Source organism: Abramis brama (assembly GCF_963993115.1).
Source record: "Abramis brama genome assembly, chromosome: 16".
Taxonomy (NCBI): domain Eukaryota; kingdom Metazoa; phylum Chordata; class Actinopteri; order Cypriniformes; family Leuciscidae; genus Abramis; species Abramis brama.
In genome coordinates, this window is record NC_139978.1 from 24,544,604 (window position 1) to 24,604,372 (window position 59,769).

Below are 59,769 nucleotides of genomic sequence, written 5' to 3' on the forward strand. Positions count from 1 at the left end.
ATTATACAAAATAAAGTGATTACAAGCACTATGGGATGGAATTTTGCCAACTACAGTTCTGTTCTGTAATCTGACATTAAAATATATCACAATCCACATTAACTAAATAACATAAAATGCATAATAAAACACTCCAATGTACATGACTAATAAGCTTTTGTACTAAAACTGAGGATTCTCAATTGTGAATTTGGAAATACTAAACCTAAGCACATATTGGACCTGTAAAAAGATTATAGAACCTTCTGCATGTTTTAAAAAGACATGTGGGAATAGAGGTCAGTTTATCAAGCCTTAGTTATCCCTATAGGAAAGAGGTTACCTGCACTTGTGTACTTTAAAATCAGCTTAAAGCTTTTGTCAGCAAATGAATTCCTCCTGACATTCCCATGACATACTCTAGTCTAAGTAATAAGTCGCTGTAATCCCTGCACAAATGTACTGCTTTGAACATGTTTGATTCAATGAAAGTTAATGCACCTAAGAAAAGACATATACTTCCATGTTAAAATGAGTGCTGAGGTCTTAACTTCAAACATAATTAATAATTGTGCATCAATCCCTGTAGAAATAGAGTTGTGTCATCTAACTCGCCTTTTAGGAGGAGCTTGCATGCGTGCAAACAACCACAATACAGTTTAAAATTACAAAAAGAGGAAGCCATGGTTTTGAATATTTTCCATCTTATTGTCTGATGGTCTAAATTTCAGACAGTGCTATCATTTATTCATCATTCATCAGACACTGGTCACCCAGAGGGATGTACAGTACACTAATTGCAGAGACAGTCTCCCTGCAGTAACAGTGGGTTAAGTGCACTGCTCAAGGGCAATGCCCCCATTTGAACACCATGTCCTTTTTGCTTCACTACTATTGATGTCCGAATGCAAATTATCTTATTACTTAAGTCTTATGTTTATTCAGCTAGTCAAGGTCACTCCTTCATAACACTAACAAAATACACCTGAATAGTGATTATGGTTGAGAAAGTGGTTGTTCCATAATTCTTTTAATGATCTTAGCTCTTACTATATTTAGCTTATTCTTACTATTAAACAAAGTACTAAAATGAACAGAGGTACAACCCAGTCCACTATAGACTGCTGTATAGAATTCATTAAACAAATGCTTGTTAAAATGGGCACATAAAAATGGACAGTTATTGCCCTCTAGTGGTTACACTCTTAGTTCTCAGCAGGATGACGTCATAAAATATGTTAATGAAACAAAGTGCATGTGGCATTTGAAAGATTATCTCATTATCTGCAGAATGCCATTTTAAATAAAAGTAAGAAGTTTCTATTGAATATTCAATAGAAATAAGTTTCTATTGAACCGTTTAAACGCAAAGCTTCTTATAATTATAATGTTTTCAGCTTTCACAAAATATTCTCTCAAATCACCTCGTTTTAATGATGTTTAGATCTTTACTGATTTTTATTCTCATGTGATATCATATAATATATGATAACACTGAAGAAAGCGATGAATCTTTATTTTCCTCATCTCTCTCATTTGAAACCCTCCTTCACATGCTCTCGCCTATTTATCTGCTATCTTGTTCTGAAGAGATGAATTACTTTGATTTATCTCACTGTCTTCACTCAGCCCTCCCTCTCTCTTGCTCTCTCTCTCTTTTATTTCTCCCTCACTTTCTCTTTCTCTCTTCAGTGAGTGCCATGGTGTGCTCTGTTAGATTAGAGCTTAGCAGAGATGAATGTGTGTAACTCTGAAAAAAAAAAAAAAAAAGAAAGAAAAGCAAGCATTTTAATGTCACTGATTTCACCTGCTTATTTTAACATGTTCTTTCACAAACAGCAACTCTGATGTGTTTGGATAAGGTTAAAAACAGAACAGAGTTAGGGTAGATTCACTGACCTTGCCCTAGCCCCTAGCCCTTATATTATGCTGCAGGTCAGTTTTTCGATATTTGGGTTGTCGGAAATACTGCTTAACCAGGTTGAACATGCCTGCAATGTGTCAACATGTTGTGGGACGTGCGTACAAAATCTCCATGATTTCATTGTTAAAGGCAGTATATTTTGTTACCTCAGTCTCAACTGCCATCTAAGGGTATTTATGCATTTTGAAGATGTTTTTATGCAGACAAACTGACAATGCTTCAAAGGAATACATTACTTTTGAATGTTTTTTATTTATTTATGTTTTTCATGCATGTTCAGAATTTGTTTCATGCAAATTCTAAGTGCCATGCTCTACTGTTTAAACTTCAGGAAAACAAACAGAAGAAGTGCATTTTCACACTTATGTTTGAAATGTAACCATTTTTGTATTTACATACCAATACTGTTTATAATATTCACAGTTTATGAAAAAAAGTTTTTTTTATGAAAAAATTGCTGTTTAAAACAGCTTTAAAAATCATATGTTTGCATATTTACTTTTTTAATGTGCAAAAAGTATTATTGTAAAAGACTTACTGATTTTACCAGATTTTCTTTTCATATTGTGATTCTTGGTGAATTGCATTGAATCCAATAAGGGTCACTTTGACCCCGACCATAATAATTGTATCCAGATTTCAAAATAGGGCTATAGTCTCATTCATTTTCAACAGTAAAAAGTATATTGTGAATAATAAACTATAGTTTATTATTTTCATGATTTGTTATCACAACTTTTTATCTTTTCTCAAATTCTTTTCTCAACTTAGATAATTAATATTTTGAGTTGCTATTTATTAAACCAATCTCTTTTATTGTAGCCTATTAACTCAAATTTTTAATTTCAATGAACTCAACATTTTAAGGGAACCAGGTAACTTACTTTTTTAAGTTAAGCCAACAATAATGTTTTTTTGCAGTGTATGAACTCAAACGTGTTTAAATCTGAGTGACGTGTTTTTGAGTGTGTGTTTGTTCCCATGTACAGTCTATACTCAAGGGTGAACTGGGATTGCAGCAAGCAGGCACTTCTGTACTAAAACTGAGTCATAGTCAGCACTTTCTTAGGTACTTCATTGACTTTAACCCCCAGCCAAACACATACACACTTCCACACAACTGTGGCACTGCAACAGGCATTCCATCACCCCCTCTGTAATGAAGAGAATGTCTTGTTAATTGCCCCATGTTATTTATGATACTGAAGGGCTGTATGCATTATTGAAGAAATACTCTGTTGTTCTTTCGGAGCAGCTCGATGCAATTGTATGTGTTGGAAAATAATCTAGCCAAAGATGATGTCTTGCTTGTTGTGGGTGGTGCTTGCGGGTTGCATGCGCTACTGGCACTGTATCCAAGATACCCACACAGTTTCCTTGGCAACCAGAGAGAGCACATGGATAAAGTGTGCGCATTAGTTAATGATTCTTACGACACTTCTTCGGGGTTTTTTTTCATCCAAAACAGTATAGTGTAATGGCGGACGAATCTTTGACGATTGCAATATAGGCACTATATTTATGCAGTGTTTTACACACACACACACACACACACACACACACACGCGCGCGCGTATGACTCACATATGTAACATCGCAGAGCTGGAACGGAGAGTTGCGATTGTCTTTAGAAAGAGTTTGCGCCAACGTCATAGCGAACCGTAAACAGTGAGCGTATTTCGCTGATGTCAGCTGAAACGTACCCATTAGATCAACGAGACGGAGAAGCTGCTGCAGCGCGCGCGCAGACCACAGAGAGTGTCACTTACAACTTGTAAGTTACAAGCTCATCAACTGCAATGTGAAAAAAACCAACAGCCACATTTTGTTACAAATACAACTGCATTTGCATATTTAGGAAACGGTGGTCATTTTAGTCAAGAGTAAATCTCTGTAAATATAAATGAAAATTATGTTATCTACTCACCTTTATGTTGTTCCAAACCTGTATGAGTTTCTTTGTTCTGTTGAACTAAAAAGAAGACATTTTGCAGAATGTTGGTAGGCCTAATCAAACAGTTGACGGTAGCCATTGACTTCCATATGGTCTAGGAAAACAATAAGCGGCTATGGAAGTCAATGGTTACAGTCAACTGTTTGGTTACCAACATTCTTCAAAATATCTTCTTTTGTGTTCAACAAAAGAAAGAAACTCATACAGGTTTGGAACAACATGTGAGTTAATGATGACAGAATTAAATTTTTGGGTGAACGATCCCTTTAAAAAAAAGTTAGACCTATTTTAAAGTAAAAAGTTTTAATTATCTTGTAATTTAGCCTACAGATCAAATTGAATATGTAGTTAGTGTACTTTTATAAGGGACAAATGGATTTCCCAGAATTCCATGGTAACCAGCACGCATCACGTTTGTTTGAATTATTTTTTGGATCTTCTTATTTTTGTTACTGGTTTTGCTTTGTTTATGATATTAATGTTTAAAGCATGCATTTGTTTAAATACATTGCTAACCTTGCTAAATGTCTGCTTTAAACAAGTTAAACATTTGCCAATGAGGTAAAAAAAAAATAAAAAAAATAAAGAAAATATCTAGTTTTAAAAATGACCATGTGCCTTATGCTAGATAAAAATGCATAATTAGCCATTATTATTTAAGAATTAATTCGTCGATGAATTATCACCTGTTGGCAATATACTGTATCTTAAATAGTGTCACCAAAATAAATAGCCTACTTGCCTTGTGTCTTTGATCAGAACGTTCGCTCACTTAATGAGTAGCATGCGGTCCTATTCATGATCAATTCAAATATGTCTTCTTGATTGAAGTATTTGGGTAAGGAGTCACGGCGCGTTCATGTATTCCCAGTCTCGCGCGGCGCTGTCCAATCGCCTGCGACCATAGGGAGGTCCCTGTTTCACACAGCGTTCCCTCCCCGTCCCTGCCTCCTCCTCCTCTCCTCCCCTCCGCTTGGCTGCCTTATCATCGCTTCCTTATTGCCAAACCTGCAAAGACAGGGCTGTACTGAATGCAACGTAATTTTGACCCATGTTCCATTAGCTGAGCGGCCCTGAGGGCACGAGGCTTCCGCGCGGGATTGTAATGCTACACTGTCCTCCCTCTCCGGCCAGTTCATCCTCAGCAGCGCAGAGCTATGGACCTGAAACCGTAGTGCTCCTCCAACACAGCATATCTGCAGTCACCTGCGACTCCAATAGGCAATCAGTATTGATAGAGTATTTGTAAGGATTACAGCCATAAGGCAATACGTCGCGGGGGGGAAGGCTGGAATTATGAAGGTATGTCACAGACCGTCTCATTATTGCTTGGCTGACCATCCGATACTACTACCATATGCTTTTGTCCATTTTTCATGTCTGTTGGTGTACCGCGCGAATTCCATTATGTCCTTGCGTGGCGACTGATGCCAGGGGAGCCACTTTGCCTTTGCAGCATTTAACGCCGCGCGCGTTCTCCTTGTCAGCTGCTTTGATTTGGTCAACTATCTCCACCTCATCTTCTATCGCGATTCATTTCAAGTCTGCATGAGCTACACGTTTTTTGTCTTTCATAAAAGATGCTCGCGTGAAAGCTCCTCTCGGACAACAATAGCAGTACATTAGCGCGAGCGCGTGAGTGAACTGTTGGTCCACGTAGTAAAAGAGCGGCCTCGCGCACTCCTGTTTGGAGACAACGGAGCCCTTTCAGGTTTACATGAATGTAGGTGTTTTTCTGTACACAGAAAGTGTAGAGTGTGTAATGCGAGAGCGAGCAGGTGCTGAGAAAATGTGTCAGACCAGTTGCGACTCTGTGCCGTAGGTTTGCAGTGATGTGAGATGAGATGTGGGATACATACTCCACTCTGCTGGTAAATAATGACCATTGCAGTCATTGGCTAGCTGCATGCAGCCCCTCTCAGCACCATCATAGCCCTCCACAGCGTTTATGACCACACTCATCCGCATATCACTGTTTTATTGGGGTTATTAGGGTTGTGAGAATGTTATGAGGAGAAATCTGCCCACTGAGTATCTGTGTGGGAATTTGACAGGGCATGTGCCAGTCAGAAAAAGCCAATGTTACACAGAACAGAATGATAATTATTGCCAAGCATGCTTACACACAAAAGGAGTTTGTCTTTAATAAAAATAAATAATGTGTTGGGTATTGCACATGACACTTAAAATTACACAAGGGACATCTTTCATGTCCCCAGCAGGGTTATTACATTTTTATTTACTTGAAATAGCCTATAATAAACACTAACTGAAATAAGTTTGTTTTATTACTTTTTATTTTCTTTCAGCTAGCTGCCAAGGCAACATTTCTCATTTTTTAATTAGTTTGTACTAAATATTTGATATAAAATAACTAAAACTAAAGCTGAAATAAAAAAACAAATGGACATACTATTACTAATATAGATGACGACAAAACACAACAAAATGACTAAAACTTTAACTTAAAATAAAATGAAAACTGAAAATATAATAGTAAATAGTAAAAAATGTATGTTGCTAAAGCACTAATAAACAGTGCCTTAATATAAGCACACACATTAAGCTAATTTTTAACCATTTTAAATTTGATAAACTATCACTGACCACTTGGGCAAGCAACTACTGCAGAACTGCCTGCCTCTGTCACTCTGAATCTCACTATATCTTTCCCCCAGGCAACACAGTTTCATACCTCTCCTCACCTGTCCTCTGCTCTCCCCGTTACGTTTACTTGTTACTCTTGTAAGGCTGCTAGCATGAAGGTTATGGACTTCAACAGCCAATAGTGTCGTTATGTAAATTAGCCTGTGCAGGTGTGCATTGTGGGTATTCATATTTATGAGCATGTGTGCAGGGGCCATGAAGTTTCATCTCCAGAGTACATAGTGGATTTGCACTTAAGATGCCAATTTGCAGTGAAAAGACACTTTCAATGCCTTAACCTGGTTATGAAAGTGCCAAGTAGCTGATATTGCTCCATTTGACCCTGGGATTTGTAGTCCTAAACTAATATGGTATGACTTGAATCATGTTGATATAACATCTAGTGTGACCTCTTTTGACTGAAGAGGTTTCTTCTGAGATCCAGATTGTTTGTTTTTATTGAGGAGGTACCCTGACTGCTGATGTGGAGAAAAACCAAACCCCTTGGCTCTACATCGTCCTGAACGCTTTAATGGTTCAGCACATAACGGCAGACTGATGTACCTGAGGCTCTTTACACAATAGCGATCCGCAGTGTGATGCCGCAGAGAGATTTTAAACATGTCTGCAAGCGATTACATTTTATTGGGATCTGATTTGAGATGATTTTTGAGTTTTGATTGGGTGTACATGTTTCGAATGGAACTTCTGTGGACATTTTCTGTCTTTGTCAAGCTGATCTTTCAAAAGAAATCCTGCTTAAACCAGTCTAAGCTGATTTGCCGGTTTTAGCTGGTTTACGATCGTCTGACAAGATGAAAACCCTTCTAAACCAGCCAACAGTCCAGGTTGGGAGACCAAATAAGACCAACAAACACGTTTAAGCTGTTTTTTATTCAGGAGGAAAGGGTGATGATGTGTTGTCTTATGCTTCTCTAATTTGAGAGCTTAAGTTAATGTTCAGTGCTACAGTACGGTGTCGGTGAGATCAAGACATCCCATAATCATTAGCTTCAGAGACAAAACACAGGGGTAGAAATCGAATTTCATTCTTCTGATCTACGATCTAGTTCCACAGCATGAACAATACTTGAGTTGCTGCATTAGATGTCGTCAAATCTCCAACAGCAGCCGTCTTCGAAGTCGGACCTTAGCGCTTAAATATCTCATCTTAGTCAGAATGTCATCAACAGAACTTTGATCTGCATCTCTCTTCTTGGCCCAGTGACATCTGGACCTTTAGTTTTCAATTAAAGCTGTTCATTGACTCACCTGAAGATCCAGCAGGATTTATCCTCTCTCTGCACTTCATCTTTGGTGGCACAGACTCCCTCAGAAGGAAAGGAGCTAGAGTGTTCAGGCAGGGTTTGAGATTTAAACTTTAAAGGGTTAGTTCACCCAAAAATTAAAATTCTGTCAGTAATTACTCACCCTCATGTTGTTCCAACCCCGTAAGACTTTCGTTCATCTTCGGAACACAAATTAAGATATTTTTGATGAAATCTGAGAGCTGGCTCACTTCTTCATAGGCTTCTATGTAATCGATATCTGCCATCCCAGAAATGTTAGTAAAGACATCGCTAAAATAGTCCAAGTGACTACAGTGGCTCAACCTTAAGTTTATCAAGCAACGAGAATACTTTTTTTGCGCAAAAAAACCCCAAAATAACAACTTTATTCAACTATTCATTTTCTTCTGTGTGGGCCTCTGACGTGAGTTCACGTAGTGTAACAGCGCAGCGCTTCTGGGTTGTACGTCAGAACGTAGGCTCACTATTGGCCAGCATCACACACATGACCAGCGTCGGCCAATAGTGAGCCTACGTTCTGACGTACAACCCAGAAGCGCTGCGCTGTTACACTACGTGAACTCACTCAGAGGCCCACACAGAAGAAAATGAATAGTTGAATAAAGTCGTTATTTTTGTTTGTTTTTTGCACATTTTTAACAATGTCTTTAATAATTTTCATTTTTGGGTGATCTAACCCTTTAAGTCACATTTTGAAAACTGCAAGTAAAATGTTTTCTAAATTCCACTTTTGCTCTACTGTAGCTTGAATAGTAATCCAGCTTATACTTGAAACTGACACTGTGCTCTGCAAATATAGTTGGTCATTTACACCTGACCTACCTGTCAAAAGTTTGGAATAATAATAATAATAATAATAATAATAATAATAATAATAATAATATTTTTTTTTTAATGTTTTTGAAAGAAGTTTATTATGCTCACCAAGGCTGCAGTGATGTGATAAGAATTAATATTCTGAAATATTACTTCAATTTAAAATGTTTTCTGTTTTAATGTATTTTAAATTTGTAATTTGATTCCTGTGATGGCAGTGCTGAATTTTCAGCATCGTTATTGCAGTCTTTAGTGTCACATGATCCTTCGGAAATCCTTCTAAAATGCTGATTTGGTGCTCAAGAATCATTATTATTTTCAATGTTGAAATTTTAGTGAAAACCATGATACATACCATTCAAATGTTTGGGGTAAGTAATATTTAAAAAAAATAAATGAATACTTTTATTCAGCAAGGATGCATTAAATTGATCAAAAGTGTTCTTTTGAACTTTCTATTCATCAAATAATCCTGATGAAAATGTATCACGGTTTCACAGCATTGAGAATAATAAGAATGATTTCTAAGGAGAGAGACTTCATACTTCTTTCAAAAAAATCTTAATGATTTCAAACTTTTGACCGGTAGTTGGATAAAAGCATCTACTAAATGAATAAATGTAAAATAGTCATGCTGCATACTTGTCGTATCCTGGATTTCCTGGTGCTGTTTGTGCAAATGTAGTTGAAATGTAGAAATGCATTGGCCATTTGAATGAGTTTGAAAGCGCAACCATTGCATTAGGAACATTAACTCTTTGCAGAGCCATCTTAAATGCTCTTGAACCAATTCTTTTGTTTACTGTTATGAGTTCTTTATTCATAAGAAAGATTGGGGGTCAGTTTTGGGCACCTTTCCAAAGTACTTAATCAATTATTCTCAACATCTCAGCAGCTCATGAAGACTCAGCATGCATATGTAATGCGGAAGATGCAAGCGGGATTTAATCAGAAAGGGAACAGGCTTTAGATCTCGATAAAGATACACAGATGTCATATGGCAGGGATACACTTGAAGAAACTTGCCTCAGACGAAGTGTATGTCTGTGACACATGAAACATCATCCCAGAGGGATGCCACAACCGCAGCGAACAAAGTGGTAGACAAGATCCAAATGCATATTTAAAGCTAAGTTATATATTAATCTTGCATCCTGCAAGTGAACCGTACATGCTCATAACACATTCACACTGTACTGTGCTCTGTGTGTGTGCGCTCAAGTGAGGTGCGAACACACTGCGGCAGGTTGGATGGACTTTGATACCAAGCGTTTGAAGTGCTCACGCCACTGTTTGCTTTCAGTTTTTAAGGTGACTCGCGCCGCTATTTCTCCATGGCTCCCAGGCAGAGTCTGTGAGACCTGGAGATCTAACTTTCTCTCGCTCTGTGAGGTAATGGAAAAGACCCGCAGCGCCGGAATGCACGGTCTCCTCTCCTCCCCTCCCTGAGTTTACTGCAATGGTGTAGCTGTAACTATGTAACTCTGTTACTATTGTTCATTTAAACACTCAGCCCCCCCCACCCCTGCTGATGTATATCAGATGATGCATTAACTAGTGTGTGATCTTTGCACTGCAGGGTTGTAATCAGAAAGTTGAAGCGTGTTCTTATTATTCTCAGATGGGCAAATTATTTATCTTTTATTTTTGTTTGTATTTTTGTATCTATAGCTGCTGATTCATATCTATAGAGACTATACGAGTCGCTATATGGCTAAGCAACAGGGACACACATGCTGAGAGAGAGAGGGCCTTCTGCAGCCAAACCTGATGCGTAATTTGGCAGATCCTTTGAGATACTGATTTATTTATTTTTTTTATATTTTTTTTTCTAATTTAATGTTTAGTGGAAAGCCCCAGACGATTTTGCTGATGAAAACGTGTACGTTTTCGGTTGCAAAATCAGTGACACCTGAAATAGATCTATGCATTTTTAATGAGCCCGTGTAAATTGTGTTTGTGGATGAAATCACCCCCCACTGCGTTTTGACCATCTGTTTGCTTGTTTTGTTTCAATTTGGAGACTCGTATCATGTGTATAGCTTGTGGAACACCACTGGGACTCGTAAATGTGCCTTTGAAGAGTAATGGGACGTATATTGTCATTCTATATATGTAATTGACTTCACGCTGTTTCATCCTTTTTGTTACTGTTTTAGTGGACTATGTCCTCAGCTTTAGTCCAATAAATAAATATACATTAAAAAAGTTACTAAGTTGTATCTTGTTCACTTCCTATATAGTGCAATACCATTCAAAATTTTGGGGTTGGTAAGATTTTTGTTTTGTTTTCAAAAGTCTCTGATGCTCACCAAGTCTGCATTTCTTTGATCACAAGTACAGTAAATATAGTAATATTGTGAAATATTATTACAATTTAAAATTTCAATATGTTTTAAAATGTAATTTATTCCTGTGATGACAAAGCTGAATTTTCAAATTTGAAAAATCTTACTGACCCTATACTTTGAATGGTAGTATACAGCACTTTAAACACATTATTAAAACCTTTTGTTTCTTTAGGCTGTCGCTGTAACCGTTAAACCAGTATTATGACACATACTGTACATGATATGAGATGCACAGTGAAGGTGTTTGAGGTTTCAAAATGCCATTTCAAAATGATCTGAATTTATCCATATTCAATTAACCTATTTTGAAAACCATAATAGGTTGGTTAACCTGAATATTTTTAATCAGTTTTTGTGCAAAGATGTGCAAAGGAGGCTATTAATCTGGACATAGAAAAATGTCAAATTCCTCCCTCAGACCTTAGACCTGGGCAATTCCACGCAAAACTGTCACATCCATAACGCCAACTAAATACAATGGCATTGGGCTGGCGTTATGGATGTGACAGTTTTGCGTGGAATTGCCCACCTACTGTCAATCGTTATATATTAAATAGGTGGCAAGAAGAGTGGGATATGTGTACAAACAATAAATGACATGAAATCCACCCTGAAATCTCAAAATATCTCCCTTTTTCCCCCCTAAAACAAGATTTGATCAAGTGGTGTTCACTAGATGTCGAATACAAGATTGATACCTGTACATTTTTGCTTGAAGGCGAAGACCCAACTTTATGTAGGTTTTGGTTTTGGTTTTTATTGTATATATGTAACTTGTAGTTTTGTAATTTAGTTTTTTGCTATGAAGATAGCCACAGATGCTGACATGGCATTAAATAAAACTATACTGATTGTGCAAAGATGCTGATTCATAGTCCACCCTACTGAAAAAAACCCTACTGGTGGTCTTCTAACCTGGTCAAGCTAGTCTTTCGTTGGTTTAGCTGGGTAGTCAGCTAAACTCACATTTGACTAGATGAAAAGTGCCTTAGACAAGGCAATGGACCATCGTGACAAACAGCCTAGGCTGGTTTAAGGTATTTTTTTTTCAGTAGGGAAATCTCCTTTTTAATGTTTGCAAACAACAAATAAACATGTTTGAACAATGTCTTTCTTTTTTAATTTCTTACAGCGCTGTCAACATGTCTAAGGCCACTGTTAAGAAGCTGCACTGGCGCTCAAAAGTGCAGGAGAGCTTCGTCCCATTGGGCGGAGCCTCGGGAGAGCTTGGTGTGGCCATTGGAGGTGGTGCAGATTATGGAGAGTTCCCATTTGTTACAGCAGCACCTGGGGGTGGAGCCACTGTTGGTGACGTCATCCTAGAGATTGGAGGTACACCTGTCCTGGGATTGACCTTGGGAGATGTAAGAGGGGTTCTGAACTCATGTCCACATCCCATTCGGATCAAAACCGTCTTACCAGGTACTTTATTTATCGATAAGAGCAAATTGACTGTTCTGTGACACCATGAGTTGGAGAGTAACAAGCTTTTGTACTGATCCAACTCTTTCTTTGCGTTAGATAAGAGTTGGGCAATGCAAAGAAAAGCTTCTTCTTTTTTTAACAAGACACAACTGACAGAGAAGATTTCGATTTTTTTCGTTCAAAGAGACACTCCATTTCATCAAAGAGACATTTCATCCAAAAATGAAAATTTTGTCATCTTTTACTCACCCTCATGTCGTTTCAAACCTGTAAGACTCCTTTTTGTGAAAAAGGCTTTATTTTGAAGAATATCCTGGCCTTTTTTCTCTTTCATATAATAAAAATGAATGTATAATAAAAATGAATGGGGACTGACTGCGGCTGTCAAACTCCAAAATGAGTTTTGGAGGCCCCGGACCAGTCCAATCCGTAAACAAATTCTGAACTGATTAAATGAAAAAGGATTTATTCATGAATCAAACGTTAGGACAAGCTATAGGACAGATGTCAAAATCTTCAGCAAATATTGACTTTAATTTCTTTAACTACTTTTTTTTTCCAGATGTATATGGACCATTTTTATATCTTATTAACCATATATTTATTTACATATTTACCTTTAAACACTTTAAACAAGCTATTTTCGCCTCAGTCTTCATTTACTTTTTATGATTTTGGAAAGAGTGGCCAGGATATTCTTTACAAATTCACTTTTTGTGTTCCACAGAAGAGAGAAAACGTGTTTGAGGGTGAGTAAAAATTGACAGAATGTTCTTTTTTAGGTTAAATGTTCCTTTAGATGTTTTATCTGAAGCGACACACCCCACATTGCCCTCTCCTTGGAGGTGCCAAGAAAAATAGGGGATATCAATAAGTTTCTAGTTCATAGGCCTGGGGTTAAACTTGGTGACCTTTAATTACTAATCCAAATTTTTACTCACAAGGCTGCTAGTACAACAAACCCCTTTATTTTATAGGTTTTATCTGCATTTTGTTGCACTTTTAAATGAAATACTTCGGATGTGTAAGAGCTTTATACCTACTGACATTATACAGCCCCAAGTAGATCACAGTGTTGACATGTCACATTAATGTCATTCTGCCTGAAGATTGTATTATCCTATTCTAGCCTCTCTGAATACGTTAGTTCCAGATACTCCATGGGGATTTTATTTACTATATTCGTTTACATAATGCTCAGTGAAGGCATTTTCACTCTGTCAGATTTGTGAACACAGTGTCTTGAACTAACAAGAATGTCAAATTGCTCCTCCTTTTGTGATATACAGCATCATTTGTATAACAAACAAGAGTTCTAAAAGCTTTTTTATTAATTAAATTACACAACAAAACTATCACTCAGAGATTATAGATTTTTTTTAGGTATTGAATATTTGAGTATAGCAACTTTGCTGCTTCGTTTAATTACTGTAGAATTTCTGGAAGTAGATTATGGAAATAACCAAAGTAGAAAAAAAAAAACTTTTTTTAAATTAATCTTGTATTGAATTAATTATACACTAGCTTTCAAAATGTTGGGGTCAGTAATAATATTTTGACATTGATATTGTTACAAAACATTGATATTTGACATTTGATATTGTTACAAAAGATTTCTATTTCAAATAAACAGTGTTCTTTTGACAATTCTGAATGTATCATGGTTTCCACAAAAATATTGAGCAGCACAACTGTTTTCAACATTGACAATAATAAGAAATGTTTCTTGAGCACCAAATCAGCATATTAGAATGATTTCTGAAGGATCATGTGACACTGAAGACTGGAGTAATGACAGCTGAAAAGCTTCGGTTTATTTGAAAAACGAATGACACATAGTATATTTACATAACATCTGTTTTGTTTCAGGGTTTATCAAATGTTTTTGAACTTCGACAACCAATCTTTAATATACAAGAAGAGCGAGAACCAAATTACTGTCAAAGTGTAGTATCGCTTGCCGCTGTCGTGGTTGGATAAAACAGAACTTAGATTAGTCCACATTTGTTCTCAAAACAGTATGTAAAAAGGATCCTGATTTGACAATAGCAATGCCAGGTCTCCACCTTCCCACATTTCAGTGTCAGACATTAAGTGGATGTGATATCCCACACTCTATTACTTAACCTCTCCAGAACTCTCTGCCCTGGTTGGCCCGATTGATCGCTGTCAGCGTGGGGGGGTGGAGCCCGGCATCGGCGAGTAAAGGGGCGGGCAATCCCAGTCCACAATGCATAAAGACCATCAATATCCTGCGCGAAAGGAAGCTGGCTGTCATATAAGGTCATAACGCACTTTAAAAAATGAATAGATCAGCGGGAAATGACTCATCCTACCTTTCCCATGAGTCCTTGAGGAGTCCATGTGTTGAGATTGTGTGCGGAAAGGACCACCGGATTATATTAAGTGCAAAAATCAATATAGAGAAGCCGAGCGGTCCTCGTTAGGTGCTCCGCAGTGCTTGTTTGTGACAACAGCACACTGACCTTAGAGACTTCTGCAGTTGCAGTGCAGTCTCAGCATGCTTGAATGTGTCTGTGAGGTCTGAGGTGTTACTGTAGTAACCTGGGGTGTGCAGTGCTGGGACTGAATTCAGGGGGAGAGACCGTTTAACCCTTATCGATCTTATGGTGTATTTCGATTTATTTTCAGAACTGCATCTTTGGCAGTTTCACTTTGCCAGTTCACCTTTTTTCTCATATTTCCATGGTGACAGCAGTGTTCTATTTGTGAATTTGGCAACAGTGCTGTTATTTAAAAGTGGTTTCAAATCTCTCCATTGCATTCTCGTTCATGTGTTTTGTTTGTAATCTGCAGGCTCGACACTCTGTAAGGATCTGAGACTTTACCTGAGCAAGTGTTTTACACCCGGATCAATGGACAGCCAACTCCAACAGGTCATACGAGAGAACCTCTACCTGCGCGCTGTGCCCTGTGAGTGAACCAAACACCTACATAATGCAGTAATACTGGGCTCTTTAAAGGGTTAAGCCAGGGACACACTTAACGACTGTAAGGCCGATCATGAATGTAATTTGATACTCACGACTGATCATGCCCAAACGCGCCAAGTCAGAGACAGTTGCGTTCAGTCGGTGTTCGCAGTTGGTGTTTAAAATCTGCTCCAGTTGTCGGAAACAGTCTTTAAGTGTGTTCAGTTCAGTCTTAGAATGTTCCAGCTAGTCGTTAAGTGTGTCCCCGGCATTAGCTTACCCAAAAATGAAAATTCTGTCATTAATTACTCACCCTCATGCCGTTCCAAACCTCGTTCAAGCCCAGAAAGGTAGTAAAGACATCGATAATATAGTCCATGTGACTACAGTGGTTCAACCTTAATGTTATGAAGCAACGAAAATACTTTTTGTGTGCAAAAAAACAGTTTGGCAACAAACAAGGCTCATTGGATAGCTCCTTTGTCAGCATCACATGCATGTGTCGTGGAGCACACATGACCAGCGTCGGCCAATAGTGAGCCTACGTTCTAACGTATAACCCGGAAGCGTTGCACTGTCTGTTGAATAATGTTGTTATTTTGCGCATAAAAAGTATTATTGTCGCTTCATAACATTAAGGTTGAACCACTGTAGTCACATGGATTATTTTAACGATGTCTTTACTACCTTTCTGGGCCTTGAAAGTTGCAATGACGTTGCTGCCTATGGGTGGTTCAGAAAGCTCTCAGATTTCATCAAAAATATCTTCATTTGTGTTCTGAAGATGAACAAAGGTCTTACAGGTTTGGAACGACATGAGGGTGAGTAATTAATGACAGAATTTTCATTTTTGGGTGAACTAACCCTTTAACACGGGATGTCAAACAAATTTTGGAGAAAAAGAAGAAAATGTGTGTAAAATGTTCAAATGTCCCGTTGTAAAATCTATTAAGTTAATTCGCTTACTGTCTAATGTGTTTTGCAGACAAAACTGGAAAGTAATCTATTCATCTGGTAAACTCTAATCTGATTGGCTGACTTTCTTTTTTCTCTTTTTTTTTTTCATCAGTCCTTTTGAAAACAGTCATGTTTACAAGATACCAGATTGGCACTTTGATGATGAAAAAATCACTGGGTTTGTCATTAAAGGTGAACATAGGCTTTATTTAGACTTAAGGGGAAATCAGATTTTTTTTTTTCTTAATCAATTTTTTTTAGAATGAGTGTTAAAACTGTAAGCTACATGTTGCCAGGTTTTTCAGTTTAGACTGCAGTCGTGGTTGTCATAGTTTGGACACAAACTTGCCTATGAATTAGGTTCATAATCCGTGAGACTTTAGTGATGGATGTTGTGCCATTATGTTTCCCACGCGTTCACACTTAATCATTCACAAATAATCATATAGAGTAAAAGAGTATGTGTATTTGGCGTGCTGTCCGGGGAAGGGCTCCGAGCTCGTAATGTGGCCCGAACCCAGAGTTCTCCCCCATATCCCTGGCTGGGAGAGGAACTAGCTGAGGAGTCGGAGTGGCAGAGGAATTTAGAAAAGACTGTAGAGGAACATAGTTATAGGCCTCCTCTCATGCTGATTGGGTAGATCATTTGAACGAGCTCCTCTCGAAGTTTGTTAATAAAACATAATTTCTTGAGGACACTATCCAAATCCGAACACATTTATCACAGACAACTGCATAAAAATAAATTATTTTAATCTGATTTCAAACTGCATTCAAAAATGGTTTGGATTTAGCTCGTGAAAATTTTATTTGGGTTTCATGTGGTTTTTATTTTTTCCTGGGAAAAAACGCAAGTGAAAAAAACGCTAAATTCTGATCACTGACTTGACACATTTTTAACCCTTTTTTCTAGTATTTCATTTTCGATAAAACGATTTGTAGAGACTCCCAGCCCATTATTTAAGTTCATTTCACAATGCAATATGGATCAAACCTCATGCTTTTTAGTCACAGGCCTGGCTACACAAGATTATGTATACAATATGTAAAATGGCTCCCTGCTTCTCTCTATCCACCAAGGGTTCCTTGGCCTGAAAAAGGTTGAAAACCCCTGCAGTAATACAACTGCATTGAAAACACAAACAAGTTCACACATATGAGAAATGAAATCTTGAAATACATCAGCCAGAAAAAGCATGCATGCAATCTCATGCTTTAATGCTCTCAGAGACTGTAAACAAATCCAATTTACAATCATGTCAAACCTCATACAGAGTCAAAGGTTCAGTCACTTTGAGGCAATGCGATGCACTTTAACCGTTGCCATGGCAACTGTCATCAAATGTCATAGCAGTGCGCTCATTGTGAATGACACTGTTCCATATTTTGCCTTGGCAACAAAACGGCAACTATTTTCAGAAATGATTGCATGCATTTATTAATGTATAGCTCGTGCCGGCATCAGGCTCCCGTTCACCATCACAGCTGATGCATTTAATCCGTCCTGCATGATTCAAACTTTGCCTATTTCCTGCTCTTGAATCCCAAAGCTGCACATTTGTCTTTGTCTTCAGCCTGAGGTACCCTGCTGTGCCTTTCAGCACTCCTGTGCTTGCACATATGCATAAGCGCGTAAGCACCCAAACACAGACCCATTCATGCATGCTTGCGAATGTACACACAAGCACACGCATTTTCGTGCACCCATTCACATAACGTTTAATCTATCGGTTCAGTTGCATAGCCTGTCTACTCAAACTGAAAGGCTTTCCCAAATAACGTTCCCGTTTATTCAAAACGTCACATCTCTGAATTAATTGCAGGCAATTAGAAGACCGTGTACTGTAAGATGCTCCTCTTTTCTGTTAAGATAAAATAGCACAGGTGTGTCAGTACAAAAGCATGCGGCTTTATTTAACCAGGTGCAAAACGTCATGTTAAATGGTTGGCATATGCAGAAAACAACATTTACTTTTCTAATACACATTCGTGGTCATATTGTGCATAATTCATAAGTATATGTTATTCCCAAAGGAAACATTTTTCAATCTTTTGTCAAGATGTGATAACTTGCTCAACTGTCCTTTCCAACTGACATCACAAAATCCATATTTATCAACCCCGACCACCTGGCTCCGTTCTGATATTTTACACTTGCTTTTCACAATCCAATCAGTTTTTTGATGGATAAAAATGTTTTGCTCTTGTTAAATCTCCAGTTTAAATCGGTCACATTATTACGGAAGTAAAAAGTCCTCTGTGTCTAAATCCCTAATGTCTCATCCTACACATTCATTAGAGATTCATTTCAGAGTGAATGTGTTGGGCTCAAGTGTGTTGCGTAAAAACGGCATTGTTTCAAGAGGGGGAAAAAAACACTCAGGCTTTTTGCATTGGCTGTCATTAGGATTAATGCAATACAGGCACTGTGATGTCATATACAGTACAGGGTGTTTAATACCCTGGGACAATGCAGTGTTTTGTTATTAATGGGTGATTTATTGTAAATGGTGGCTGAAGGCTTTTAAGTCATTACAGTCCTGCTTGATGTTGAATAACTGTGTGTGTTGTATCCTTGCGATAGGTGCACTACCTCATAAACCATGTACCTTTTCTCTTCCTGAAGACTTTTGCTTCAGAGCCATTTGTTATGTTGGCAAGTTCGATTGATCAAAGCATGCAGGTTTCCTATGGTATCTCTTCTGAATCGCCAGAATTGCAGTGATCAGGTTAGCCTAAATTGGGATGCACCTGCTTATCTACCTCAGGAAAATCTACTTGTCCCAACTTTTGTGTGAGATGGAAAGCTGAGAGGAAGTTGTGTAATCTCATCATCACCGTGGGATTATAGAGCAAGTCTGAAGTGTTTGAAATCATGATCAGATGTCGCCTCACACCACCAAAGTCATATGCAAATAGACACAGACACGCGCACAGTTTATTTGATATATGTTTAGTATGTAAATGCTGTAACATGACTGCTTTTACCCTCATTTGACACTCACATCATACATTAAACTCCGCCTCTTTTCCATATCAAGGCCAATCAACTTGCTACAAGTTCAGTGTGACAGCTGTGTCTCTGTTTTCTCTGAGGTCTGTGGATCCAAACATCAAACGCATCAAAGAGACTGGCTTCCTGGTGATGTCATCAGGATGTTTTTTTTAGTTTTAGTTTTTCTCAAAAAATGCATTAGATTTTTAGCAAAGGGAAGATGCAAGTTTATGAAAAAATAATGAGCGATCTTTTAAAATGCCCCGTGTGTCTGTAGCACTATAGCCGTCCTATTTTTACATTCGCTTTTTAAATGGCTTGTTGTCCACTTGTAACAAATTCATATGTATTTTTTGCTAAGTTAAGCAAAAAGAGCAAACATTGTATTTTTTGATGATTACAGTCATATGCTTGCTCTCTCTGCCCTGACCCAGGTACGACCAGGCAACCACGGGATGGAGAGATCTCAGGGGTGGATTATAACTTTGTCTCCATTGAGGAATTCTTCTCCCTGGAAGAGTCTGGAGCCCTGCTGGAAAGTGGGAAGTTCAAAGGTCAGTCTCTCTTTTATATCCACTTTATGCATCTAAACCAGTGGTTCTCAACCCACATGTTCCCATGGTCATGAAGCTGCGACCCAATTTTTGGGGAATTTTATATATATATTTTATATACGACAGTACTGTCCTACTTAACATGCACATAAATTCTAAAAATATCACTAACACTGATGAATAAACATAGGCTATTATAAAATAAGGCTACTAAATTGCAGTCCAAAAAAAGCTAATACAATACAGTTAGTAAGTTGGTATGAGCCACTGTCATTTAAAAAATTACAAAATAACACAAAGTGAAAATAAAGTGGTATTGTGGGGTTATGAAAACTACAGTTACTATGGTAAATACACAATAAAACATATGAGCACTGATCCTGATGAATAGAATGAACGTCATACCTGCATGCAAATCCGACGTACCAGTTACGTCATTTATTGGTACTTTTTGGTCATTTCATTATGACTTTATGAATTGAAAAATGTAACTACGACATTGCATGCATGTAATTTCATCTGCTCTTTATATATAGTGAAGTAATATATAGTGCGTATATATTCCAGGATTCCCACAGTCTTGAAAAACCTGGATATATGACAACTTAATTTAAAAAGTGAGATTTATAGACCTGGAAAATAAATTCATAATACTGTATAAATAATAAAATATTAAAGTGCCATGGGCATTTGTATAATGAATACAGTCATGGTCAGAATTATTGTCACCCCTGGTAAATATGATCAAAGAGGGCTGTGAAAATAAATCTGCATTGTTTATCCTTTTGATCTTTCATTCAAAAAATTAGCAAAAATCTAACCTGTTACTGAAGTAAAACAATTGTGGGAGGAAAATCAGATTATGAAATAAATGGTATTGGTACCCCTAGAAATTCTTATGAGTAAAATATCTCTGAAGTATATTCCCATTCATATATTATTATTTTTTTAGCACACCAGGGTGAGTAGGAACATGAAATTGTCCAGCCATGACTTCTTGTTTCACAGGAGTATAATGAGGAAACATAAAGGCCAAATTCCCTTAATCCATCCATCAAAAGTAAAACTAAAGAATATAGTTCTGATGCGCAGCAAAAGATTGTTGAGCTTCACAAATTAGAAAGTGGCTGTAAGAAAACAGCATTCAAAGCATTCAAAATTCCCATTTCCACCAAAATCTCTCTCTCTCTCTCTCTCAAAAAAAAAAAAAAAAATCCTCTGCTCTCATCCAAAAACAAACTCCAGCATATTCAGTTGTTCAAACGGGACCGGGTTCTATGGTCACATGAAACAAAACAAAAAATTAGCTTTTTGGCAGCAAACCCACCAGATGGGTTTAGTGCAAACAGGGATAAAAAGTACCTGGATAAAAAATATACTGCTGGATCTTTAATGTTGTGGCCCTATGGTTTTGCTGGAGGACCTGGACATCTTGTTCAGATACATGGTATCATGGATTCTAGCAAATACCAACAGATAAAAATCAAAACTTGACAGCCTCTGCTAGAAATATTATAATGGGCTGTGGTTGAATCTTTCATTAGGACAATGATCCAAAACAAACATCAAAATCAACACCAAAATGGGTCACTGAGCACAAAATGAAGCTTCTGCCATAGCTGTCCCAGTTCCCTGAGCTGAACCCTATAGAAAATGAGTAGGGTAACATGGAGCTGGGAATCCGAAGGATCTGGAGAGATACTGTATGGAGGAATGGTCTCTGATCTCTTGTCTGGTGTTCTCCAAACTCATCAGGCATTATAGGAGAAAATTTAGAGCTGTTATCTTGGGAAAAGAAGGTTGCAAAAAGAATTGAATAAAAGGGTGCCATTAATTGTGACCAACGTGTATTGGAGAAAAACATGTATTTTATAAAGAGATTTCCCCCACATTTTCAATTATTTTACTTTTATTTTATTTTACTAGAATTTTTTTTAATAAAAGATCAAAAGGATTAACAATGCAGATTTATTTTCACAGGCTTCTTTGTTCACATTTACCAAGGATGTAAATAATTCTGACCCTAACTGTATACATTTTTGTAGTTATGCCAAGCTCTAAAATAATAGTATCTTTAAAAATAGTGGGATCCCTGAACAGCATTCAGCTCCTAAAGCATATGGAATCATACGTTTTAGTTATTTTAATTTTAATTATAATTTTATTTTATTTGACATAATTAAAAAAATAATAATTTACAGAAACTAAAATGTCCATAGATTATTTTTTATTTTTTTTAAACTAGGGCTAGGGGGCTTTACAAATATTGTTGTGGACAATAGGGGGCCTTCGAGTCAAAAAGATTCAGAACCACTGATCTAAAAAGTGATTGTGTTGTTTATCAAAACAATTGGATCCTTTTGCCAAACAACAAATTAAATTATCTTCAAAATCTTAAAAATTGCTTATGAGCAAACCTACACAAACTGCTCCTGCAGAAACTATCTTTCACTAAGTTCTTCACATTTGTTTAGACTGATTTTATCATGTTTTTCAGCTAACAATATGAATGTTTTACACATTCTACCTTGTTTAAAACCATTCCATACATTCAAAATTTGACAAAAAGTCAGCGTGAAAAATGTGTCTACTTATGAGCAAACTTATGGGAATTTGATGTGGAAGGAGTTATTTACTGTTCAACTGAGTAGTTTGTATGCGCACATCTGAGTTTGTGTGCACTCGTGAACACATGGTGAGGGTCAGGGCTTCACGCCAATGCTCAAAATGCTCAAGCCAATCAGAAATAAGAGAAGCACCCTCCAGACTGCGGAGAAAAGTGCAGTGCTGGCTCGGTTCTGTCCTCCAACGTTATCAGCAGAAAGAGCTGAAAAAGAGCCCTAATGGAGAGAGAACAAGCATGTAATGCAGACTGATGTCTGAGCCTGCTGATGTCTTTGTTAAGGGTCTCATACACAGCTGCAGATTCACACTATGACATCCTTCAAAGTTGCAGCTCTTGGATTTATGGATATGCTGACTCGTGTTTTTGATACTGCTGTGCCACTTTACTTTCTTTTGTTTTTGGAAAGTAAGAAAGATATTGTTCACTTATGTCCATCTCGGTCGCCTGTGGGGTTGGTTTTGAGGTTTTTAAACGTGCTTTTGGGGAACTCAAGGACTGATGATTGATGTAAATGTCATGGTCTAAATAAATGACCATGTCAATATCACCAATAGAGATTTTTTTTTTTTTTTTACTTATCCTGGCAAAATCTTCTCTATATATACAATACACTTGTGTTCAAAAGTTTGGGGTTGGTAAGATTTTTTATGAATTTGAAAGAAGACTCACGGTCGCATATGTTTGATTTAGAAAATGACAGAAAACAGAAATATTGTGAAATATTATTATAATTTGAAGAACTTGTTTTCTATTTCAATACATTTAAAAATGTATTTTATTCCTGTGATGGCAAAGCTGAATTTTCAGGTCTCATTACTCCAGTCTTCAGTGTCACATGATCCTTCAGAAATCATTCTAATATGCTGATTTGGTACTCAAGAAACATTTCTTATCAATGTTTAAAACAGTTGTGCTGCTTAATATTTCTAAACCATGATGCATTTTTTTTTTTCAGGATTCTTTGATTTAATAGAACATTTATTTGAAATGGACATCTTGTATAACATAATAATTGTCTTTACTGTAACTTTTGATCAATTTAATGGATCCTTTTAATTAATAAAAGTATTCATTTCCTTAAAAAGAAAAACCTTACTGACCCCCTAGAAATAACACTAGAAACGTGAGATTTGGTATTATCTTTTTAATATGCCTATAATTAACCACAAAAGTGTTTTTAACACCTGAGCAATGATGCCCCACAGCCCATTAGTCATCTCTCTAGCTAGAAACCACACCACACTCCTGCTTTTCTATCACTCTGTACAGGAGAAAAGAGGCTTTACTCTGTAATCCCTATTTCAGTTTCTCTGTCTCCAATCACCCCTCCACCTCCATTCCCTCTCTTTCTCTCTCTCTTTTCATTTTTTTCTCCAGTTGTAAATAAGCTGCAGCTAGGGACTTACGCTGCAGTTAAATATCTCTGAAAATTCCAAACATGGAGCTATTGTACAATTGCTGAGTAAATTCTCTTAGCTGAAGAGTTTGCGCTCCTAGTGCATTTATAGTGTAAATTGTAATTTTTTTTTTTATCTGCACTTTGAAGTTTTTATGTTGAATGCTTTTATTTTAGAGATTTAGAGGTAGATGTTCTGAAGTGGATTAAGCTAATGTTTTTGCCATTGATCTGATTGCTAAAAGAGCTCTGGAACATCCTGTCAGTTTATTAATTTCATAACAGCAGTGATTAAGGGTTTTAAAGAGAGCATGATCTAGGGCAGCAGCAGCAGCCAGTAGCGGAAAAAACGCCTCTTTTGATAAAATGTAGAACTAGAACTTTATCAGTAAAATTGGTGACACAAAAAAAGTTCTACTTTCTATACAGTGGGGTCACATACTGTACCACATTGGAAATGGCTTTTCGATTAAAAAACTATTTTAAACCAGGAAAGTTTTAGGATTTTGAACATTTTAAAATAAGAAATGTTAAGGCGTAAAATGAATTTGTCACTATTTCTAGGTCACTAATCAAAATGATCTCACTGATCATGTGAACTCCTTAATACGGAAGTTCAGATTTTCTTTCTTCCATTGAAGCACAAGATGATCTTTTTGGAACATTCACTCAAATCATGCAGGATAATATGGATCATCAGATTTTGTGGAGCTCTTGCCAGACTTGTGAGTTCATGCCAGCTTTAGTGCATGTTATCATTTGATAATATAATATGTAATAAAGAATTTTGTATTAAATTAGAAAAAAAATGTGTCTGTATGTCAGGTAATTGTACATTTTAAAGTTTTTTGGCAACATTTTTTTTTTGGCAAAGTTAATCAGGATAATGGAGATGGTATGGTTTGTATTTTGGCTATTTTCAAATAAATTCATGTTTTTTAAAATTTAGATATTGAAGTTCTAAAGCCTCTTGACTCGAGCTGCTTGATTATTGTGGTCTGGACCGCAATTCCAGAAAAGACTCTTTGGCTGCCTAGCTTTTAGGTTGAAAATGGACGGTCTTGTCGAGAACGGTTTCAGTTAGCGCATGTAATACATTGTGTCCAAAACCCATTGTTTTTTACTGGTTATTTTGCTGGTTGGAACAGTTTTGGGATTGTGGGACATATTTGGGGGGGATTGGGGGGCATCTCTAAAACATCTCTGTCTTAACAGGGAACTATTATGGCACACCTCGGCCGGTCCACATTGGTCCTGACAGCCCCCCTATTACGTACCAGGAACATCGAAACCTCCTGAGGAATTTTCGTACCCGCAGCAAATCGCTCAGCAACCTGGAAAAGGCCGTGGAGGAAGGTGACAACAGCGAGGAAGACTCTGGTCTATCAGGTACCCAGCTGTTGTGTAAACCTTTATTTTGAATTTATTTTATTTTATTTTATTTTTAATGCAAGCACCTTGCACCATGGTGCCATATCCCAAAACACATTTCTTTCCTAGCCCTGTAAGATCAGCATAATTGGAATTGACTTCACATAGTCGCCATTTTGCAGTTACTTTAAACCTACAGATTTTTAAGACAAATGGATGTCAGCTCAACCAGGACATGTTGGCAATTTTTATGTTTTTGACATTAAATAGTATGGAATTGTGTTCGGAATTTATGCTTTTCTCATATTGGAGCTGGCAAGAGAGGAGAGTAACATGAACGGCGTGACCTCTCGCTGGCCTGAGGTAGCCTAAGATTATACAAGACGGCCGCATCTCATGTCATGTTCACTGTACTCTACTCTCTGTTTCCCAGCGGGGTCTGCCGGAGCAAGCAGTGCCCCTCCCACCACCATTGTCTCACCTAATCAGACTTGGGACTCAGGCGGTGGAGGGGTTGCCATGGAGAACGGAGCACGTGGAGGGGCTTTGCCTGAAAACTGGGAGCTGGCGTTCTGTGACACGGGCGAACCCTATTACATCAAGTGAGTCAGCAGGGGAAAAAGGAAAAAATAAGTGGGACATAGAGTGGGCAAAAATAGAGACAGAAGGTCATTTGCTTCCTCCAGTAATCAAAGATTATACTCAAACTTGACATGATGTCTTTCTATGTCACATTGGATTTTTGACATGCGAAGGCGACATTTAAACTTTACGATGCGCATCAATGAAAAAAAAATTATTCAGCGGATGGAGTCCAGTTATCATGTTGGAAGTGTTTTTTAATGCAATTTTTATGCAAAGAAAAAGGTGACATTTGAACTTTAAGATGTGCATCAAAAAATGCATAATCTTTGCCTATCTCTGAAAATGAAGTGTGCTGAATGTGGTTAATTTGCGTTTTTGATGCAATTTTAAGGGGGGAAAAATGTGACATTGGAACTTTAAGATGCGCATCAATGTAAAATGCATATTCTTTGCCTTTATCTATGAAAATTAAGTGCACTTAATGTTTTTTACTCTCAGTACTGCTGTTGTATTTTATTTTAAAGTTGCTGATGAAACCTTGTGGGGGAGAAAAGTGTCTCATTTTTTTCATTTTTCAGCCATAACTCAAAGACCACATGCTGGCTGGACCCAAGGACTCAGGGCAAAGAGATTGTCAGCAAGACGGAGTGTGAGTGCATATATGTGCACGTGTGTGTGAGCTTGGCCCCTCTCCACATTTTGCTCCCAAACACACTCTCGCTCTCTCTGCAGTCTTCACACAAAGATTAATGACAAACCTTCCTGGAGCCATTTAGTCTTTCTCTCACGCCTTCATCTTATAGCTTGTTTTCCTTGCCTTTTAAACCTTATCCACAATCCCCTCGTCCCTCCCTGCTGGCTTTCACCTCTTATCTCTCCTTTTCCTTTAATGTTATCTATCACTCAAAGCATGCTCTCTTATATTTGAGAAGGTCATGTCTGCTATCCCTTCTGAGCCGAACAGTTTTCAGAAGCCTTTACATCTGTTACTGTGCACGTGTGTAAGAAGCCCACGTGTGCACATGTATGTGAATAGATATACAAGTGGGCTCCAGAATTCTGAGACTAAAATGAAATTCTTTAAAATTATGAAAATAAAATAATAATGTGTGTTTAAAATCTAATTTAAGCATGGAGAAGTTTTAGGAATTTGAAAATGTAGTTGTATATAGTGTGTAGTGTATATGGTATACTGTCTGCTATTGTTTAAAAATAGTATGTGGAACCATATGCATTATGCAGGTTTCTGAAAGTAGTATGCTACATTGTCACATGACCTCTTCAAATTGCATGTTTAATTTATGTGGATGGCATTCAGTTATCATGTTGGAAGTAAATGTGGTTATAAAAATATACTTTTAGCGGTCTATTCAATTGAGTCAAGAACAAAATTAAAGAAAAAAGTGGAAAATTGCTACTAGTAAACTAGAAAACTAATACTTTGGGTAATTGTCACCTAGGAGACGGAAAGCCAACTCAAGCATTGTGGGAGAAAGTACCCTTTCAAAGTGCACTGTTGTGTAGTGTACCCTACATTTTAGTATGTATGTGTAGTATGATAGTTTGCTGTTTTGAAAATAGAAAATAGACAGTGTTTTGGAAAGTGCCACAGTTTTCTTTTTCGGGATGAGGTGTTTAAATGGCTTACTAGGCTTGATAGGAGAAAGTATTTTAAAATGTAAAAAGTACTCCCCTATATACAAGTGTGTGATTGAACAATTTATTCAGAGTATAAGCTGCACAGCTCACATCCCAGCAGATGGCACTGTTGTTTAGCAGTCAACTCCATCCTAAAACAATGTAGTGATGAGGCTTGAAGGCATTGTTAGATTTTTGTGGACTTCGTATACCAAATGTAGACACTTATTTCTATGTTTGTGTGTGTGCTTGTCAATTAGTACCTGCATTCACAGACCAACCATCTGAACTGAAGGGCTATTCCATACACACTCGCCTGTCGAAAGGGCCTCGTGGGTTTGGCTTCAACATTGTGGGTGGCAGTAGACCTCGAGAGTTCCTGCAGGTGTACAGCGTCACCCCAGGAGGCCCATCTGCACTCAAAACAGGTGAGACTAAGAGTTTTAACCCTGTGTCCTTTAAAAAAACCCCAAAAAACATTAAAACACAGATGCAGCTGGCATTGTGTTGCAAACACTGACCATGTAAAACTGCTATTGTGTGTATTATTATTTTTATTATAGTTTTCAAAAGTCTGAGACCTGAACATTTTTCTGTTTTGTACTTTTATAATTTATTACAATGACTATTATTATTATTGTTCATTAAATCTTTTTTCTTATTCAAAAGAAAATGTTACCTAAAGCAGTTCTTGTTTTGCTTTGTTTTTTTAAAATGAAACATTTAGGAAAGGCATTGGAAAGGCATTAGCTAAATTAAATGGAAATTCTGTTCAAAGCTATTTAACATATATTCTAATTTCACATTGAGAAAATCTAACGCCACTGGTGTAGAGATTAGGTGAAATGAGAAAGAATTGAGGATTTTCCTGCATGCCGCATTCATATTACCCTGGCAACACCAGTATTCTCTGTTGGAAACTGCTAAGTGGCTTTTGCTTTTTGCTGCTTCTGTATAAATCTGCAGCACAGGAGATGGCACTTCAATGGGTCAGCTTTTTAAATATTTATAGATGTATGATAGATATAATAATTTAATAGCACGCATAGATTTGTGCAGGGGACTCCTAAGGACGTTGTGAATCATACGTGATGTAATGGTTCTGCTGATTATAATGTCCTCTTTTTACACTTAAAAGAAGACAAAAAGCCCCATAGATCTGGATTTAAGTCAGATCATTATAGACCAGGGGAGAAAAAAAGACCAGATGGATAAAAGATAGATTTTAGCACAGGAGCATGAGCGGTTTGCTTTTCCTCTCTCTCCCCATCCTAATCTATCCCTCCAATCCTCACTTTTATTTTTGGCAGGAAATCTCTTGAAACTCACGCTTTTTCTCTCTCTCTGTGGATTAGATTATTATGTCTGTATATATGTGTGTGTATTTGGTGATTTGGAGGGTCATGGTTTGAATCTGCTGATCTTCTCTTAATCCAGATGGGCCTATAGGTTTTAATCTGCCTTCTATTACACACACCACTGTCCACTCACGTGTTCTGACAAACCCACCAACACCCAAACACACTCACTTATGCTTAACGGGGTCACGTGATACCCTTTTTTATATCCCTTGTGATTGTCTGTTTTATTTGTTTGACCTTGTTAAAATAGCGTTCATTCTCTCCTTTCTAACATTAGTTTTAATGAATTGTCTTTTTCTACTGACTGGAAGTTTTAAAAGCTACAGTAGGTTTTTACTGTTCACTGAACTATTTAAACTCACAAGATTAAGGACATTTTTAATTCCTCGTGATATGACCCCTTTAGTACTTGTGTACTCTCAAAATCTGATTGCTTTTGATTTCCCTGTACAAATACAAATGACAGAAATGTCTCTCTCTCCCTCAGCGGACATCCTGGTGTACATTAATGACTTGTGTGTGCTGGGTCTGTCCCATAAAGAAGTGGTAGAAATGCTGAAATCCGTCCCCATGGGTCACAGTGTGGATGTGGTTCTTCGTCGAGGTTACCCCATGCTCTACAACCCTGATGGCTGCCCCAAAACCAGCCTCGCCTCCCCTTCCGACCCAACCAGTGCCAAACCTGCAGCCCCCAGTTCTGCTCAATCCCAGGTTCAACATCCTGATGGACACCAGCCTGGCTTGGTGAACCTCAATCGCTCTATGTCCCACCACAACAACTTCTACCCCCGCATGCAGAAAGAGTCCTTGGATGCTAATGGGAACACAGCACCCCAGCCTTCCTACTCGATGGTCAATGGAAATGGAGTGGGAGGGACTTTAGGGTTGGGGGCGGTGCCTTTAACAAATGCCCCTCCCCCATCAGAGCGAATGAGCTCTAGTCACAGCGATACGGAGGTCAGCTCTGTTGTCACACGCAGGTAACCAGAATGGCGTATTGAGACGGGTTTATTATTATTATTATTATTATTATTATTAATAATAATAATAATAATATATAAACATGTTGTGTATTTTATTTTTTATTTTAAGTTTATTTATACATGGACAGTACAAAAAAACATGATTCCAGTCGAAAACTGGAAAATATGTATTGCACATCGAGAGAATAGCATAAGCTATTTTACGTTTCGGGTCCCTAGAAAGGCTTTAAAAATAAATATATAAATAAAAAAACACTAATCATAGAATAAAGCTAATACAGCATGTCATTTATACACATACAAATACAATCCTAAATGACCTAATCAGGTCATTATCAGAAATGAACATGGTGGTGGTAATAATAATATTAATAATAACAATTATTATTATTAATAACCATAACTATATAATAACATCACAACCATGTTCAATAATGATTATTATTATTATTATTATCAGTTATAAATTATTAAAACCATCTTTGTTAATGATTATTAATAGTAATGATTATCATTAAGGAACATGGTAATAATAATGATGATAATTATTATTAACATAATAAATATGGTTACATAATAATATCACAACCATGTTCATTATTATTATTATTATTATTGATGCTGTTCTGTTTACACACGCATTTGTTTCCTCCACTCTCTACCCAGAGCTTCCCTTGTCCGAAGCTACAACAACAACACTCTTCCAGCTCCTTCTCACACCCATCATAGTTCCAAGTCTTCCGAGAGCGATCTCTCCTCTGCTACGCTCCCCCTGCCCCGGCCCGAGGTGGGTCCTACCGCCCCGCCACCAGGAGCGCCTAGCACCCAGCAGCCCCCCATGCCCCAAACATCTCTTGCCGTCGTACCCCCAACCGAGCACCCACCCTGTGGTTTCAACGGGTGTCCAGCCAACAATCCCCCGCGACCTCTTCCGGGTGGCCTAGGGTCCCCCGGAGCCCCGGGTGGGGTAGGCTGCGGGGGAGGGGGTGAGCTGGTACCTGTGGCCTTGGGCAGGAGCGAGGGAGGGGGTATGGGTTTCAGTGTGACGGCTGGGGGGCAAGGAGGGCAGCTGGCGGTGGTGAAGAGAGTCTGGGACAGACGACAGTGCCCCTCCTTACAGCCAGGGGATGCCATTATTAAAATCAATGGAGCTGATGTGCAGAGCCTCAGCTTCGCACAGGTAAATTCAATAACTCTGCAGGTCTTTTTCTGAAACTCTTCCCTCATCAACCTTCTAAATTTTAATCCTTTCATATGATCTTTTTTATATGAACAGGTGCAGCGGGTGCTGCAAGAACATACCAAACAGGGTGAGGTGGTCTTACTGGTTTACAGAGGAAGTGAGTGTCACCCACACTGTATGCAGATACATCGTTTATAATAAACACTCCAAAATTAAATAAAAAAAAGAAGAAGAAAAAGAGTTGTCCATTTTGATTACATGGTCACTTTAATATTTTCTAAAATTTGTCAAAATAAATTAAAAATCAAATGCAAAAAAACAAAATGAGTGAATTTAGGCATCACAACATTATAATGTTCAGTATGAAAAATAAATATTCATTTTGAGATTTAAGATTACGTAAAAATTACATTTAATATTTGTTAATGTTAATTATTAGTGTTTTTAAAGATTACATTTAAGTGAGCGTTTTATGACAGCAATGGTAATCTAAATGTAAAAAGAGAAAAGTGCGTGTACAATTAAATATCCAATATCGGCCAATACCATTAAATAAATAAAAAAGTTTAACATTGTCACATAACTTTATAATATAATATAATGCACATATCTGACCGCATATTATTTCTATATATTTATCATGAATTATTATTATATTTATGATTAATTCTATATAAATAAACAGTATAGTAGGAAAAAGCTATCAGTACCCCCTACCCCTATCACTCATCATTATCCTGTTCTCTCTCAGGTCCTCTTTGCTCCCCAGGCTCCCCAAATGCCTATAAAAGACCTCCTCCCTCCCTGGGCACTCCAGATCTGACCTCACCCTCCTCCGATGGTGCCGTGCCCAGCCAGAGCACCCTCTCTCCATCCTCGCCCTGCAGTGACCTCCCCAACCTGGTCCAAAGCACCAGCTTCCTGGACTCTGTGCCCGTGACCCTGACCCTAGAGCCCCGGGACTGGTTAGGGGCTGAGGACGGACCTGCTCAGTGGAGCCGTACTGCTGCCCCTAACCTCGGCGCGGTGTCCAAAAGCCATGTAGACGCGAGGGGAGTGGTCTCTTCCAGAGCGATGGAGGTGGAGTTGAGACGGAGACCAGGAGAGGGATTCGGGTTTGTCATCGCATCACAGGACGTAGTGAATGGAAGTAAGTACAGACTGGGTGGAACTTGATCTGCATTTATGTTTTCTGGCCAGTCAGAAGTGACCTTGCGTTGTTTGTTTTATATCTGGTTATTCTGGTACTTGGAAGCAAAAAATGAACATTTTATACATTAATACAACATTATTTAATCAAAAGCAGGACTCTGGAAATATATAGTCCGTCTGCATAAAGCAATTATCACAGAGGGAGAGACTATAATTCTGCCTGGTTTGCTGTTTGAAGACCAGGTGAATCGTGAAAAAAAAATATATATTGTAGAGAAAAAGGGCATTTTACCCCTCTAAGCATGTTGGTCGTCTGAGTCATGTCATTATGCAATAAGCATGTGCACAGAAAATCTCTAATTAGCAGACTAATTATGATTTCTTTCACTTGATTTGAGGCTTAGCTAATATGTGCTCTCTTATTTTGAAGGATTATTAAATGCACTAATTTGTGCATCACTGCTCTGAGTGTGTTAATGTAAGATAAGTTAAAGTCTGAGCGAGGTCATGGTTTGTGTCCAGCGCTGCTTGTAGTTGTGAAACAACAAATGGAACAGTTTCCTGAGTGAGCAGTTTTTCCTGTTTTCATTCTCTCTTTCTCTCTCTTATTTTCTTGTGCATTGTCCTTTTTTATGTTCAGTTGTTTAGTAGTTCAGTACTTGTTCATTGTCATTTGGGGTTTATTGTTTAGTAGATAAACATCTTCTGTTTTTTAAAATAGATTTCCAACAAAGAACCGTTGTGATCTGTCTGTTTTATATGTTTTCTTTATCGTTTTGTTTACATTTTACATACCTACAGTACTTCATAGAACTAAAGGTTTCTAATAACTAGACATTGCATCAATGCAATTCAATGAATTGATTAATGAATTTAATAATTGTTGATATTTACTATAATACTTTAATGAATTATTACATTACATTATCAAAAATAAGCTTTCTTTTGAGTTGTAACATTCAGATTTCAAATGTATTTATGTTGTGTAAAAAAAGGCAGGTAACACTTTATTTTACGGTGCCCTTGATACAGAGTAATTACTTAATTAGGTACTTAGTAATAGACGTTGTAATAACATGTAACAAAATGTACTTAACATGTAACTAAGTTATGGAACAGCCTGTACTTACAGATTGTAATTACACACATGTAATAGGCAGCTACTGTTACACATGTGTAACAAGCCGAGTTGGATAAGGTTTATAGATACACATGAAGTACACTTAAGTACATTCTTGATACACTTTTTTTTTACGTAGCTTATACCTGTGTAATATTATGTAATTACAATGTAATTAGGAAACTACTGCATGCATTTAAGCTGTGAACTAGTGAGTAAAATCAAACTAAGGCAGAGATGGATAAGGTATGTATACACAAAGTACACTTAAGTACATTCTTGATACACTTTATTTTACGTAGCTTATCCCTGTGTAATATTATGTAATTACAATGTAATTAGGAAGCTAATGCATGTATTTAAGCTGTGAACTAGTGGGTTAATTCAGATGGATAACATATGTAGATACACAGGAAGTGCACTTAAGTACAATCTTGATACACTTTATTTTATGTTACATACAAGTAATGTTACAGAACATACACATTTACCATGTGTAACTGCAGACCTTAGTAGCCTAACAAATTTAAGTACTTGTTGTTACATTGCGTTATACTAAGTACTTTCTTACATAATTACAGTGTACCAAGTCCGTAACACGTATGTAACAGACTCGGCTTGTTACACATGTGTAACAGTAGCTGCCAATTACATGTGCGTAATTACAATCTGTAAGTACAGGCTGTTCCATAACTTAGTTACATGTTAAGTACATTTTGTTACATGTTATTACAAAGTCTATTACTAAGTAATTAATTAACTAAGTAATTCGTTTTTTTTTTTTAAATGAAAGTAATAGAATCCAATCAGCCATATTTATATTTCTATGATGCATTATATAATTTATTAAATATTTGCAAATTAATCAAATATTTATACCTGAAAATATAAATGGCAGATCATTTATAGTAGAAGTTATTCAAAATATTTTGAAAGAAGTCTCTTATGCTCACCAAGGCTGCATTTATTTGATAAAAAAAACAGTAAAAAAAACAGTAATATTGTAAATTATATTGTAAATACATTTCTGTTTTAATATATTTTAAAATGTAATTTATTCCTGTGATGACAAAGCTGAAATTTCAGCATCATTACTCCAGTCTTCTTCTATTTCTATTTATTTGAAATAGAAATCTTGGTCACACTTTAGCTTAGGGTCCAATTCTTACTATTGTCTTACTATTACTACGACTTTTGCCTCAGTAAACTCCTAATTACTGCTTATTAATTGTTAGTAAGGTAGTTGTTAAGTTTCGGTATTGGGCAGGAATAAGGTATGTAGAATTTGGTCATGCAGAATAAGGCATTAATATGTGCTTTATAAGTACTAATAAACAGCCAATATCCTAGTAATATGCATGTTAATAAGCAGCTAGTTGGTAGTGAGAATTGGACTCTAAACTAAAGTGTGACCTTAATCTTTTATAACCTTAGAAATACGTGTAATTTTGTAATGTGTCCTTGCTGAATAAAAGTATTTATTTATTTATTTTTTTAAACTTACTGACCCCAAACTTTTGAAAACTAGTGTATATAGTGTGTGTGTGTGTATAGTTGTAAATATCACACACTCTCAGTCTCAGGCTGATAGTTTTGCGATGAATCAGTGTGGTATTAAATCACTTTTATTTTCCACATATTCCCTATCATGCTTTCACTCAACATCCCTCCCTTCAGTGATCTCTCTCTCTCTCTCTCTCTCTCTCTCTCTCTCTCTCTCTCTCTCTCTCTCTCTCTCTCTCTCTGCACTCTTTCACCCTCTCCCCCTCTCTTTTCCTCAGTTCAGTTTTGTCTGTGCAAGCGTCCTCCGTGTCTCTGTTCTGAGGGAAAAAAACACCTGAACAGTCCTTGTTTTCTCCATTTCTTCATTGTTTTGTAATATTATATGTAGATTAAAGACTCCGTGTCAGGAATTCTCTGGATTTGAAGCTGGATTTAGAAACTCTATCAGGACAAAATGCTGGAAAGGCTTCAGTCTGCCCTGAAAACGATGAAGGACGTGAAACGTAAATACTCTCTTACCTCTTATGTACTCTTATAATATCTGTATTTAGGTTAATTATTGACCCTGGTACTGTTTACTTTACTAACAATTAAGTACTGTATTTGCAGCTGAATCTAGTTCAGTGATGTTTAAACGTGATTCAAAACATTGTGCGTGGGAACAGTCCGCTTTCGAGAGAGAGAACAGGATGCATGTTTTGCATTTTGCATTGTATCCGTAGCTTTTGATCTGTCCGGGACAGTTCTTCTAAAGTGCATCTCTGTACTTTTGATACTTCAGAGCGTCCTGGCGCTGTGGTTCACCTGGGGTCTCGCATGCCTGAAATATTTCCAGTGGTCATGCCAATGAAAGGCTTAATTCTTCTGTGATGTGTTGGACCAGTGAACACAGACTCATCCACACTGTAGAGGCGTTCAAATGTCTTCTTACAGACTTCAGTTGAGATAAAGAGAAAAAACTACTTTGAAGCATAATGAAAAAACATCATTCACATTTACAAAAAAGTATAGTATAAGGATAAGTAATAAGTATAAGTCTGGGTACTACTGTTTTTTTTTTTGTTTTTGTTTTTTTTTACATGGTATCATAGTTTTATGATCATAGTTTTCTTTCCATTACCAAAAACCCTTGTACCATGGTGCAAGGATGGTAATACTACAGCATTTTGAAATTTATCAAGGTACTACAATTCATGTACCATAGTATTTACATGGTACTCCATGATATTTATAAGAATACCTTGGTTCTGCCATGGTACATGTTCAAAATACTATGGTAGGACTATGGTAAGTGGACAATGAATATAATGCCTTGATATTTTTTGGAAATGATACCATGTTTATTTGACCATGTAGCATATTTAGTTTTTTTTTAACCGTCTACCATGGTATTCTTTGAAATCTATTGGAGCATCATGTAACTACCATAACACATATTTATCTCTATATTTATATTTATATTTTCTGTCAGTTACATTATTACTGTTATAAGCTGAACACCCTGAAAATCTTATCGTGTGTGTGTGTGAGATCATCCGCGTGAGGTCATTTGTAGGGAATGTGTGTGAGACGGAGAGAGAGAGAGCAAAGAACACTGCGAGTTTCTTCCAGTCGTGTTCAATATGAGATTGTCTGTATCTTATCTGTATCCTCTCTATGCTGTAATATCCTTAAGGCACCGTCGTATGCCCGTTTCCATTTTTCAGAGGAGCGAGTTTGTTCTGGGGTCAGCTGATGCTGTTTCGTGAAGCTTAGCAATGTTAACAGACATCGCAGGTTCTGGATCACTGGTTGAGCATATTTTCTCCATGTCATGTGAGGTTTCGCATTGTTCATTTTAGTGCATATTTACATGGCAGGACTAATAAGCTGGATAAGATTAAATATTAAACAGATGGTTGGGTTTGCATCTTGATCCCCATAGGGATACAAGCAGGCTTGTATGTGTATGTTTGAACGTTCATGATGCATTTCGTGGATCTCTTTAGATAGGATGCGTATAATCAATAAGTTTGTTGCTAGACACTAAGGCAGTGCCCGAAACCAGGTTTCACTGCAGATACTGTTTCCTGTGCAGTGTTGGGATTGTTTGTTTCTGCAGGGTCAGCCTGATGTAAATGGAGTGTTGTGGGTCTGATGCTCAGTCACCATTAGTATTACTGCTGTGATCTGCATCTGTGTGTTTCTGCTCCGTAGTGTGTGAAAGTTTTGTTTTCCTTATGTTTTTGCTCACAAACAGCATTTTTAAAGATTTAAAAGTATCAATACACATTTATTGTTGAGCAGTTTTTTTTGTTTTTTTATATCAAAAGCAATATACTGTATTGAAATGATTCTGGAAGCAAGCTAATTTTCAATGGAATTTTCAATTTTGTCAATGGATTATCCTTTCCAGGTTTTGGAGCTGCAATCTATGACGGTACCACTACGTTTCATGCGTTAAAGGGATAGTTCACCCATAAATGTTTTCTCTAAATTGTTTACTCATTTAGTTCCAAACCTTTATGACTTTCTTTCTTCTGTGAAACTCAAAGGAAGATGTTTTAAAGAAACATCATGAATATTTGTCTCTATAAGGAAAGTAAGTCGACCCAACTCCTTTCATTGTATTGACAAAAAACAATGAGCCGTTTTTCAAAATATCTTATTTTATGTCATGCAAAAGAATGTCATGCAGGTTTGAAACAACATGACGGTGAATAAAATATAACAGAATTTCATTTATGGGTGGACTTTTTTCTGCACTAAGAATACTTTATTTCCAATACGAGTTGAGACCTGCATTGCAAATTTAATCCAGGCACAAATTGTGCTCTTTTACTGTTGCCTTTCATTCATTCACTGCTCATGTACTGACAGAATCATTTACTCGCTGGTCGCTCAAGGGTATTGTCGATGCATTATATAAATGCAAGTATACAAATGTTAGAAAATGAGGGACTAATCATAGTTTTGAGGTTAAGGACCTTGATTTGTTCAATGCTGGTTCCATAAATAGGGCAAAAGTTTAAAAAAAAAGTTATTTCTATTTTCTATATTTATTTATTTTTTGTTTTTTTTTGTTATAGTTATAATTAAAACCAAAGTATGTAATTTCAAATGGAATGAAAAAAGGTAACATTACGTTTTACAGTGTCCTTATTACACGTTACATGTAGTTACTGTAGTAAATTCCTCAAATACTCCCTCCCTCTGCCATTGGCTGGCTTATCATATAGCCACACCCCCAAACCCAACTTTTGGATGAACTGTTATCAGATTGGTAGGAATGTTCAAACAGACTGAACAATGTTTGGTAAACACTAATCAACCTAGTAATGGCTTATAGTTATTCTGTAATGCTTTTAATTAAAGCTAAATTGTCATTTCAAATGGAATAGCAGATTTTCTCAAAAACTTCCCCTCTCTGCCATTGGCTGGCTTATCATATAACCACACCCCCAAACCCACTGCATTGTTTGAACTGTTATCAGGGCTGCGTTCAGCACCGACAAAACGTTGCACAACGTTTTTTAAACAGAAACGGTGATGCGTTGAACACACTGTTCTGATGACGCAAGAGTTGCAACTATGGCAGCTGAGAAGGCCATTCTTTGTGTTCTTTGTGAAGAATTTTCGGAGCCTGATGAAGTCGGTATAAATATGTGTTTAATATGCTACTACAAAATATGCCCGATGTTACAGTAACTGCACTTGCCGCCCAGAACAAAAGAGAACATCCCAATTGAGTGAAGGGATTTCTGAAACTGAAATGGAAGCACACATCTTACCTAATTCAGACTAAAACACATCTATTTAGCCTCACATACTGACTTTATTTGTAGTTCATACTGTTTTAATACCCTGTATTTTCTTTCTCATTTTTAGGAAAAGCACTTAATTGTTTATTTCTATACCAAATGTCATACACTTGCAATGAAGCTAAAAATATAAACAACTACATCATTATGTTGATATCCTATATTTTTACAATAAAACTTACGACAAACATGTCTTCTAATATCCTCAGTTGTTGCGTATACCGAGCTGCATCGAACACATTTGTAAATTACTTTTCTTACCCATTGTGCGAGTTCACTTTAATACCGCGTGCTTTATATACATGTTGCTGCTGATTGGACTGCAGTTCTGACACACCCACCAAACAAGAGAAAACGTATCTCAAACCCTGTTGCACACCGGTGCACGCCGTTTCCAGGAAACATGACGTTCAACCCGGAAACCGTAGCAAAACGTTGCGCACCGTTTTGAACTTGAACGTGCCCCAGACTTAAAGTAGATTTCCTCTTCGCCATTGGCTGGCTGATCAGATAACCACTCCCCAATACTACGCTATTGGTTGAATTGTTGTTGGGCTGGTTGGAATGTTCAACCAATCAGGACAATGCTTTGAAGGCACTTTTCTGTCGCTGTATGTCTTCATAATAGTATGTTTACATAAAAAAAAAAACACTTTCTCTTTGATTAAAGAACAGTAGAGGCCAGATAGGAGTTCACCAATAGCCAGGTAAACATTTGTGCGTGTTTTTCTGACATGTGACAAAACATCTCGGCATGAGTCCTACTGTTCTGTTCTCTGCATGAGAAGTTTTGTTCAAGCCCTCGACCCCCGCCTGAACTCAGCTTCCACAACACGCAAAACCTCTGTTCTTCCCGCCGAACCCTGTGGTGTGTGTAAAACTCGCCTCTCACATGGCTCATTGGCTCGCAGTTCAGAGGAAATCTGCCCAGTCGTGAAAATAACAGGCTCATAAATAAAAGCGGAGGTGAACAGAAACAAAGTTTTGTGTAAAAGCGCTGGAGGTTGACCCAGTTATTCTACACATTTAAAGAGTAGTTAAAGTTTCACTCTTGCTGTTTATATATATATATATATATAATTAACTGCCAGTAAAAATTCCTCTTTCAGCACTATACTGTGTTATGAGCTTTAGAAAGCATGCGTGTCTTTCTGTGTGTCATTCATAATAGTGTAGGTTTATAGGATTATGGGAAGTGTTTAATAACAGTTATGTAACAAACACCATACCTTTATGAATTCAAAATACTCTGTTGTTCAGTAACTATAAATCCCAAAGAGCATTTCTCTCTCTTTCAGGCAGCTGGGTCAGAAACAGCTGTATTCATCCCTGTTTTTTTTTTATCTCTTTATCTGTTTTCATGTGGGAGACTTTTATGAAATTTCAAAACATGTGCCGTGTTTATTAAATGCATCTTTCCCATTAACACTATTACTGTTTATCTTTTTTTGTCCACATCTATAAATAACCCACAGAACAATATGCTCATTAACTAAGATCCTTTACAAGCTATGAATAATACGTGAATGTGTTATGAATAATAGACAGACTCATGAATAATGTAGTTTTGGTAATAATTGGCAGCACTTAACGATGTGGTACGCGGGAGAACATTCTCTTCCAGCTCAACACGCTTCATATGACACTGAATGCACTCTCACCTGGGCTCTACTGATTCTGTACACACACACACACAAATTTATGTTTTATGAGGACATTCCAGATGTATAATGATTTTTATACTGTACAAACTGCATATTCTAGCCCTAACCCTAAACCTACCCATCACAGAAAACTTTAAAAAAAAACATAACTTAGTATGATTTAAAAGCTGTTTTCCACATAAGGACCAAAAAATGTGGATATTGCCATCTTTGTGAGGACATTTTGTCCCCATAACGTAAGGTTTACCAGAACCAATATACAGTGAATTTCCATTTCATGTCAGCTTTAAAAACCACATCACATATACTGTACATGAAAGGGTTTCCGTGTAGCTTGCTCTACATGTGTATTTCATCTCTCTCTCTCTCTCTCTCTCTCTCTCTCTCTCTCTCTCTCTCTCCCTCTCCTGTATGTTTGATCTTGTATGTACTGATTTCTCTCTGGGGTTCTTTGGACAGTGCGTACAGATCAGACACTGTCAGTAGTTAAATTAAAGTGCTAGTTAAACTAGATTATTAGAAGTAAAAAATCAAAGAGCTCCAAGAAAAACATACAGGTGTTTTTGATTCACAGTTGAGGAAGCTTCAGGACTCTTTGTACAGATCTAAAAGGGACTTTCATGTTGTGAGGAAGAGTTTCTTGGCTCATAATCTAAGACGCAGCAAGGTGTAAATTAGGAAAACATTTCTAACATATGTTTGTTCTTTTATGTCATGTTTGATATGTTTGTTCAGATCTGCTGCCCACTGTGTCAACACTGTTTCCTTCTGTTTTTGTCATTCGTTTCCTATTAATATACAATCAGAGCTTGTGAACCTTTGTGGTTCTGCAATTCCCTCAACATATTGGGTGGCTGAAATGCATAGATGAATTCCCAATTCAAACAAAAAGTGTGTACAGTACGTAGTGTTTCAAGCCTTATACTTGAAAAGGTATTTTATTCCGTCACCTTTCACCTACTTTGAGTGCATTTGTGCTTTAAAGGGCTAACTGAAACTGTTTCAGGCCTGTTGTCGTTTTTACATGTTCTGCGCTGTCGGCTGTTTCCCCACACCGAGTGCACAATCAATACAAACAGGTCGATTCACCGGCCAAAACTGGGCAGCGGCAGTACAGTATGGGGATATACTAACAGTGTGTTTGGGAATGTCCCTGTATCCGAAGATGCAAACTTCCCAGCTACACGGTGTGCCACATGAGCTGAGGAGCCGTTCGATTCAGAAAAGTTGAAAAATAAAACACGAATCTTCCAATGTAAGTGTCATAGGTGTTTAGCAACAACTAAGGAAATAGTTTTTGTGGTTTTTGTCCGTACACTACCGTTTATAAGATTTTTTGTTTTATGTTTTTGAAAGAAGTCTCTTATGCTCAGCAAGGCTGCATATATTTGATCAAAAATATAGTAAACCAGTAATATTGCGAAATATTACAATTTAAAATAACTTTTTCAATTTGATTTGAATTCACTTTAAAATGTAATTTATTCCTCATTTTCAGCAGCCATTACTTTTAGTCTTCAGTGTCACATGATCCTTCAGAAATTATTCTAATATGTTGATATATGTTGCTCAAGATTAATTATTTTAATTATTATTAAAAATGTTTTAAAAAAAGTTGTTTAATATTTGTGTGTTCAACATTCTTTGATGAATAGAAAGTTCAAAAGAACAGCGTTCATTTAAAATAGAAATATTTTGTTTCAATTTATAAGTCTTTACTATCACTTTTGGTAAATTGAATTAATCTTTGAAGAATAAAGGTATTAATGTCTTTTTAAAACTTTTGAACAGTCATGGGTTCATCTCCGTTTAGAATTTTAATTTATTTATAATTTTGGGCCTTATTAACGAAACACTTCAGAAGTTCAGTAGAATCATAATTCAATAGGATTCAATAGGAAACTGTTCTGCCTGTGTTTGATAAATAAAGGCCTTTGTCTTTGGGAAAACACACTGCTGTGTTTATATTCTTAATCTATCAAAATATTCTTAATGTTCTTTTAGCCTCTTATGTCTTTTCTCATTTTTGGGGCAGTAGCTCTTCTCTTTTATGAAAACTTGCACGTCAGACTGAATATTGGTGCGTTTGTCATCTCCCAACAAAGATGAATATGGAGCAGAATGCTAAAGGCAACAGAGAAGTATTTCAATCTGCTGCCTGAAGTTTTACACTCTCTTTTCTTTCTTCAATCGACTGTCGCTGTGTAACATGATGGCGAGTGCTCAGGATAATTGTGCGCAGGTCTTTGAGATTCCAATCTTGGCAACCAGCCTGTTGTTTGGCTAAGAGTGAAAGGCTGAATAATGTGGACAGAAGAGGCTGGAGTGGAACAAAACACATCATACTTAAAGTGCCTTTGAGAAACAAAGGCTACACTGGATGAGCGCAGACCCATCAAAAGGAGAACAACAGTGAAGTTTGGGACACCCTGAGGAGAAGGCAATAATTAAACAAACACTGCAGGTGTACAATAACCATGATTGATTGATGCATAGGATTTCTATGACAAGTTTAACTTGTTAGACTAACTAACAGGTGGAACAGTTTATTCTTATGGCACGTTTGTTCTTTCTGATAGGATTTTTGTTCTGGAAACTGACCTTTGTGGAATGTTAAAACGTGTGTGGAACAAAGCTTGTGTTCACATCAAAATAAACGTTTAAATCAACAATGGCACACAATGTTATCTTTTGGAGCAGAGTCATTTACGTCTTTTTAGATCTGAATCCCTGTTGGAATCATTTCCTATGGGATTCAGTTTTTCCTCTAAAAAATGGGGAAAAATTGTCACGATTTGCTCACCCTCGCATCACAAAAAAAATTATTCTTCCTTGGAACTTTAAGAATGTGGTAACTTTGTGTGAGGAACAGTTGAAACTTGAAATTGTTACTCTAAAATTTAAGTCAAAATGTATTTTTATTTTGAGTGGGCTAATACTTTAAAGAATTAGTTCACTCCAAAAAAAAAAAATTTCAAACTGATTGAGTTTTTTTTTTTTTTTGAGAGTGTACTGTCCCTTTAAGAGCTCCAACACAGACTATATGAGTTGTGCTGTTGTCGTCACCTTTATTAATATAGCGCTTTATACAGATTGTTTCAAAGTAGCTTTACTGTGATAAACAAGAAAGTAATGATTCAATAATGGAAACAATTCAATTCTGCTGTTATGCAGCTCTAAAAAGACGATAGTAAATGGTCATTATTCAGTTGAAATCAGTTAAGTGTTGAGTAATAAATGTGTAAAGTTCATCAGTTATGGAATGAGTTAAATTCATCTACGTATAAAGCAGCTCTGGAGAAAACAGTTGTGCTGATGTAACTGCTGAAGCTTTAAGATTTGCATTATATTGTACATAATCTATTCAATAATAAACTAAAACATCATGTGACTGTCTAAGGTCACTATTCTGAACTTCTCTGGTCTAGAATGTCACATGATTATGTAAACATGAAAGTTTGAGTAAAGGGATTTATTCACGACTGTTCATGTTCTGTCAGCCGTGTAATCATCTGTTGATTCAGTGATTCATTTAGAAATGTGCCTCTCCTTATGCTGTCATATCATCATATTATACAGATCAGAAATAAACATGTAGTGGTCAATTATAAAGTAAAAAGAATTTAGTATATTTTGCATGGGTGAATGGATGAATATCTCTTTCTTTCTGTCTCTTTTGTGTGTTTAGCCTCGTCTCTAGTGTCTCACAGGTTTGTGACGGTGCGACGGGGGAGTCCAGCAGCACGCAGTGGTCAGATTCAGCCGGGGGATCAGCTGGAGGCCGTGGAGGGCAGATCAGTGGTCACGCTTCCTCACAGAGACCTCGCACAGATACTGCGCAGAGCTGGCAACAACCTCAGACTCACCATTATACCACGCTCTCACACTAGTAAGCACACTACACACACATACGGCTTTTCATTTTGCTTGACTGTTTTTTGTTTAGATATATTGTATATTTGTTCGTACACTACCGTTCAAATGTTTGGGGTTGATAATTTTTTTTATTAAGAAATCTTATGCTCAACAAGTTGCATTTATTTGATCAAAAATACAGTAGAAAACAGTAATATTGTGAAGATTTTTTACCATTTAAATGAACTTTTTTTTTTTTTATATATTTTAAAATGTAATTTCTTCCTGTGATGCCAAAGCTGAATTTTCAGCATCATTACTCCAGTCTTGAGTGTCACATGATCCTTCAGAGATCCTTCTAATATGCTGATTTGGTGGTAAATAAACATTTCAACATTATTAGCAAAGTTGAAAAAAGTTGTGCTGCTTAATATGATTAGTTTTATTAATGTGATACATTTTTTCAGGATTCTTTGATTAATAGAAAGCTCAGAAGAACAGCATTTATATGATATAGAAATCTGATATTGAAGTATTTACGGTCACTTTTGATCAGTTTACTGCATCCTTGTTGAATGAAATTAATTAGTTTTTACTGATCCCAAACTTTTTAATGGTAGTGTATATGCATGCTTGTTTGTTTTTATTGTGCTTATCTTACATTTTGTAAGTGCCTTGATAAACTTGCCGTAAATAGTTCATTATTATTAATAATACTATTTATTATTTGACAATTTATTCAATAATAATTAATTATTGTCAATATTTTAAATATTAAGTCAATTAAATGTTTTATTTATTTATTCATCAAATAAAAAAAAATATTGTGTTGCAAAAAATATTCTGAAATCTGAAGTAGTGTTCCTTCTGATAGACTTTGAGGTATATTTTCAACAGTCGCCACAAGAGAGCGCTGGTGTATAGACTCTGAAGAATTGCTATTAGTGCGTGTCAAACTGATGAGTGTCTATTTTTCTGTCAGACAATAATCTGCCTGAATACCCTGACTTTGATGCCGAGAGCCGGTTAAAAAAAGGGCATCGGGCCAAGCAAAAGGTGAGGCTACATACATGCACTCAGAAATGTGTGATAAATATATATATTCTAAATAAATGAGGTCTGCATAATACTTATAGCTGAATTAGCATGCTCTCTGAAATAGTTGGAGCATGTTATCTAAACTCTCCAAAAGTATTTCACACCCCAGACCCTGAAATGTCTCTCTCTCTCTCTCTCTCTCTGCAGGATTCACAATTTTACAGCGTTGATCTTGAGAGGGGCCCAACAGGGTTTGGCTTTAGTTTGCGAGGTGGAAGCGAGTATAACATGGGTCTGTATGTACTTGGTCTGATGGAGGGCGGACCGGCCTCACGCAGTCAGAAAATTCAGGTGAACTGCTCTTTGATTACAAATCAAGTAAATACAACATTTCAATTGATGCTGTCAGGGATGTTTGAAAGTGCGACACTAAGAGTCATTTTGTTAAGATAATGCTGAGGCATGCTGGGTTTAGGTGCCGTTGTTGACATTACGCTGAGTCACAGAGGGTTTTGCTGACTTGTGTTGCAGGTGAGTGATCAGCTGGTGGAGATTAATGGAGACAGCACAGCCGGGATGACACACAGCCAGGCCGTGGAGCAGATCCGAAAGGGAGGAGCATGGATACACCTCGTACTGAAGAAGGGCAACGGATATGTACCGGATTATGGTGAGGGGGGACAAGGGTAGGAATAGAGGGTTCAAATAATTAATCTTATGGTCAGAGTAATGTTCGAAAGATGGCCAATGTATTTTACAAGAGTTCTGCTTCCCTCTGATTGTTAACAGGTTTACATCTGTAGATCAGATTCTTCTAGTCAAGACCATGGGTGGGTAAGAGGATATTTGGAGATTGTGAGTTGAAATGTTACAACTGTCCATGAAAACTTAGTGGAGAAAAACAAGGTGATAGACATTGTGAAAAAACATTGGGTATATAAGCCCCAGATGCCTGTCCTCTAGTGCCACCCATGGTCTGGACTGAAGCTTCTTTCCTTTCCTGCACTTTTTGCAACTTTGCATTGGATTTTTCCTCATTATTTACTGCTTTCTCTTTCTCTCTTTCGCTACTTTATACTTTTGCTCTCTTTCTTTCTCTTGAACTCTCCTCCAGTGGAGCTTTCCAGCTTATCTCTTTGTATGACTAACTCCAAGCAGGGCGAGCCTTGCTTCTATGTCATCGGCCGGACAGAAAACATGCGGTTGGTAACCGTTCCTGTTGGTTGTCATTTTGTCTTTCTTTATGTTCATCATCTCGCAGTTCTCATATTGCTTTCTACATTCAGCTTTTTCTGTTTCCTATAACTAGAGGTGTCATGTTATTAAATATCAAATATATAATACTATTATTATATATTTAACAGTGTGTGTGTGTGTGTGTGATATATGTTTAAAAGCGTGGGGTCGATAAGATTTTTTTGTTTTGGAAGAAGTCTCTTTCACTTATCAAGGCTGCATTTATTGTATACAGTGAACATAGCAATTGTGAAATATTATCACAATTTTACAATAACAGTTTTCTATTTTGATATATTTTAAAATGGAATGTATTCCTATGATGGCAAAGATTTTTCTGGAATAATATTTAATTTAATTCTTAATATTTTTGAGGAAACCATTGACAGTAACATGTCTTTACTATCACTTTTGATCAATTTAATGCTTTCTTGCTGAACAAGAGTAATAATTTCTTCCTTTTTTTAAAACTTACTGACCCCAAACTTATATAAGTGTTTATAATAAATAATAAAAAATTCAAATTATTATTATTATTGGAAGTTTATTCAAAATTCACATCAAATTCACATCAAATTTGGAGTGAATATATCGCTCCAAATCTATTACTCTATATGTCAACTAAATTTGCTGTTTTTTTAATTTTTATTTCACTTTTGCTGTAACTGCTTTTCCATTAAATTGTGGCCTTAAAGAAATATGAGTGCATTGCAAAGATTCCCAAGTTATTCCATACTGTATATTGATTTGACATACCCATAAAGAATAACCATACAATAATAATACTTTTTTTAATAATACATTTTTTTAAATGTTGATTGCTGATGCTGTATTTCACTGGCATAATGTAGTTTATTCAAGCATTCAGAAAGACAGAAAACCATTTCTCACCCGCCAACTCCATCACATCCCTTTACTCAAGTTAAAATTGCAGGCAGTAACCCCTTACTGATCTCAGAACAGTCATTGGTGCATCACATGGTTGCGTTCTCTTTCATCCACCCATTCCTCCATCATCAAACCCTTATCTGATACCTTCTTTTGTAGTTTTACATGAAGATGGGCTGATAGTGTTTTATCATTCAACTCTTTCTCCTTCTCTATCTCAGACCGTGAATCTGGAGTTGTTTCCCCCTCCTCCCTCTTCTCCGAGGAGCCGCGTGTGGCAGCAGTAGATCGCTCTCCTCCGAGGAGCAGCAGATGGGTGGATGATAGTGGACGAGAGAGGAGAGAGAGGAGGGGGAAGGGAAGGAGGGAATCAGAGGGAAGGAGCAGAGGAAGAGGAGCGGAGGAGGGCAAGCAGGGCCGGGCGAAGGATGTTAGCACGGACGAAGTTTCCGGACGAAGAAGAGAGCAACAGATGCGTTCGAGGAGTTTACCTGGCACGTTGAGGGGTCGAGAGGGGCCGCGGAGAGAAGAGGAGGAGGAGGAGGAGGAGGAGGAAGAGGAGGACGGCACACGGGGGGAAAGGAAGGGAGAGGGGGAACAACGACGGGGAAGGCAGAAAAGCAAGAGCATGGGGGAGAGAAGACAAAAAGTGAAGGATGTTAGTTCAGAGAGAGAAAACGGCCTCCCTGAGAGGGAGAAAGGGAGTGTCAGAAGAGAAAAGAGGGATAACAACGGAACCAGCACAACGGAGGTCACACCGCGCGCACCTTTCTCCTTCCTCATGCCTTTGGACAATGACGATGATGGGTCAGGTGCAGAATCGGCTCATAGCATCTCTGAAATCAGCATCGCATTCTCCACTCAGTGGCCTCTACAGGGCCCTGGATCTTCAACAACACCTCCGGGACCCTGGCTAGTCCCCAGCCCTCACAAACTCTCTCAGGTTTTAGAGGGGAAAAGGCTGAGCCAGAATAAGGGAGGACTGTGGTCCTAATGCTAAATCCCTTAAAAGGATAGTTCACCTAAAAACTCGCCCTCATGTTGTTCCAATCCTGTATGATTTTCTTTCTTTGAGGAGAAATTTGGAAGAGTTGTACTGGTTGCTCTTTTCCACTTGAAAGAATAGGAACTGAGGCTAAAAAAAGATGCAAAACCACCAAAAAATCGCTCATAAAACTTTTGTATTATATTCCAAGTCTACTGAAGTCATACAGTATTGTAGACTTAACTAAAGTTATCATGAGCATTGTAATGTTTGAAGCGGATGTCACAACAATAGACGGAAGATTTCATTTATAAATCCGTAAGATGGAAATGTGGAAATACAAACCGGAAGAAAGAACACAATACTGAAAAGGGGCGGGGCTACATGTCTATAAGTTTAATAATCATTCTAATTCAATGAGAATAGTGGAGTTCACACCACAACTATAACGATTATGACACAGTGGAACAATACTGTTGGAATCAATCTCACAATGTTTTTTTCCAGCTGATAAACGATAAAAAACATTGGCAGCCAATCATAATCCATCATGCTTTAAAGAGCCTGACAGGTGACTTAACTGCAACATGTGCTTATAATAAACAATGTTATCATCAGTTGGTGCGGATGCCAATATAGTTATCTTTATAGTTATCGTTATTGTTCTTCACAGTTTTCCTTCGAGCCCACACTTTTGTGACGTGATGCCGCTTTGACTGTCGAGTAGAAGACTGCTGTGGAGCTGGTACAGCCAAATTTAGTTTTCGTGAATCAAATTGACTGATTCATTAAAAAAAAATCAGACTCAAAAGAACAATTTGTTAATGAATCAGACATTGCTACTTTTTGCATGAAGACAGCTAGGGCAGATTTCAGTGAATAGAAATGCAGGCAAAATCCAGTAATTTGAATAGGAAACCCCCGTGATCAGGAATTCTGCGTAAGGGCGAAAGATTTCCCCTCATAGATTTCGCATTTGGTTCAGTTGGTCATGGAGACTCGCCGAGTAACTTCTGTGTGAGCGGTGCTTCATACATCGCTACACTATTGACAGTAGACAACGAATCTTTTTTGCCTATGGAATTTCACTAATGTGACCACACCTTAAAAACTGAGATTTTGGTTGTTTTTCACACAAATATATTACACTTCATATTGACTTTTAATGTTAACATAATATAGTTCTCAACTCATATGAACCACTTTTGTGAAACTTTCATGGTGCTTTTGCATCCTTTTTAGCTTGTCTTCAAAATTTCTCTTTTGCGTTTCATGGAAGAAATAGTAATACCTGTTTGAAACAACATGAGTGTTAGTAAATGCTGACAGATTTTTACTTGTTTGGGTGCAGGGGGTAAACTATCCCTTTAAATCTCTCTTCTCTTTTCTCTCTCTCTCACACACACCCATACACTCACACATACAGCCTCTCCAGCTCCGTCTCTATATGTGGTTTTCAGAACACCACCGCCATCATATCAGTTCCTCTTCCATCTCAAATCCATATCTATATGGTCCTGTGTGTGTTGCATTGGTATCATCCAGATACCACAGAGGTCTCCATCCAGGCCGATCAAGACTTGGTTTTATCGCCATCTAGTGGCCAAGGAGAGAAAATGAGCAAATGCTGCCATTACGTTGTGGCTAGCGTGACAGTAACTGCAAGGTCAGTTAGTATGCATCTATGATTCATGGTGTCCTTCTTCATAGCATGTCTTTTTCATATCATTTGACATTTTTATTTAGCATATTTTCCATTTATTTTCATAAAAATACAACAAAAATTCTATTATATAAAAAAGAAGATTTATTTAAAACATGGTTGCTCAGTCATGCCCCTGAAGAGCTACACTTCTGAAAGTAAACTAGATTGAAAAAAGATCTTCAGGACCAGGACTAGCACCCTCAATTTAAGAGATTTTATTAGCTGCTTGCTGTTTGTGACTGGACTATAACCCCTCCCCTGCTGTGTGCGCAGTGGTCTTGCTGTTGAAAGAGGGGGGGAAGGAAGATAACAGAACTAAAGTTTTATTATAAGGCCAGTGAGCCGTATCAAACCTCTCCAGGTGCCTTCTGCTTCTTTAGCCAGTGTTTACCAAAAAAAAAGAAACAAATACAAGTAAAAGAACAAGACGTAGCATAGTAGAAAGTGTGCAACACAATACTGTTCTGCCTCTTTAACATCTATATCTTTGCAAGACTTGGTTCACGAGTCGAGGAAAATATTCTGCACACGCTCTGCGAAACTTCAGCTAAGTGAGTCAAAGTGAAAGAGAGCCATTACAAGTGCCTCATGCGATATTCCTTTATACGAGACATAGAATTCCCTCAAGCTCAAAATCAGGACCCAATTTTTTTTTTCCATTGTGATACTTTTTGCGTTTGTATGCTTTCTGATTCAATTTTTCAGACCCATTTCATTGGCCTCCACATTTCAGAAAAATTATGGGAAAAAAAGAAAAGAAAACGAAGGCCTGATTGGTCCTAATTCCCGAGCCCTCCACCAATCAGCATCCAGCATCATGCGGAATCTTCATTTCAGGAGACAAAAAGAAAAAAAAAAAAAGAAGAAGAAAAAAAGGGCATTTTGATACAGGTCTTCTATGCATTTTGTAAGACTTACTGATCAAAAATTGCGGTAGGAATTTTTCTACCTAAGATATGAGATTCGTAATTTTGTGTACTGTTAAAATACACAGGCTGGTGAATCGAAACCGAAAATTTAAAGGAGATCCGGTGATAATCAGACATGCTGTACCACCAGCTTATGCATTGATCTTTACCTCAGAACTGTCTGAGCAATAAGTGCTATCTCTTTCTGTTCAGTGTCATACCAAGCAAAGCTCTAGGCAAGCTCATCGAAAAAGCTGAGTGATAGAAATATGCACGGTAAAATCATCCATGATAAATTAATTCGAATGAAATGCATCCCTATAGACATGCATTTTGGTATTTTAAAATAATATAGTATTTTATCAAATGGATAAACAAATTTAAGTATTCCAAAAGTTATATATTATAAATCAGAATTTTATCCTGCAGACATAACCCAGTGTGAGTTAATTTATCACTGGAGATCTTTACTGTGCTGAAACATATCAATAAATGCTTGCATAAAAAAAATCACATGCGAGTTCTGTTGCCATACGCAGCCTGTAAGCATTTAGCAATTTGCAATTCGGAAAAGTGATACAATGATCTTAAGTGATAACACTTTAAATCAGGGCTCTTACACGAGTATTACACAGCGTTCAGCTGTACATCTGAAGTTCACTGCTCTCAGAATCCTCAACCAGCCTGGGTATTGATGTTGACTTTGTACCCGATTATCCCATTGGCATCAGCACGTACTGTACAGAAACTGGGATGAGCCTTGTAAATGTTTCGTTTCGGATTTATTTTTGTGAGGGGGGAGATTTTGTTTGTTTTCCAAAACGTTAATAGGCACTGTAGCATTTCCCTTACTGTAGCAGATCTTATAAGCAAGCTTATTGTACATAATTATAGACCCTGGACATATCAATTTTTTTTTTTTTTTACCCCCCCCCAATGTCTCACATATCAGAAATATACAGCACTGTCGAGTTATCCTTAGACAAGTGCACCATTTTAAACCGAGGTGCCATTGGCTTGACGAGAGGCTTGCTATTTAAAATTCTTCTTATAATTCAATCTTGCATGTCTGTAGTGAGTATACTAGTTTTAATAGCACTGGCCCTTACAATTGAAATCAAATGTCCCGATGGCATGATACTGTATCCCACAGCCCAGGAGGCCAATCGCAATGTTTTATAGAACATCTGTTGTCAGCTTCAAATTATAAAAATCTGATTTGACAGCTTGAATGCCCACTAGTGCCCACCGTGGTTTTTGCACATTGTGTCCTCAACGACATATTAAAATCAAGATTTAGAGATACAAAGACCTCAGTTATGTAGTCCACAAAGATAACAATTAGCATGCCCACCAAACAGTGTCCCGCCCTATATAGGTTTCCTCGTACCGGAGACAGTTTAGACCCTTAGATGTTCAGTATTCAGAGATGTAGTCTCAAAAACGAGCCATACTCTGAGCCAACAGATATATGAATACAACAATGCAATGTTTTTTTTATAACAATGTCTGCAAGGTTCCTATCAGTGCAAATGTGCCATTTAAATGCTAATCAATGATGTCATTCTCTTTCCTCCTACCGAGAGAAATACAGAGGGGCAACGTTTGTCCCTCTGAGTTTGACGCTTTTCAAATGTCAAAACACAAACAGTGTTTCAGCTTTGAATTTTCAACTTGAATTTGCTATATTGGCCTTGTAAGGAGTCAGCCATTGTACAGAAGAAGAACAATTTTATTAAAAGAGGAAGGTAAAGGAAATGTTTTTTATATCTATATTCTAGAAATATAGGATAAAAGTCAGCAGGGGTGTAAAGTACTTGAGCGATTATGTGCTTCATTACTATACTCAAGTATTATTTAAAAACTGAATATTTATACTTTTGCAAAATTACATTTCTATAAGAAAAAAAGGCATACTTTTTATTATTGTTACAATTTAATTTAATGTTAAAAAGTAGGCTACATATTACACTGGCCTAATAAAATGAAAACAGTTCATTGTTCAGTCTATAAATCAGTGTTAACTAAACCATTAAAAATGTTTAGATGAAAAACTTAAAAGTAGAAATGTTGTCTTTGTAACTAACTGAAATAAAATTAGTAGGTAACGCTTTACAATAAGGTCTCATTTGTTAGCATTAGTTAATGAATTAACTTACAATGAGCAATACATTTGTTACAGTATTTGTTAATGTTAGTTAATGAAAATACTGTCGTTCATGTTAGTTTCACAGTACATTAACTAATGTTAACAAATACAACTTTTGATTTTACCAATATATTAGTAAATTATGAAATTAATTTGAACTAAGATTAATAAATGCTGTAGAAGTATTGTTCATTCTTAGTTAACTAAAGTAGTTAACTAATGTTAACAAATGAAACCTTACTGTAAAGTGTTACCAATAAGTTTGTTGAGGTACTTAAATGACTAAAACTGAAATAAATATGAATGAAAGCTAAATAGAAATATTTATTTAAAAAACTAATAAAATAACAAAAGCACATACAATTACTAATACTAAACATAAAATGAAAAACAATTATAAAAATAAAAGGAAATTCAAAAAATCTAAATTATAAATAACGATGATATAAACAACTATACTTGTGTGTCAAACAACATCAGTTTCTGCTTGATTTAAAGTTTAGCAATTTTTCGACTGTTTTAAAAAAAAAAAAAATATTTTTTTTTTAAAATAAATTGTGTGTTGAGTCATATTCCCAGAACATTGAAAAATATGATTAAACAGGTTGCTCTGCACAGTTTGGGTTGCTTTGCAATGTTTCTCTTAAAAAAAAACAAAAAAAAAAACACTGTCTCTTGATTTGATTTCTAAAGCTACTTTTAAATACCAAGTACAATTACATGTACAAACTTTTGTACTTTCACTCAAATATGTTTTTGGATAGATACTGTAAATCTTTGACACCGTACTCATCCTTCAGTATAATTTCTCAGTGCTTTTTACACCCCTGTGTGCCAGACAGTCCGGCCCAAGATAATGAAAGCAGAGGACATTCTGTCATATAAAGGAAGTAACCGCTGCACCAGTAGAGAACCTCACTGAGGCAGCCGCCCAGTCTAAATTCTTGACGTGATCTCTTTTCCTTCATTGGTGCTGGTCCTCCAACTGGCTGTCTGCGGTTGCTATTTCGCTTTCCCCCATTCAGTGCATATGGAGGTCACCACTCGCAAGCCAGTGTTTTTCAAGTGTTCAGATGGGGCAAAAAAAGAAAGAAGTCAGCTTCTGTGTAAAGGTTCTACTTCCTTTATAGCATAAGCGTCCTCTCCTTCATTTTGACTTAGTGTAGACACTAGACAGGACTCTAAAGTATAGAAAATGACGAAGCAGGCAGCAGTGTGTTGCAGATTTTTACCTGCCGGGTCTGAAGCAAGACCTGGAGTAGCCGTTATTTTAGTGGCGCCCTCTGCAGGGAAGATGCTGAGTGTGTAAATAGCAGTCCGTGAGGGGACACCTTGAACACAGATGTACAGGTTTTTAATTGTTGCTCTTGATATGTATGAAGATACTGTATTGTTTTTGAATGCATCAACAGGGAGTTTTGAATTATGAATAATGACATGCAGTTAAAGAAATAAACTGAATAAAACTAAATAAAAGATTGTGTTCACTCATTTCCACTCACTAGGCAGCTCACTAGGTTTTAAACCAAGCAGATGAGTGCTAAAGCACAATACTTATATATTTCATATCTTTTACTATCATTATTGTTACTAATGATAATTGAAATTTATGCCATGTTCCCAAAAATTATCTTTAGATTCTCAGCGGTTATCAAACATCTGTTTGACTAATCTGAATTTCTTTTAAATTGCTATGGAAAGTATACCTATCTCTGAAAAGAAACCTGTCAAGAAGCTTTTTGTTGGAGATTGCTAGCATGAACTATGCTAATCATCTAGGAAGCAGGCTCTCGGAATTTCAAGGCTCTGCATTTCAACAGGCGAGTACTCGCACACATCACTGTGTCGCATGGGAATAAACTCCTACACATACAACCTCCTAAATATTCACTATCTACTGCAGAGAAGAAATATCAGATCTCTAAATCTCAAGCTACCTCACTGTTTTTCTGTAGTCGGCTACATTCTAAAGTTCACACGAAATGTGTTTTTATGTTTAAAACTGTGAGACGCAGTCGAATGAAAAAAATTAAACAAGTTCTAGAGGTTTTTTTTTTTTTTTTTTAATGTAGGCTAATATTTTAACTTGAGCGTCATGTCGTGCACGAGATGAGAGCGCAATGGTCAAATCAATCTACCGCAAGTTCACATGGAAAAGCATTGCAGTCAGGGGCGTCATGCAAGCCAAAATTCTGGGGGGGCACAATCTGAGACGTTGCAATTGTTTTCTGACGGGTGATATGGATCATGTTAGGAGGGGTAAGGGGGTTTCTCCCCCTGAAAATTTTTAAATTCTGGCTGCTAAACATACCATTTCAATGCAGTTTGGGAGGGACAGAAATACCTTAACAGAGCTAGCAGCAACCCTCCTCTATCTGAGGACTAAGTTAAAGTATCTATTTTGTAAGTTTATGTAAAAGACAGGTTGATGAAAGAACTGTAAGCTCAAATTCAAAAGCTTTTGAAGTCTGCTTCATTAAAGCATGTTTACACACACACTTACTGTAACACTTAGGCCTACTACACATGATTTTAAAAACAGTACCATTGCAGTTTTTATGTTATGATTTTAAATTGGTATGTGACCTAAGAACGATCTTACATTAAAGGTAGGCTACATAAAGGTGCTGAGGTCTGACTTTGTGGTGCTCTGAAATTAAGTTATTTTAATATTAATATGTGATGAAGGACTTTGAAAGAAGTTTGACAGATTTCAGTGCTGAATAAGGTTAACACTACCCCTTTTATTTGAAAATGGTTAATATTTGACAGAAATGTAAAAAAATAATCAAATCAAATGTAATATGTAACATTACTTTAGTAAAATACTTGAAATACTGTAGTTACACTGCTCATTATTATGTTTCAAAACCGATCAGATAACGTTACTATGGCTTTGTATGGCAGTAACGTTAGCCAACTAGTTTACGGTTAAACTAGGCTAGCTATCGATAATGTTACACTGACACAACTTAAGTTAATGCTCTGAATTCACAGCTAATATCAAATCCATAACTTTTTGATCAAGTTAAAATTTCCAGGTCAACCACAAATAATCCCACTACCTTTTAATATCATCCGATAACCAATTCAATGCCGATTTGTTGCTTTGCCCACTTACCACTTCAAGACCATCTGTAAAACATAGAAGCTCAACGTGCGTTCCTATCGAAAGACGCGCGTAGCGCTCTAGATTTGATATATACAGACACCATATTAGGAAAAAGGGGCGGGCTGATGCTGACCGATTTATTACACATCCAGAAGAATACATTTGAGTCGTTGTAGGCTCTGGTATATTATGGAGCATAATAGGAATAAAGTTGTGACAAAAAAATTATCAGGGAGGAAAAATCTGAGGGGGCACGTGCCCCCTCACTTTGAATGGGCATGACGCCACTGATTGCAGTGGAAGGCAAAAAAAGGGTTCTGTGTGAATTGCCATTAAAGGTTTTTTTTTCTCATTTAAAAATGTGAGATTCAGGGCAGTGGAATGAAAAAACGTATGGCCTATAGAAGCATTTCATAAAAGTTGGACACCTTTTAACGCCACGTTTTTAAATGCAATACACAAATAGCGAAGGTGAAACCAATCTGTCTGGCGCAAGTGGAAAAGCAACACGGGAATGTACATTTTATTTGTTAATTTGTTTAGATTTTAAAATGCAAGAGGCAGGACAGTGGAATAAAAGTTTAAATTATTTTAACTTTACTACCGCGTTTTTAGAACCCTGAGTCATGCGCAAAATGCTGCAAAAGATGGCGGTTGGCAAACCAACTTCCGATGTATTACTGCCACTGACTGAATTTTAGGCTTATTTTAAGCAGAACGTATATGTAGTATGCATTATTTTCACATAGACCTTTTTTTAACACGATTACAGCTCCCCTCCTTCCGAAATAAGAAATGTGCTGTGATTGGTTAGTTGGTCACTGTGTTGTGATTGGCAGCGCCTAGCAAGTGTTCGAGAAATGTCACGCCCCTTCATAACCGCGAGCTCTACGGCGTCAACTTCAAACAATTTCGAGCCCGATTTAGATCATGACAATGTTAACGAACAAGAGGATTGAGCCGAACAGATTTCAAGCACGGATTTCACAGGACTTTCCAGAGTGGTATGTATGTTTTATCTGTAATATTCTAATATAGATACGATGTTATCCACCATTTAATCATATTTGGCGGAAAACTATGGTAATATAAACAGTAATCGATCACAATGGATAATTTTTCTAAGGGGCGGTGAACAGTCTTACAAAAGCTACAGTAAACACTACATCAATACTGTACTAATGTTAGTTAGCAGGCTAGCGGAGGCAAAGCTTTGCCCTTCGTAGCTATCATAGCAAGGTAACAACTAAGTTACTTAAAGCGTATCCTTTGAACTGTTAAAAGAAAACACAACTACAAATAAGTTGTGATCCATAAACAGCAGATTGTCTCGACAAAATGGGAAAGAAAGAGGGGCAAATAAAATATACAAAATATATATTATATAATAATTAATATATAAAATATATCTCCCTTTGCATTGAACTTTGAGCGTCGTAACTTTGCAGATGTTGTTTATGCTCAAACAGCAACATTACATTCTAAAGTTAAAAAGGTGAAATCATAATCAAGGACCCCTTTAAAATGAATAGTAAGTATGTTATTACCTTGAAAGCGTTTCTTTTTAATGATATTTGACGATAATGGCCCCATGCTCTTGTCCAGGTTAACGTACGTTCTTCATGAAGTAGTAGAGGCACGTGACCAAGTAGAGTCAGCGGAGCTCGCAGCGCCACCTGTTGGTAAAAATGCTTCTATAACTTTTAACCTTTCTTTTCATATTTTTTTTAAACATTTTATTAAAACATGTTCTTTTGTTTCTGCCAGATCACAATAATTACATTTTCCTACATTTTCCTATTCTAAACATAGAGGGATTTAGTCTATGCCCTATTCAAATGCGAGTAATTGTATCTGTTCTGTTCCTAAAACACTTCTTCAATTTCCTTCTTACTGCTGAATATTATACAGATGTCTGCCCTTGCTATGACAGTTCCATACTAGTACTTGCCACTCTTTGTTTATGAACTCTTTAATTTTCCCTTTAACCTATTTTTTGCTAAGAGTCACTTGTATCTCTGTTTGGTTTAGAGCTTGCTTAGCTAGCTTATCAACCCCTTCATTAGCCTCTACTACTCCCACATGAGGAGGAACCCACAAGAACGTTATTAAGCTCTACTACTTATTCTTAACAAACTTGCAAGAATCTCATATATAATGTCTTGCCTTAATGATTTTACTCCACTTGCAAGGCTTGAGATTGCTGAGCAGTCAAACATGTCCATCTAGCACGTTTACATAAAAAACAATGGAAAAGCAGCGCAGTGGAATGCAAAAACGTGTTCTTTGTGAACGACCAAGGTCGCATCGTATCAGAAATGAAACTCTGATTTCTGTTTTGATGCTCATAGACACAAACTTTTAACAGTCACAAATATTGTGCTTCACATAAAGAGCACAACTCTAAAAAGTGTCTATTCACTGAAAGATGCCTGCAATGCTTTGGAACTGGCCAAAATTAATATATTTTTTAAATAGACTGCTGTTGTCCTAATGTTGTCCTAAAATGCTAAACGTACCTCAGGTTTTTGGAACAAAGCTGTTCATTAATTTGTAATATCAAAGGTTCAGCACTTCATGCTTACATTACTCAATGTAACTAAATGAAATAGGGAAAAGTTGTTATTTTTTCCTCTCTCTACTGAGTCTTTTTCTAAAAAAAATCATACTAGCATTCATCAAAATACATTTCGAATGATTATCATACTTTTTATACTTTATAGCAGCAGGCAAGCAGGCCTGTGGGAATAACAGTAAGGCTTCTCTCACCCTCTCTTTCTATCTAATTGCTCTCACTAATTATACACCGTGCCCTACACCATGTTAACTCTGAAACGGGAGGGTGAACAGGGACTCTGTGCCTCATCCTCGCTCCCTCTATTTTGCCCCAGCATATTGGGCTCAAAATTCGATCACATTGAGAATTTGGCCATTACTGACCAGCAGATTTTTTTTTCTCCGCTGATTTTAACATATCTCTGACGTTTACGTGTTACAGCTATGTGTTAGTAAAATGTATCCAAGAGATCACAATATCTTTATTTTTAGTCTGAGAGTGCACATAACCTATGCCTGAGATACAGACACGTTGCTGGGGCGTGAATGTGTGCTGCTCAGGGAAGCAGAAGGGGGCTGGATGTTGAGCACCAGGGAAATGTCATGTTGACCTTTTTAATCAGCAAGCTACAGGCTGCTTCAAATGGGATGAGGAGGGTTTGTGTCACTCGCATATGAAGTATAATCTACGATAAGTGCGAGGCGTGTGCACAAGGGCTGTACATTACAGCGTCTCTGATATGTTGCGCATTATGTAGTTGGCCTGGATATTGTATGTGTGTCAGTGGCAGGTGAGGATAGTTTTTGTAGTCCAATGTAAATAATGTCCTATTTCCATATGATATTTACACTATTTCCAGGTAAAGGGAGTTGAAAAAGGTGATATGCTAGTTTTTTGGTCTGGTATTGAGGAAGGCGAATATCAGTACTGTCTTTTTCTTCTGTTATTGGCTTATTATAATGTGCTGTGCATTCTGACAAAACATTTTTTTTTTAATTTTTGATAATATTTCATTTGTTAATAACACTTCATTATATTACAGTATATTCAACCAGTGGCCAGGTTCGTTTTAGAAGAACAGTGTAAAATGGATATTTTTCGCTAGTGAAA

The 59,769-nt window shown here is 37.0% G+C and overlaps 1 protein-coding gene across 1 annotated transcript; it reads left to right on the forward strand.

The window, feature by feature from the left end:
- Positions 1–4,878: 4,878 nt before the first annotated feature.
- On the forward strand, positions 4,879–54,455 carry magixa (MAGI family member, X-linked a). Its single transcript, XM_084086378.1, has 17 exons — positions 4,879–5,159; positions 12,113–12,402; positions 15,223–15,339; positions 19,725–19,844; positions 25,082–25,255; positions 25,671–25,839; positions 26,401–26,471; positions 27,721–27,888; positions 29,309–29,801; positions 30,471–30,984; positions 31,081–31,144; positions 31,739–32,137; positions 43,915–44,115; positions 45,064–45,137; positions 45,327–45,470; positions 45,651–45,789; positions 47,465–54,455. Exons 2-17 carry the CDS (start codon positions 12,123–12,125, stop codon positions 48,235–48,237), a joined length of 3,900 nt encoding a protein of 1,299 aa, XP_083942504.1. The 5' UTR covers positions 4,879–5,159; positions 12,113–12,122; the 3' UTR covers positions 48,238–54,455.
- The last annotated feature ends 5,314 nt before the right edge of the window (positions 54,456–59,769 follow it).

Excerpts from the sequence above, each read along its gene's own strand:
- magixa (XM_084086378.1), top strand. The coding sequence starts at position 12,123 with ATGTCTAAGGCCACTGTTAAGAAGCTGCACTGGCGCTCAAAAGTGCAG. Across the intron at positions 30,985-31,080 it reads AGAGCCTCAGCTTCGCACAG|GTGCAGCGGGTGCTGCAAGA; the intron begins GTAAATTCAATA and ends TTATATGAACAG. Across the intron at positions 45,138-45,326 it reads GGCATCGGGCCAAGCAAAAG|GATTCACAATTTTACAGCGT; the intron begins GTGAGGCTACAT and ends CTCTCTCTGCAG.